Genomic DNA, 72,089 nt, shown 5'->3' with positions numbered 1-72,089 from the left:
GACCAAGAGCTAAACTGAAACCATCAAGAGATCATCAAGAAACATCGAGCAGTCGACCTCTCACAAGCAAACTTTATTCAGTTTACGGAGCTAAACTGAATCAGTTCTTCAAGGGTAAACAAGTGTACACAACTGGACCAGTCTCTCAAAACTAAACTGATGCCCAATCCAACTGATCAAAAGACTGAGCAAGCCGATCCAAATCAACAGAACTCTTGTGGATAAGCTTTTCCGTACCAGACAAAAACACAGAAAGAAGAGACTGTCACAGTGTACTATCTCGATAGAGAATGTCTGCGGAAAAAGACAAGATAACAGGATTGAATTGAATTAAAAAGACCCGTTGCCCGCTAGTATAAATACTCACCTAAAGGATCAGAAATGACATCCGACTCAATAATCATTCTTGCATATACACTCCAGTTATCAGAGTTAAACTGAACTCATTTAGCTTACCCACTCAATCGAGAAAGCCAACAGAGAACATCTTGAAGATAATCATATAAAATTCGAAGAACACTGGAAAGAGAATTCAAGCATAACAGATCAGTGAGGATCCTATAAGTGCTAAGTGTTGTACCAAAATAGTATTGTGTTAGTGATATATCAGTTATTCATTTGAGGTACTGCAAACCTCATTGTAACAAAAAGCAGTCGTGAACTGTGTTCTTGAATGTTTCTAGGAGTTCTAAGATAGACGGCAATGTAAGTCCTAGTCTTGGAGTGGGTTTGTACAAATATTTCTATAAATCAAAGTCTTTTGGAGTGATATATTTCCGAGGTGAAAAAAGAGGTGACTTAGGAGTCTTTGAAATCTCCGAACATCCATAAACAAACATATGTGTTCTTACTGTTATATTTTCACACTCACTCAGTCCACCAGTCCTTTAGTACAATATGTTGGTTTGCATTATTCCGCACAACAAACTTGTTTTCAAATTAACATCGACACGCGAGGAGGAAATAATTCAGCTGACCAACCTCAACTGAACCAAGACTAAGCTATTTGGAGATAAACTACCACCGTAATATCTAGTTATCAGTTTACCTAGCAGTTTCACCTCTCCACGACCGAATTTGTTCTAGCAAACCGATCACAACAAGTGGTTTCGGCAGTTAAACTCCCCTCACCGATCCTATCAAATTTTCCCTTACATTTTTATAAGTGCATTTTGTGTGCATTATTTTGTGATATGGTTATGTCTATTTTGTATCCATTCATATTGTTTTTATGTGTTTTTATGTGTTTTAGTACATGCTTGTGTATTTTACTCCTCGGGTTGATTTTGTAGAAAAATGGATTTTTGAAGAGTGAATTACGAAGCAGCTTTGTTCAAAAATTCAAATTTATTTTAAAGAGATATAAATCTGATCTTTACCGTTCAGAATAAATTTAAGATGTTTTGAAGCTGTTGTCCAAATTTCAGCTCGATCCAATGGCTAGAACTCTAGATATGAATTTTTCAAAATCGTAGCTCGCATCAGAAATTTTGTACTGCGAGCGCGCGAGAATCAAGCTCGCCCGCGCGCGAATAAGAGTTTCAGAACTCTGTTTTTTTGTTCTGCGCGCGCGCGAGACTTATTCCGCGCACGCGCATGTTTCGGCGTCAGATTTGTTTCGAAAAGTCCTTGTTTTGAAAGAAAATTAATTGGTATGGATTCCGGACCATATAAATAGAAGATATATCATATTTTTGGGGGTTTCGAAGTTCCAGAACGTGCACAACATAGAGGAGGTGGCTACAAGGCTTGGGAGAGAAGATTTTTATTTTATTTTCTTCTTCTTTTTATTTTTGAATTATTGTTTTCAATTATTGAGTAGTTTATTTTCAACCAAGACGGCGTGATTGGGCCGAACAAATTTATGTAGAAAACTTGGATGTTTGTTTGGGATTTTTCAGACTTGATTTTATTTTATTGATTGTCAGATTTATATTTGTCTGGTGAATAGCCTGATCAACTGTTTGCTTGCATGTTAATTGATTCCAAGTCGATAGAGGAGGTTTCAATTTTGATCATTTTGATAATCAACATATTGTAAAACCAACTAGAAATAGAATTTGGTTTCAGTGTGCGGTTTATGTGTAAACTGAATTTACAAATATTTAATGCATTCAAATTTGATTAGAATTACGAAAGATTAGTTCATCAATATTTGAATAGGTTTGTGTAAGGCCCTGAAAATATGAATATTAATTACGGAATTAGAGATTTAAATTTCGTATTTGGAAAATATTCAATTTGTAATTTATGAAAATTAGAGATGTAATTTCCGAGCCGAAAATATTTAATTTGAGAATTTACGGATATGTGGGAATTAAATTCCGGGATTCTTAAATTAAAAGAATAAAATATTTGGGTTGAATATTTATGAGATTGAATATTTTTATTATGAGTTTGGATATAAAGAGGATTTAATTTGAAGAAGAAACTCGAGCAGGGACTGAATTGCAAATATCAAAGTTTTAGGGGCTAAACTGCAAAAATGGGATTTGACTTGTCAACACAAGATTTATATTACACTTTCCATGTGTATATGTTCCCTTCAGCAGCATCAAGAATGAGAGAGAGATTAATGAAGGTTCCAAGGATTGATTTGCAATTGTCCAAAAGCTTAAGGGCCAAAGTGCAATTCCTTAACACATGGTACTTGTATACATGAAAACGTGTATAAGGCATGGAATTCATCAGAATTTCCAGTCAAGACCGAGAGAGAGGAGAAAAGAAGAACCATGGTCGATTCTTGTTTTCAAAAAATTCATAGAACTCAATCCGACCGGTAGAATTTTAAATTGATCGTATATTTGCGATCACGGCTTCGAGTGCTACACTTTGACGTAATTTTGGCTAAATTCTACCATGTTTTAATTTTAAAATGTTGTTAGAACTATGATTTGATTATATAAACGTGTTCTAGTATATACGACGATAGCGTATCTAAGTCGGATTTAGAAAAGATCGTCGTTTGGACATGTTTTTGAATTATGAAATATTTTCTGAAATTTTTGGAATTTTTAGGCTACTGATTTCGTGTATATTAGATTGTAATGAGTATGAAAATGGGTTTGAAGTATAGTATTGATGGTGTTTATGCTTTTGGAATTACCGAATTTGAGCTGTTACGCCGTCGATTTTAATTTGATGAATTTCTGAAAAATTGAGATGTTGATTTCAAAATTGTAGCGATGGAATGATATTGATATGAAGTAGATATCAATGTTTGAAGGTTGTGTAAGTTGTTAGAATTAATAGATAGAACTTTTCGGTGCCGATTTGTAACCGATACGATACCGGTTTGAATGTCGGTTATCTTGGCAAGTTTTGAATTGTTTAAGCAATTGTGAGATTAGATGAAATTGAATACTAATATATTACTTGAAAACACTTCAATTCATATTTAAGTTGAAAGGTATTGAAGTCGATTCGACGAGTCCGGAATGGAATTGACATGAGCTACAAGTTGAAGACAACTAGATCTTGGAATAGCAAGAAGGTTTGAGCAGATTTTTGTGGAAGCTTGTTGTTGTTGTTTAAAAGTTACAAGAGTTTTGAGAAGTAAAGATCAAGATCAAGGTATGATTCGACATTAATTCGACAGGTAGAATAACTCGAAAACATGGTGGTTTTCGAGTTTATTAAATCACATACATGCATGATTAGGTGTTCTACTTAATCTTATATGATTCTATGAATTACTTGACTTAGTTAATTGATATATGAGTTGTTTGCTTCCAACATGATTTCTTGTTGAGATATATGATGGATAATTTATTTGAGATTGTTGGTTTATATTATTTTGAAGTGTTGAGTTGTGGTAGATTGATTATAGAGTTGAGAGTAAACCCCTTGAGCCACAATTCTTTCGAAACATTGAAAAAAGAATCGAAAAGAAAAAATTGGACGTGGTGAACTTATATGCGAGAGGCTAGGGATCTGACTTGATTTCTTTTGCCACGGTTCTCAATATAGTGTTCACAGTTCAGGGAATATTAGATTTTACCACCCCGAGCGGGAGCGTAGGTGGGAGGCTAATTTTTTTTATGGCCTGATTATATTCCTGGGATCCCAACAAAATAATTTTTAAAAATATCGATTCTGTGAGACTTGAATCCTTTAATCCTCGACTTTCCTTTGAGTCTTTATGTTATTGAATGAATTTTCTTTGAAATATATTCGACAGGTAAGGGTATAAGGAAATGATGATTGTGATAGTGATTTCTTATTTGATTTATATAGATGTCTTTCATACTGAGATTTATTCTAACCGAAGTTATCCGGCTGTTGTTTTGCTTGTATGTGTGCATTGCATCAGGTTGAAGAGTAGTGAGTCGGACTTGACATGGAGGCGAGAGATTGAGAGATTAGAGTGGAGACTCGGGTGATAGAAGTCTATGTTCTTTTGTAATGTCAAGCATGTTAGATTAGAATCCAATGTTGATATGTTAAATTCATTGGTTTAGTTTATCCTTTCATGTTTGATGTTTGTATTAAAGGTTTGAGACTAGACTTTAATCTAGATGTTTTTGTTGTTGCTACAATTGAATTTAAGTGAATCACTTTTGTACATTCTACATGTAAACTAGAGTTGGTTTATATGAATGAATGGAACTTATCTTGTTGTAGCATCATGCTCTCTTAGTTTTGAATATGCTAGTGTTATTTATGTCATTAGCTTGATATCTCTTGATGGAGTTAGCATGAACTTGTTTATATTCTCTGGGATATGATTATGTTAGCATAGGCTTGACTTATGAGATGTTTGTAGTGACTTCAAGACTCAGATAAGGAGTGAAAAAAAAAAATCGAAGTTAGTTTCTGCCCAGGGTAGCGCCCGAGCTGCAGAAAAGAGCAGCCCGAGCGCAGCCCCGAGCTGTGCGTTCTGTTTGAGAAAATTCAGGGCGCGCTCGAGCGGTGCTTTTTAGCCGCTCGAGCGCGGCCCAATATTTATTAAAAAAAATAAAAATTTAGCCTTTGATTGCTTGATCTTAATTCATGAATCGATGGATTATATTTATTACTTGATCTTGGAGTAATCGTAATGATTTGAGAGATTAGTGCCCGAGTCCTCACAGTTTGATTGTTCTAGAAATAGTCATTTGAACAAGATAGGAGAATTCCCGTAATTTAAGATTAAATCTGAGTCCTGAATCGACTACTTGTTACATGATTTGTTCGGTACCTACGTGTGTCTTGGTTGTCTCGTTTTAATTATTTTTATCTTCAGTTATTTTTATTCTTATTTCATAAGCAATTTTTATTTTTAAATTCTTATTTTATTCAATACGAAATTATTTTTATTATTTTGTCTAGATTAAGCTAAATAATTAATTCTTGAGAATTGACTGCAGTCCCTGTGGGATCGATACTTGGACTCTTTGTCCACTTTACTATTACTTGACCTAGTGCACTTGCTGGTAAATACCGAATTAAGCGGTCAAGTTTTTGGCGCCGTTGCCGGAGACTGTTTAGTTAATATTATGATAGATTATTTGCTTGAGACTAGACATTTTTTTTTCCTTCTATCTTTTCGTTCTTTTCGTTAATTTTAATTTTGATTTTTTCTTTTGCTTGTGAGGTACTTGGAGATGGATTGTCGACAGGTGTTCACAAGATTTGACCAACAATACTCAGAGTCATTCTATGCTGTTTGGGGGAGATTCAATGAATTGACGAACAATTTTCGATGTCATCAGTTTTCGAGCTACACCCTAACTCAGATTTTTTATGGTAGTTTGGATGAGATAACAAGACGTTGGGTAGATGATGGAGCTTTTGCAACTGGCAGTCACTTGTTCAACATAGATGAAAATAGTGCGATGCACTTGTTAAATGATATGACAGATTTCGACTACCATTGGCATTGTGATCCTTCACTGCAGGGTTGGAGTCACCAATATCCTCCAGATATCAACTCTAAAAATTTTGCGAACCAACCACCTGAGCATCAAGAAGAGTGTATAGGGCATTCTGAGGATCATGTGGCTCAGTTGGAGAACATTGTGCGACAACAGACAGAGATAAATCAGTTCTTCGAAAGCCGCATCAAACCTTTGAGTATTTTGGATAAACAGATTGCGCTTCTTAGAGAACCTATTTCTGAAATCTGCCAAGAGAATGAAGAAATTGAGCCAGATCAAGAAGAACTATCAATTGAGGAATCATCTTGTGATGATGAGCCAACAGTGAAATTGAAGGAGAAAGACACATAAAAGGCTACAGATTTTACCTCGTCAATGGTCGTTCCATGTACACCGTTAGAAGATTCTTTCTTGCAATTGATGCCACCTCCAACATATTCCATTCTCTATGAGCTTCAGCCTAGATTCGGAGTCTCCTTACAAAAGAAAAAGTTCATGCCGAGTGTTGTTGGACCGACGAGCTTCCCATGCATATATCACGCCAAGCTTGAGGGCGTACACAATCAAGACCCATACGTAGAGTCGTATGATTCTTACTATGGGCGGCAGCCGCTCTTTGATGGTTGCTACTGCATAGTCGGGCATTAGACTATAAATTTAGCGCTGACTGGGAGGCAACCCAGTGTTCTTTCCCTTGTTTTTTTTTTGGTTTTGTTTTTTTATTTATTTTTTCACTTCTTTCCCATTCCAGTTTTCCGAGCCTGCCGATATATCTAGACTGATGCTACCTTACCCAGCGGATACCGTCAAGAAGGAAGAGGATGAATCAAAAACCAGGGGAGTGTTATTATCTTTTTCATTTTGTTTTTGTTCGTCTTGCATTTGTGTATTTGTTATGCATTTTGTTCATTATTTCTGAAGTATTGAGGGCAATACTTTGGATAAGTATGGGGGGGGGGGGGGGTAGATTAGTTTTGTTTGTTATTTGCATTCATATGGTTTAGTTTATTGCATATAGTTCGTATTCATGCATCTCATTATGTTATGTGTTTGTGTTATGTGAATAAGAAGAATGATGAATGTTGGCCGATGATGATAGAGTTGTGAAATTTTTTTTTTGTAAAAATGTTGCTTTTGATTGAACATGAGAAGCTGTTAGTTGAATCGTGAATCTTTTTAAGCACGCACGTTAGACTGGTGTAGTGTAGCGAAGTAATTGATGAAGTTCGTGTTTGTTTGACCATTACACGGCAATATGTGTTTGTTGTTCATGATAGTGCTTTGGATTCTTGATAATTGTTAGACATTGCATGTATGATCTTGAGCATACCTGTAAAATTTTTTTGAAAATTTTTGTTGAAAATTAAGTTAATTCCATCCGGGTTACGAGCAGAGATTGAAATCCTAATCTCTTGCTCTTGACTAAGTATGCGGATTTCATGGGGTTGAAAATTTGAAAATTTAAAATAACAATTCCATCCGGGCTTGGAAAATGATTGAAATCCTAATCTTTGTTCCATATCTAAGTTTGCGGGGTTAAATGGGATTGATGCTCCATCCGGACTATAGACGAGGGGATTGAAATTCGAATCATATTTTAGTTATAACTAAGTTTGCGGGTAATTTTTGGGGCTTATAAAAAAATACCGGGTGCAAAATCCGGAGGTACATAATTAATCTCAAGAAAGTGCATGTTTTTGTTTGGGATTGTTGAGATGACGGAGTGTTGGATTGTGACACTTACACTGATTTGTCAGAGGTCGCTAAGCATTCTTAGGACAGATTCTTTTGAAGTTGCATGAAATTGGAATGACATGGCACACACACACGTTTACGTTAAATTGACAATGTATTGTGAACAATCAGAAGTTTGTGGTTTTTAATTTTTGAAGTTGGATTTATCGGAGGCTATGTTGTTCATGATTCATTCTTACTTATGTCGTTGTTTGCATTTTGTTTTTGCATATCTTGCTCGAGGGCGAGCAAGGTTTAAGTATGAGGGTGTTGATAAGTGCATTTTATGTGCATTATTTCGTGATAGGGTTATGTCTATTTTGTGTGCATTCATATTGTTTTTATGTGTTTTTATGTGTTTTAGTACATGCTTGTGTATTTCACTTATCGGGTTGATTTTGTAGGAAAATGGATTTTTGAAAAGTGAATTACAGAGCAGCTTTGTTAAAAAAATCAAATGTATTTTTAGAGAGATCTAAATCCGATCTTCACTGTTCATAATAAATTTTAAGATGTTTTGAAGCTGCTGTCCAAATTTCAGCTCGATCCGACGGCTAGAGCTTGAGATTTGGATTTTTCAAAATTGTCGGTCGCAGCAGAAATTTTGTACTACGCGCGCGAATAAGAGTTTTAGAACTCTGTTTTTTTGTTCTGCGCGCGCGCGAGACTTATTCCGCGCGCGCACATGTTTCGGCGTCAGATTTATTCCGAAAAGTCCTTGTTTTGAAAGAAAATTAATTGGTATGGGTTTCGGACCATATAAATAGAAGATATATCATATTTTTGGGGGTTTCGAAGTTCCAGAACGTGCACAACACAGAGGAGGCGGGTACAAGGCTTGGGAGATAAGATTTTTATTTTATTTTCTTCTTCTTTTTATTTTTGAATTATTTTTTTTCAATTATTGAGTAGTTTATTTTCAACCAAGACGGCGTGATTGAGCCGAACAAATTCATGTAGAAAACTTGGATGTTTGTTTGAGATTTTCAAACTTGATTTTATTTTATTGATTGTCAGATTTTTATTTGTCTGGTGAATAGCCTGATCAACTATTTACTTGCATGTTAATTGATTCCAAGTCGACAGAGAAGGTTTCAATTTTGATCACTTTGATAATCAACATATTGTAAAACCAATTAGAAATTGAATTTGGTTTCAGTGTACGGTTTATGTGTAAACTGAATTTTCACAAATATTTAATGCATTCAAATTTGATTAGAATTACGAAAGATTAGTTCATCAATATTTGAATATGTTTGATTGTTCTAGAAATAGTCCTTTGAATAAGATAGGAGAATTACAGTAATTTAAGATTAAATCTGAGTCCTGAATCGACTACTTGTTACATGATTTGTTCGGTACCTACGTGTGTCTTGGTTGTCTCGTTTTAATTATTTTTATCATCAGTTATTTTTATTCTTATTTTTTAAGCAATTTTTATTTTTAAATTTTTATTTTATTCAATTCAAAATCATTTTTATTATTTTGTCTAGATTAAGCTAAATAATTAATTATTGAGAATTGACTGCAGTCCCTGTGGGATCGATATTTGGACTCTTTGTCCACTTTACTATTATTTGACCTAGTGCACTTGCTAGTAAATAACGAATTAAATGGTCAAATTTATTTGTCTTTATTAAATAGTTGGTGTGTAAATTGGACAATATCCGAAACAATATATATTTGTTGAACATCAACAAAAATAATTATTGTACCCAACAATCATCTATTCAATAAGTACACTTCTTGCAACTATTGTGCATCAAACACATGAGTAATTATACCTAACAAATATGCGACAAAGAGATAATTTAAAGTCACCTTTCTATCCATTTCTTTTGGTAGCTAGGAAAGTTAAAGGGTGAAATCCTACATTTCTTTTAGGATTCTATTATATTTCCTAATGTCAACCACGATAATCATATTTTCTCATAGCTTACATTTTTTTAAATAAATAAATACGTAATATTTTTCTTAAGTGGCTCGTGGTATTATTATTATTTTTTATATAACTCCCAAAGACTTTATCAAAAATCGATGTGAATATACTAATATAACTTATTTGACACCAAGATATCAAATTATTAGGATAATTTTTTAAATTTAAGACCGAATTATAACAAACATCTTCCCGACTCAGGAAAATATTTACAAATACATACTTTTAAAAAATACATATCGATCATTATAATATAACAAGCACAATGCTTAATTTATTTAGTGACACGTTACACATATATAACTATTTAAGAATAATTGCAAAAATAAAACTTAAATTATGACAACTAAATATGGGTCTGTCGAAGGAATTTCAAATATCTTAAATCAATTTTTTTTTTTTAAAAAGCATGGACTTCTATTCAATCAAGCACATAAAAACAATACCAAGTACCTAGTCGTGTCCCTTAAAATTCACCAAAATAAAAAATAAAAAATAAATTAAAGCGTTCAAGTTTGATCAATTATTGTATTTATATTAAGAAATGGATTGTTGATGACATGTAGCTAATTTGATGATAAAGCCTCACGTTTTGAATGAAATCTCAAATTCGAGATCTAATTATAACAATCCTCACCATAACAAAAAAATAGAACTAAGTTCTTTTTCTTTTGTCTTTTCGAAAAAAAAAATTAATTATATTTGATTCATTATCGTAGGCACGAAATTGCAAAACTAACGCTGGCTTAAACCAAAGGCTTTTCCAAAACCTTGAGCATAATACGAAAAAAATTATTTATTTGATATACAACAAATACAATTGCTACATAAATGGAATTAGTTGTTTTTATCAAAAATATAACCGATTATCAGTAAAACTCAAATTTTTTAATTCATGTCAATCCAAGTAAAACTCAAATTTTTTAATTCATGTCAATCCAATAATTATGTTTCGATCGTTGTTTCAATATAAATAATTTTCACTCTAGCTCACACAATTATTATTCTTGATTAAATTATAATATTCAAGGAAACAATTTCACATTTCCAACATATTGTCAAATTAATTATTTTTTTAGTAAAACATTCAATTATAAAAATGAGTTCTTTAACCCACGTTAGGACCCACCATCGTTTTGTAAAGACACGGACTACTTCCTATTACCTAACCATTATATATACGTTTCAGATGATATGACATATATTCTTATCGTTATTATATATCTTATTGATTAAAATTAAATTCTATAAAAAAACTTAATTTTTGGTACGTTAGTGATACATCTATACAATCTTATAATGCAAGAGGGTCATATAATAACCGTTTTGGTTATTTTAGTGGTTGTACAAAAATAGCCCTACTATTTTTACTAAAATTAAAAATACATAAAGGACAAAATTTGAAGATTACTATCCCAACTTTCTCAACTATTTCATCATGTTTTTTTAACCACCCATGTTGCAGTAGTGAGAAACAAATCATATAATTTATATATATGCTCTATAAATTATATATTATATTTCTGTATTGTCTAACACATGCAATGCATGTGTGTTTCTGCTAGTTTCTATAATTAATACTAAGTACTCGGAGAACACGCGTTGCGTGCTTATGTAATACGTTTTTTTTTAAAATAAAAAAAATAGAGAACAATTATGAAAAGTTTTTTTGTAAACAAATAAATTAATTTTATAAACATGATATTTTCGTAAATGAGTATTTATCAATAGACAAAATAAAATGATATCTTGGTAATTAAATATATACTAAAGGGTAAAATAAAAAAGAGCTAGTCATTAACATAACAACCTCTCAACTTTAATAAAATAGAATAGAAGAATAATGATAATATTATCACAACCACTTTAGATTTTGATTGTGTCAAACAACAATGCATCTTCGTGCAATTAGTCGTCTCTTTATGAAAATTTTAGTTTGCTATCTTTATTTTTTTGGGCAATTTTAGTCTTTTTTCGATGTGATGCTGATGTGGCACCAATGAAGTACTTATGTGGACCTTACGTGCATAGTGTCACGTAAGCATTTTCGAAGAAAAAAAACTGAAATTGTCAAAAATCGAAACATACAGAACAAAAACTGAAATATGAAAACATAAAGGATCGAAATCGTAAAGTGACAAACATACATAACAAAAATTACAGTTTTCCCTATTTTTTTTGAACTAATACGGGCATAACCTAAGGTATACATAGAATTATATAGAGGGGATATTTGAAAATTTTTTAATGATTCAAAAACATAATATGGTAAAAGAAATATTTAATCAAGATTATTTTACTATCTTATTATATTAGAAATCATTTAATCAACTAACTTTTAATTAATTGGTGAAGCTTAAGATGAAATTACGATTATATTCTAACTTAATTCCCAACAAGAATAAAATTATTAAAAATTAATCATTTTATATGGTCTCTTAATTTTTTTAAAAATTAAAAATTATCCTATTTATCAAAATGACACTCGCTAGCTTTGTTTATATTTTTAAAATTTTAGATTAGATAGTTATCGTTGTTAAACTTTTGAATATCTAATTTATCATTTGAAAAATAACATGAAAATTAATTAACACAAAAATTCATGTATATGCACACATCGCGTGCAAGGAACGCTAGTATATATATCAAAATATCTCATAAAATTAGCATGCTTATAATTGTTTTTTAACACACTCATACACACACACATATAGGATGTACGATTCATTACATCTCATAGGTGAGTGACACCTCATTGGTGGGAACGGATGTTGGGTAGCATATCAAATTATACACACACACACACACACACACACATATATATATATATATATATATATATATATATATATATATATGAGTTTCTATTAAACCACATCTTTATCACATCCAATAGAATAGTGCCACATCATTGATGGGCATGGTAGTGGGGCATGATAGGTGGACACTTGAAAGAAACTCTATATATATATATATAGCTGGAACAATATAGCATGCGCGTAAATACATGTTCAAATCCTAGTATTTCAATAAAATTTTGCTATATGAAAAAATAAAGTAGATTTCTTGTGAGATTATTTATATATATGTGAGACGAGTCGACCTAATTCATATTTGCAATGTAAAATAATAATTTTGTTTTATTGGCATAAATAATAATAATTTTTGAATGAGTTTCACAAAATTGATATGTAAGACAATCTTATACATATTTTTGTACGAGAAGAAATAAGCGTAAAAGATCATTGTTAAATGGTAAGATAAAATAAGAGTGGACGTAAGATTATCCTCTCAAGTTTCACCCATATTTTTCTATAGGCCCGCTACTTCATTAAACAACGTTTGGATGAATTGTATAAAAGATTAAACCGAAGAGTCATACCTAATTTCCCTTCATCTATTTTGCAAGAAATTTCTTCCGAATCTCTTCTTCGCCATTTTAGAAAATGGGAAATCAAAATTTTGCTTTTGTAACTTAAACATTTTTCATTTTTTGTCCTATAGGTTTCAAGTTGTTTTAGTATGTAAGTAATTTGTACACTTTTAGTTCATTTTTATCAGAGTGTTGATGAACATGAAAAACTTTAATAATATCAGACGCCACACCAACGATTTATCATGTCACATGATATATCAATTTTTGATGTCATGTTAGTACTTTAATAAAAAAAAAACTAAAAATGAAAATAAATACTAACTCAATTACATAACCCGAAACTAAAAATAGAAAATGATAGAATTACATGAAAAAATTATAAATTTTTCCATTTCGAAAACCATTTACTAGCCGCGACCTCGGTGGGTGGTCTCTTATCATGATTAATTGATTATCAATGTCGATTTCATAAGAAAAAAAGTATATGAGCGGTAAAATTTAAAATCAGCACATAATTTTTAATTAACCTCTAACAAATTAAATAAGTCATTTTTTTTACAAAGAGTAATTTCAAAACCGAATCTATTTTACATATCAATTTCTTTTGACAGACTTTGCAACTTTTAAAAATAAGTGCATGTATATTATTTTTTTACAAATTTGTTAAAAAATAATCATAATAACTTATTTATGAAGTTTGCAAATACTACCTTAGAAATTTCACACAAACTAAAGTTAAAACCCCAAATGCAAATTTCTTTTACTAAATCACTCGATCTTGCTATAAAGTACAAGGATATAGTGGTCTCCGATTTGGTGCGACTCACGAGTGTTTAACCAATGTTTATGAATTCAATTTTCAGTACAAAGATTATATCAGCGTTATCTAGTACGATTTACCTGTATATCAAAGAGTAAGGTTACGAGTTGTATCTCCATAAAAAATTAAAAAGACAATGACAAATAATTTCGATAATCACTCATATATACTTATCTTTTATACGATTGAGTAACACTTCTGTGAGACGGTCTCATCCATAAGACGAATTAACCCTACCCATATTTATAATAATAAGTAATATTTTTGGCATAAAATATAATAATTTTTAATGGATAACCCATATAAAAAATTAGTCTAAAAAAATGATCATTGAAACCGTCTTATAGGAGTTTTTGTCTATAAGATTTTAAACATCTATTATGGAGTGTTTGCAATAGATTGTGCTTTTGTAGAAGTGATTAACTTATAGATTATAAAAAAGTTAAGAAAAATCAAAAGTTGGTAGTGTTTGAAAACAAATGTGAAAATCTAAAAATCAAAGTTAGGTAGTGTTTGATAAATAAGTGATTAGAGTGATTTTTACAATAACCTTATTATTAGAATCACTTTTGGAGAATCATAATCGCCACATGACTAGCTTTTGGATTTTAATTAATTTAAGCATAAGCTAACACATAATCTAAGTTTAAGAAACACACAAAAATAATTTTTTTAAGCCAAAATCTAACAATCACTTTTTTTTAGTGATTGCAGACACTCCCTTAATTGTTTATTGATTTGTCTATGAAAATCTTATTTCTTGAAAAATAATCTTTAACACAAATTATAAAAATATTATTATTATAATTTTTTAAGAATAAAACACATTAACTGAAATTAAGACAATATTAAAGTCAGTTGATTACAATATTATAACGTGCATAATCAACGTCTATCAATCAAAGAAACAAAAGAGCTGAATTGAAAGAAATATTATATTCAGATTAACAAAACTTTGCCACAATCTATATCCCCTATATCCCAATCCCCATTGTCTGCTTAATTTCAGAGCACACGTTTACACGTCTCTCTTTCTCTCCCACGCGCTGGCAGAGTATATGTGATATGTGGTATGTGAGATCACTTCAATCAATAAACTAAACTGAAGAAAACCAAATAAATCACTGCATCAGAGAATAAATAAAGAAACGCCAAAAAAAAAAAAAAGAAGAAAAAAACTAGCTACTTGCATAAAGTGCAAACCTTTCTCACTTATCTCACATTTTTATAGTAGTTAAAGTTGAAATATCTTTTCATGTGACCAGCGTAATATTCCTCAATCTTTGTTTGATTGTTCTTTCCATGGAGGTTGTTGAACTGCTTGATGTGCCACATTTTTAGGTACAGATTTATCCATATTCTTGGTGTACAAAGTTTTGTTTTGGGGGTTTCAGTTGTGCATTTTCTTGAAAGTTCTTTACTTGGGTGGTGTTTTGGCAAATGGGTCGTTGTTGAAGTTCTTGAATTTGCAGCCGTGATGAATTTCCTGGGGTTCTGAGTGTATTTTCAATGGATCCTGAAAGTGGGACTTTTCAGAATCATGTAAAAGTGAGTTCTTTTCTGGTAATCGTTGTTCTTGAGGGATTTGAGACTTTTTTGGGGGTCGTTTTAATTTTTTTCCCCTCCATCTGATTATTGCAGAAAGAGTCTTGGAGAACAGTATTGACATTGGCTTATCAGAGTTTAGGTGTTGTGTATGGGGATTTGAGTACATCACCATTGTATGTGTACAAGAGCACTTTTGCAGAAGATATCCAACATTCAGAGACTAATGAAGAGATTTATGGGGTCCTTTCCTTTGTATTTTGGACTTTGACTTTAGTCCCACTTTTGAAGTATGTGTTCATTGTTCTGAGGGCTGATGATAATGGTGAAGGAGGCACTTTTGCATTGTATTCACTCTTATGTAGACATGCTAAGTTAAATTCACTGCCTAGTTTTCAATTAGCAGATGAGGATTTATCATCTTACAAAAAGGATATTAGAAGTCCTGCACCTTCGACCTTTGGGGCGAAGCTTAAATCTACCTTGGAAAAATACAGAGTTTTGCAGAGATTTTTGCTTTTGTTGTCTCTTTTGGGTGCTTGTATGGTGATTGGAGATGGTATATTAACTCCAGCAATTTCAGGTATGCTTCCAGTTTCTCTATGATTTTGATCAAAATTTTTTGTTTCACTATTTCAAGATGATGTTGGATTGATTTTTGTTTCATTTCGGACAGTTTTTTCTGCGGTTTCTGGTGTCGAACTTGCGATGGCAAAAGAGCATCACAAGTGTGAGACTCCAACCTTCCCTATCAGTGGTTCTATTTCTGTTTTCCCTTTTTATATTTGAAATTCTTAGTACAATTGTTCCATGAATTAGCCTGTGTGGACATTAGCAAAAATTGTGATAGATGTTGTAATTTATTGTTAGATACCAAATGATAGATGTCCCCATAATAAGTAATGACTATAAAAGCAATGGAAGAAAATCAAAACTCTGAAGGTAAATCTGGTTTTGGTTTTATCTGTGTACTACGTACAACATCATTTTATTTACTGTGTCACACTGAGATTTTTGAAGGCAAGTGTTGAAATGTTAAGAATGCAGTATAATTTCGAAAGGTTGTAAAACAATGATTCGAGTATAGCCTGAGAATCTTAGAGTTCTGTATGTAAAGGGTGCCAGTTATCATCATTATTGAAGACCTATTTTTTTCCTAGGTAGGGACTTAGAATTAGCCATCTCAGTCTGGAATGATTAGACTTGGGGTAATTTTATACAAGAATGGGATAAGTTTCAGTTCGAAATATGATTGTCACTTTTGACGAAGATTCTTCAAAAGGGTTGACCCCAAAGAGGACCCCATCCCACATAAGTCAGAGGCCCATTGGCTCATGCGGGGGTTAAATCGAGGGATGTGCACGAGTAGGCAGGGACCTGAGGGAGGGAACAACATGGTCCAACCCCCAGAGCATACCCCCAAATATTTCAATGAGAAATATGCCCCACACGAGGATCGAACCCGCAACGCTGGGGAATTTCTCACGTCACCTCAGGCCTTACCAACTCGCCTATGCCCCTGTGGGCTTTTTGACGAAGATTCTAATCCAACTAAATGGGGCATGTGACCTGTGAGATGGGATTTAATGAAGATAGTTAAATTGGAAGGCAAATGATCACAAATTGGTGCCTGTAACATCTTGATCATTTATAAACAACATAGTGGGCTGGCAATTGTATGATGTGAGTCCTTAAAATAATGAAAAATGGATGCTGTGCTGATTTCTCGCAAGTGAGGTTTGTGAACACGTATTTTTAACGTGACCTTTCAACTTTATGATGAAAGCTTCCAACTTTATTGGGTTATAAATGTCTATATTGTCTCGTGTGGATGCATGCCTATATGGTACCGATTGAAACATGGTTATTGGGCTGAAACATTATTTGAAAAATTTAAGTTGCATTGCTTCTTCAGTTATAACTTTCAGTTTAGCGGCAGCATTTGGTCCTTCTAATCTTTCGTGAATTTGCCATTTATTTATCTGATTATTTGATAGATTTTTTTTAACATGAGAACACTAGCTGACCTGTTCATTTCCTGCCCAAAACACTAAATTCTTACAGATGTGGAGGTCCCAGTCACCTGTGTCATATTGATAGCTTTGTTTTGCCTTCAACATTACGGCACCCACCGGGTTGGATTCTTGTTTGCGCCCGTGGTCATATTGTGGCTTTTGTGTATCAGTGTCATCGGTGTATACAATATTTTCCACTGGAATCCCCATGTGTATCAAGCTCTGTCTCCATACTACATGTACAAATTTCTAAAGAAAACACAAACAAGTGGCTGGATGTCCTTGGGAGGAATCCTACTATGCATAACAGGCAAGAAAGTGTTTGATAATTGTTATGCACAATGAAATTTATTTATTTACTAGCGTAAATTAGTTTTCTCTTTCATTTACGAGAATATAGTTTTTAAATATTCCAGGTTCGGAGGCAATGTTTGCTGATCTCGGGCATTTTTCCCAGTTATCAATAAAGGTAATATATATAGTACTTACGCACCACACTTTTGGAGTTGACTAACTTTCTCCGAACTCTTTAATTTGTCACTTTTATCCAACAGTCTCTAGTAATGAATTTACAGATAGCTTTCACATCCATTGTCTATCCGTCGCTAGTTCTTGCATATATGGGGCAAGCTGCCTATCTTTCCCGGCATCATGAGATTCAAAATGATTATCGTGTTGGGTTTTATGTTTCTGTGCCTGGTATGTAACTTAAATTGTTTCTCTTGTATCTTTTTTCTGTAACGAACTAAACACTTGTGTTATTATGTCAGAGAGATTAAGATGGCCGGTACTGGTGATTGCAATACTGGCCGCAGTAGTTGGAAGCCAAGCCATTATTACTGGAACTTTTTCCATAATTAAGCAGTGCTCCTCCTTAGGGTGCTTTCCAAAAGTGAAAATCGTGCATACGTCCTCAAAAATTCATGGACAGATATACATTCCAGAGATCAACTGGATTTTAATGATTCTATGTTTAGCTGTCACTATTGGTTTCAGAGACACGAAACGTCTAGGCAACGCCTCTGGTAGGACCTGATTAAAAACCTGACATAAAGTAAAACTTGTTCTTGTAAAAAAAAACCAAAATGGATCTTAAATTCTGTTCCTTTTCAATGTTTCTTTTAGGTTTGGCAGTTATAACCGTCATGCTCGTTACAACATGTCTGATGTCTCTTGTCATCGTGTTGTGCTGGCACCGAAGTGTGGCCCTCGCAGTTTGCTTTGTTTTCTTCTTTGGGGCGCTCGAGGCCTTATATTTCTCCGCGTCTCTTATCAAGTTTCTCGAAGGAGCATGGGTGCCAATTGCCCTTTCGTTCATTTTCATGATGGTGATGTGTGTGTGGCACTATGGAACGCTGAAGAAGTATGAGTACGATGTTCAAAACAAAGTTTCTGTCGACTGGCTACTTGAATTAGGACCGAGTTTGGGGATTGTACGTGTCAAAGGCATTGGTCTTATACATACCGAGCTCGTATCCGGGATCCCCGCCATTTTCTCCCATTTCGTCACCAATCTTCCAGCGTTCCACCAGGTACTTATCTTCCTTTGCGTCAAATCCGTCCCCATACCTCATGTAAAGCACGAGGAACGGTTTCTTGTCGGACACATTGGCCCCAGAGAGTACCGTATGTATAGATGCATCGTTCGTTATGGCTATCGTGATGCACACAAGGATGATATACAGTTTGAGAACGACCTTATATGCAGTATCGCAGAGTACATACGTACTGGGAACGCGGGTATAGACGATTCCACGAAAAATCTGCCTAATCAGCAGAACGAAGAAATGGTTGTAGTAGGAACGCCTTCAACTCATCTAGACGGGATCCGGCTGCATGAGGAAAACGGGGTTGATCCTGAGAAGCCTGGCACATCAGAGCTCAGAGAGATACGGTCCCCACGATGTGTTAAACCGAAGAAACGGGTGAGCTTTGTCATACCCGAGAGCCCGAAAATGGACAGAGGGGCGCGTGCGGAGTTGAGAGAGCTGATGGAAGCTAGAGAAGCTGGTATAGCCTATATTCTGGGACATTCATATGTGAAAACAAAGCAAGGATCAAGTTGGGTGAAGAAAATGGCCATAAATTTTGGTTATGATTTCTTGAGAAGGAATAGTAGAGCTTCTACATATGCATTGAGTGTGCCTCATGCGTCTACTTTAGAAGTGGGAATGGTGTACAATGTGTAATTTTGATGATTTCAATTGTATTTTGGATTTGTAAATATTTTACAAAATAGGTTATTCTTTTTTTTTTTTCCCCCAAACATTGGAGTTAAAATTTAACATTCCCATACATAGGATTGAATTATTTTCCCCTCGATTTTTTTCAAAGTCCTATTTTGATTTAACATATTATTATTATTATTATTATTATTATTATTATTATTATTATTATTATTATTATTATTATTATTATTATTATTATTATTATTAAATTTTCTCCGTTTGTACTATTAAATTAAATATTAATTAAGATTTTAAGAAGTTATTTTTTATGATTACTAGTACATCGGTGTATACGTGGTATGTTTATACAATTTAAAAAATAATAATTGGATTTATGTTCAAGTAAGGATGATAATATTTGCAAAAAGTAATCTAAAGTCTTTTCAATTGATTATATCTACGGTAAATTAGGGAGAAATCCCCAAACCCAAATGTTTTTTGCTTTCCAATCCCCATGCTAGTAATTTTACTTTTTCAGTACCTGACCCATGTTAATTCTTAGTTTCAGCTCCCCATTTTACCCGAAATTATCCATATACCCTTTTTTAAAAAAAAAAATATTTTATACATGTTAAATAATAATAAAAAAATGTTCTCCTTCCTCATTTCCTTCATTCTGAATTTCTGATCGATCTCTTTCTCCCTTTCTTCTTCACCAACCCTCATCTGCGCATCCTCTTCTGCACATCCGAGATTTAATCAACAAATTTGGCGAGGAAGATGATGAAAAAGTCGCCTAAACCCAAAAAGTCGAAGAACATAAAAAGTACAAAGCAGAAGAAGTCGAGAAATGCTCCTCAAGATTTGAAATCGAAAAGAGCTTCACAACGTAATGTTTTTTTGAATCTATTTCAGTAGTTCTTTTCTATTCTATTTTGTTATTATTGGTTGTTGTTGATTTTACTTTTTTTTCGTATGCTAAATCTTAATCCCTAAATTCTAGTTTTTTTCTTGTTCATCCGCTTACAGATAATTCGAATTCTAGGGTTTTTTTCTTGTTCATCCGCTTACAGTTAATTTGTTTTAATATTAAACTGAGTGTTTATTCTTCCTGATGAAATATAAAAAATTATGTTATAGTGGATAAAATATTTCTCTGTAGTGCAAAAACCACACCCCTGTTTCCTGTTTGGAAGAATTATGGCGGATAGTTTCTTAAATTCTCTACGTCGGTTACCTAATTTTGAATGTTAACTTTCGACATCGGTATATTGAAATGAAACTTGTATATTTATTTATTTAGATTGAATTGAGTATTCGAAATGTTTATATAATTATAAGATGGATTTTAAAATCAAGGTAACAATGATTAAAATAGAGATTTTTATCACTTAGTTAAATGGTTTTACATTTGGTAATGAAAATGTGATGATCATATTTATATTTTGTGTGTTTGTAATTTATATGTAAATTATTTTTCTGTTATTTTTTGTGTGTTTGTGATTTATATGTAAATTATTTTTATCACAATTCTTGATCATATTATGGTTTATTAATATTTATGTACGTATATATATATATATATATATATATATATATATATATATATATATATATATATATATTATATATATATATATAGAGTTTCTTTCAAGTGTCCATCTATCATGCCCACTATCATGCCCACCAATGATGTGGCACTATTCTATTGGACCACATCTTTATCGCATCCAATAGAATAGCGCCACATCATTGGTGGGCATGGTAGTGGGCATGATAGGTGGACACTTGAAAAAAACTCTATATATATATATATATATATATATATATATATATGAGTTTAGGAACGACAGTGGAAGAGAACGTTGTTGATGAAGGACAAAACAAGAGAAGTACGAAACTCTACTGTAGTTGATGTTCGCCCACTTGATTTAAAGATGCGATGACAGAACTGAAACCAATTCTAGGACAAAAAAATGGATTAGGATAAATGAGACTCCTTTTGCTAATTGGGTTGACATGCCCGAACTCGCTGTTAGTAGTCGTAGAGTTGATTTCATATTGAATAGATTTCAGATGAATCATTTTTTTTGACTGTGGGTGATGGTATTATGATTCCTTTTGCTCCAGAAGAGTTTTCTATTATTCTTGGATTGCATCATATTTGCCAGCCTGTAGACTTGGATCTAAGAATAGATTCTATATTTGTGGCTCGTCAATTTGGAGGTCAAGTTGGAAAAGCAAAGCGAGCGACAATATATAAAAAAACTTATTTCTCTTGCAGGCAATGATGATGACTTAGAAGTTGATGATTTTGTTCGGCTTTACATTTTGTTCATCTTCAACTCCATAATATTTTCCACCAAAAATTATTTTACCCCGAGTTTTATATTTCCTAATCTGGAAAATCTTACCACATTCTTTGAATATGCTTGGGGAGATGTCGCGTTTCGATTTATTCAGAGAGAAATATGCAAAACTGGAAGTAAAACTTATTTCGATGGATGCACTGTTGGATTAATGGTGCGTATTTTGTTACTTTAGTTATTATTGTATTATTTTATCGATTAATTGACTATTATTTAATTTGGTTTAGGCTTGGGTGTACGAGAGAATGCCTTCTCTAGGTGTACGACGTAGTTTAGAAATGTTCCCTCGCTTGTTTCGGTGGAGGGACAACAAAATCCCATTGAACGAGGAAAAAGCTGAATTATTGCTCAAATCTATAGATTCAACCTAGGTAATTGTTTGATATAATGAATTGAATTATTCATTTCAATTTCATGGTTTCACTGATAACATTTTTTGTGATTTTATAATTTTACAGGTCTTGCCGATGTATCCTTTTCCCGAGGAGAAGAAATTGAACGTAAGTAGTTTGACCTTTTGCCAAATACTTTTTTTGGAATATGGATAATTGACTGAAAAGTTCAAACCATTAATTAATAGTTTTTTCAACCATAGATGTTGAAATTGGCTGACGGTACTACCGATGTAGTAAGATCATAAGTAGTGAGAAAAAAAGTGGCTGTGATTAATAATCGGATGTGTTTTGAATTAGGATGTGGTAGTGTTAGGCGTCGTAGGAAGACAAAGATTGTGATTGAAAAATAAATGATGGATGTTGGAGCAAAATTTAAATTGCAGAGCAAAAATGAGGTTGGATTTGTGACAGAAGAAGATGATCCTATTGAGAGAAATGATGGACATGAGAATACTGAGAGAAATGAGGAGGATGAGAATATGAAAAGAGATGAGAATTTTGAGAGAAATGTTGAGGATGATGATATAGAAAACAGTGAAGGTAATGTGCATATTGTCAAAAACGAGGATGAAGAGAATATTGAAAAAAATGTGAAAGAAATGATTGAAGCTGTTGGAAATTCATCTGAGATTGGATCGTCTAATGACCATGACAATTACAGTGATCTTAATTTGGTGGTGCAAAATGTTATAAACGAAATTAAGAATGATGTGGGATTTGATAAAAATGATGGAACAGCTGAGGAAAGGAAAAATGTGAGTTGTGTTGGTACCAGTAAAGCAGCGATCATGACCAGCTTTCAATCATCGAATGTGGATATTGTAAGAACAAGGGTTGACCACAAGAAGAAAAGGAAATCTTCGATCTTTGTGACGCCGCCCAGTTCATCGCCAAGACCTAAGAGAAAGGGTAAAAAACGGGTTTGAAATTCTCTTCATCCTTTTTTATTTTGGTTTTATGTATTTCCACACACTGACAATTTTTTGTTCTTTTCTATTGTGTTTCAAAGTGTATTCGTTTGAAGGAGAAGTGCATTGTAGATGTTGATGAGAATGCTAAGAGTCCAATGAAAGATGATCTACATGAATTCAAAGGTAGGACCGATTACTGTGGACATGAAGAAGCAAGTGATGAAGAGAAACAAATTTTGACACACTATCTTTTGATGGAGGAATTGGAGTACGCTTATATTTAATGATTCTTTTCCTAACTATTGTTGAATTTATAGATTCAGAAAACATTTACTTTTTGTTTTTTATGTAGTGTTGTAATTTGGGAAGACGAGAGTATGATGTTAGATGGTCGAAAATTTTGCCACTTTGTCTTTGGAAAACCCGTTGATTTCGAAATCATAAATGTTTATATGCGAATTATGCAAGCAAAAAGTAAGGAACATGGATCTGAAATATATTATGTGGACACAATGGTTCAGGTTCGTTTTTGCACCCCGATTATGTACGTTTTATTGTCTTTTTTGACCAAATAAGAAATATGATATGTTTGCAATCTTTGTTCTGCAGAGAGAAATTTTTAATAGACTAAAGAATATGGGAGTAGAAGTAAGTTGCGGAGCGGTGATTATGAAGATTTTATTGCAAGCTTGACATCTGCAACTAGGGAAAGATTGAAGCAATTAAACGAGGAGCTATTTACAAGATGCAAGTACATCATTTTTCCATTGAATGATAGGTGGCATTGGTTTTTGCTTGTGTATAAAACTGCAGAAGGTGTGTTCAGTATATGGAATTCCTTGCATGATCCATACGCATCTGGCACCACAGATGTTTTTGTGAGTATTAGTACGACCCTATTTGAATGTTTAAGTATAATATTAAGAATGAAATCTTGTAACTTTTAAATTTTGATAGGTATCATTTTTGTCTGGATACATGCGCTTTCAATCTGGTTTTGTCTTAGCCAATGGGGAAATGGTGACAGAAGAGTGTCGCGATCAAGGTCCAACACTTGAGTGTGGTGTCTATGCACTTATGTAGACCGAATGCAGAATGCTTGGCTAAAGACACAGAGGAAATCTGGGCGTATCAAAGGGATGTGAATATGAATGCTTATCGAGCTCGTGTTGCAGCTACCATTTTATCCGATAAGAATGGATTGTTGAAAACCATTTAACTTGTATGTTATACAATTTATCAAACACCTTGTGTACGTAAGGCTAACTCTATTTTCCTTCTCAATTGCTCAATACCAATTCAACCAACATAAGAGGGATATACATGTACCTACTTTGATGTAGTAGACTCGGGCAAAAGTAGAGGAAATTCGGAGACTTTTGTGTAGAGTTTTCACACGATGGCGCATGAACCCTCTATTCCCAGAGATAGCTTCGACTGGAGAGAGTGAAGTATTTCAATAGTCAACTTTGGATGCCGGAATAATTCATGAGCACTGGCCGGACCTTGAGCTTTGCAAGAGTAGATCACGCTTTTGAGAATATTGGGGGCGTGAAGATGGAATTAGGGATTTTAAAGTGAAGATGGGCCGCTTCGGCGTAATTTTGTACCAGAAAAATAAAGAAAACTTAAATTTGCGCTCAAATATTGAAATAGTAGAGTACATATTTCAGAAAATTAGGTACAAACAAGTCTATCACGAAGTACATATGACCGATAATAAAGTACATATCGTGGTAAAACAAGCACATTGCAAGAAAGTGAGACTAGAGGAATTTCATGTCTAAGATATTAAAGCCATTTGGTATCTACTCAATAGAGTATAATTGACGTATAATCACATGCATGGCCTCGGATTTATTCACTAAGTTGATGAGATGAATGTAGGACATACATGTGCACTTTGGGTAGTCAATAAAATTTGGTGGCAAATAAGCACTAACCAATAAATATTGAAAGAACTAACGAGAGTACATGTTGAAGTAAATTAGGTACAGACAAGTCTATCACGAAGTACATATGACCGATAATAAAGTACATATCGTGGTAAAACAAGCACATTTCAAGAAAGTGAGACTTGATGAATTTCATGTCTAAGATATTAAAACAATTTGGTATCTACTCAATAGAGTAATTGACGTATAATCACAAGCATGACCTCAGATTTATTCACTAAGTTGATGAGGTGAATATAGGACATACATGTGCACTTTGGGTAGTCAATAAAATTTGGTGGCAAATAAGCACTAACCAATAAATATTGAAATAACTAACGAGAGTACATATTTCAGAAAATTAGGTACAAACAAGTTTATCACGAAGTACATATGACCGATAATAAAGTACATATCGTGGTAAAACAAGCACATTGCAAGAAAGTGAGACTTGATGAATTTCATGTCTAAGATATTAAAACCATTTGGTATCTACTCAATAGAGTATAATTGACGTATAATCACAAGCATGACCTCGGATTTATTCACTAAGTTGATGAGGTGAATATAGGACATACATGTGTACTTTAGGTAGCCAATAAAATTTGGTGGCAAATAAGCACTAACCAATAAATATTGAAAGAACTAATGAGAGTACATATTTTAGAAAATTAGGTACAGACAAGTCTATCACGAAGTACATATAACCGATAATAAAGTACATATCGTGGTAAAACAAGCACATTGCAAGAAAGTGAGACTTGATGAATTTCATGTCTAAGATATTAAAACCATATGGTATCTACTCAATAAAGTATAATTGACGTATAATCACAAGCATGACCTCAGATTTATTCACTAAGTTGATGATGTGAATATAGGACATACATGTGCACTTTGGGTAGTCAATAAAATTTGGTGGCAAATAAGCACTAACCAATAAATATTGAAAGAACTAACGAGAGTATATATTTCAGAAAATTAGGTACAGACAAGTCTATCACGAAGTACATATGACCGATAATAAAGTACATATAGTGGTAAAACAAGCACATTGCAAGAAAGTGAGACTTGATGAATTTCATGTCTAAGATATTAAAACCATTTGATATCTACTCAATAGAGTATAATTGACGTATAATCACAAGCATGGCCTCGGATTTATTCACTAAGTTGATGAGGTGAATGTAGGACATACATGTGCATTTTGGGTAGTCAATAAAATTTGGTGGCAAATAAGCACTAACCAATAAATATTGAAAGAAATTGAAAGAACTAACGAAAGTACATATTTCAGAAAATTAGGTACAGACAAATCTATCACGAAGTACATATGACCGATAATAAAGTACATATCGTGGTAAAACAAGCACATTGCAAGAAAGTGAGACTTGATGAATTTCATGTCTAAGATATTAAAACCATTTGGTATTTACTCAATAGAGTATAATTGACGTATAATCACAAGCATGACCTCAGATTTATTCACTAAGTTGATGAGGTGAATGTAGGGCATACATGTGCACTTTGGGTAGCCAATAAAATTTGGTGGCAAATAAGCACTAACCAATAAATATTGAAAGAAATTGAAAGAACTAACGAGAGTACATATTTCAGAAAATAAAGTACATCCAAGTCTATCTTGAAGTACATATGACCGATAATAAAGTACATATCGTGGTGAAACAAGCACATTGCAAGAAAGTGAGACTTGATGAATTTCATGTCTAAGATATTTAAAACCATTTGATCAAATCATGCATATGCACAAGAATGTCGCGCTTCTGCGTGAATTGGCAGAGATTTGAAGAAATCGAAGAATCCAGGTTGTGCATATGCGGGAGAAGGTCACGCTTATGCGTGAAGAGGCAGGAATTTAAGGAAGCAAAAATCGTGCATCTACGTTAAAGACCATGCATATGCGCAAAAGAGCAGAAATCTGAGAAGGAAGAAGAACCGCATCTGCGGCTTAATTCACGCATCTGCGTGATTGTCCAGGGAATTGAGAAACGAAGGAAGCGCTTCTGCGCTTGTTTTAATGCATCTGCGGGAATTCTGGATTTGGAAGAAAAATGCATCTGCGTTTATTTTATGCGCATCTGCGGAATGTCCGTGATATGGAAACAAAACAGAGTTTTGGAAATTTTGGAATCTAGATTTTTAGGGCTCGATTGTGGGATTGAGGAACACATATAAAAAGAGGATTTTGAAGAGAGAAGCCGTCATTCAGATTTTGCAAGGAATTAGAGTCGGCTTTGGAATACTTTGGAGAACAAGAGCTCAAGAAAATAAGGTACAACCAAGTCTATCTTCAAGTAAATACGACCGATAATAAAGTACATATCGTGGTAAAACAAACACATTGCAACAAAGCGAGACTTGATGAATTTCATGTCTAAGCTAATAAAACCATTTGGTATCTACTTACCACATATATGGTGCATGTTGAAAATGAAATAGTAAAACAATTTGATATCTACTCAATAGAGTATAATTTATAAATGAAATCTCGACAAATACACCTTACTGTAGTGTATGTTGTACCATATGTGTAGATTGAGTGAACCTGATTCCATAGTATATGTACTAATATTCAGTAAACAAATCCGACATGTGTTGGTCATTTATCAAACTAGCTATGTGCACAAAAAAAAACAATCATCCGTGTTAATGTATCCAACAACACCAAATAACAACACAATCAAGGTTAAACGTCAACGATAACAAGCATATCAATATGTTGTGCACAATACAAACACAAGAACCATCTAGGCAATGCTAAACCATAAATAACTAGAAGTCCACAAAGTTCAGACTAAAATGTCTAAGAACTGAAACCATTAAACTAAAACTAAACCACAAATCCACCACTGGAACGTGTATGCTTCCTAGCAGGCAAATCCACGATCAATTGCCCTTCCTCTCTCCTTTTTTATGCTACATAAATGTAAAAAAAGAAATTAGTTATCAATACTTCATAATAATCATATATAATAAGAAAGGATGTCGACAAGTAAATCATTATAAGTACACTCAATATTGAGATACTATTTCAATTAACCATATAAACTTATTTTATGGCTTCTTTGCAACTACGTCTATTGTGCCCTGGCTTATGACAACGACCACACTTTGACACACGTGTTTCAACTTGAGACAGAATCCTCTTAGTCCTTCTACGGCCTGGTTGACTTCGTATATCCGGAGCATTGATTAAATATCCTTCATCATTGTTGGTCTCGTACATGTCAAATGTCGGTATGAGATTGATCATTCCTTTATATGCTTGACGATATATTTCAATATGGAAATACCGATCACAAAAAGCATATAACGACATCGACTTTGATTTAATAGCTGCACAAGCATGCTTGCACGAAAGCATATTAATCTGCCAAGATCTGCATGAACAAGTCCATTCATTCAAATCAACCGCAAATGATTTATCACCATCAACTACCTCAAATTTCCAACCACATAATCTGTTAATACTCAAGTTTCTGGATTCAATATATGTGCTAGCTAGAGCCTTCTCCTTCTTCGGGCTTAATTTCTGAACCATGACTGATGTTGTTTCACGTCTTCTGTGCATCATGTTCATGATTTGCACACGTACATGATCCACCATAGAAACAATAGGAATATGACGAGCTGGTTTAACCCAGTTGTTCCAACATTCGGCAATGTTATTATTTATACACCCCATCGTCTTCAAGAAAACAAAGCATTTGCCCAACTTTGTGGATCAGAACTTGTGATAAAAGTACTAGCACGAGGCATGGATTCCAAAATATTATTAATATGTTGTGTAAATTCTTGTTTTGATGGGGCATATGCAGCTTTCTTGAACACAGATGACCAATGTTTTTTGTTGTGTAGCAGATAACTTCGCAAGACCTTCAATGACAAGAAACTTAACACATTTATATGACCATCAATAAATAATACTATTTCAAGATTTCCAACAATAAAATAAATTACTTACTAACCTGCTTCACAAAATTATCCACAAAGTGCCTCAAACAATAAGCATGGTGACTTCCCGGAAATAATAGCTTAACAGCCTTGATAATACTGGGATGTCTATCTGAGAAAAAAGTGAACTTTTCAAATACGATGATATGTTGCAAAACAAGGACACCTGTAACACCCAAAAATTATCTTAATTGAATTTATTGAGATAATCAGTGATTTTAGAATTCGAGAGCCAACTTTTTATTGATCAGGTACTATTTTGTAATTTTTGGAAATTTCAGGGACTAAAACACAAAATGGGACTTTGTTATATATTCTAGAAGTAGACTAAGTCTTTCATTCTTTCCCTCATCTCCTTCATCACGTTCCTCACCATTGTTGGACGCCCAAAGCTTGCTCCAAGCTTTGTGATTTCATTTTTTGATTGATCCGTCCGATAGAATTTAATTCTGAAGTGATATTTGCAGTCACGACATCGAGAGCTTCGTTCTATCGTAAGTTTCTCTCCGATCAGATATGTTTTATTTTTTGGATGTAGTTGGAATTTGATTCTTTTTGGGTATGATGTTCTTGAGATAGTTCTTATCGTTTATCCTCAGACGGAATTGAAATAGAGCGTCGTTCGGATTTGTTATGATTTTTGAAGTGAAATTTGAAAACTTGGATTTTGGGATGTGTTGGTTTTGAGTTTTAATGTCTAAATGATGATTGATATGAGTTGTTTGGATTGATATTATGTTGTCTGTGTTTCCGGTTTATCAGAATATATCCGTTATGCCATCAGTTTGAAGTTTGGATATCGTTTCATTGTTTTGATTGAACGATGTTTAATTGAGGGATTGAATGCCGTTATTGATCTTTATGGCTTCTTTTGATAGATTGATTTGAAGCCAGTGGAGTTGCGAGATTTCAGCTTTGTGCAGTTTGAAGATCGAAGCCGGTATAGTATCGATTTTCTTATTATCGATCGGAGAACTTGAATGAGTTTTGAATTGAGATTGTTTTTTTACAGATTGAAGATTGTGAAACGACGTGAAGGTATAAGACGACTTTGAAATGGATTAGGACGATTAACTCGAATCTGGATTGGTTCAAGTGTCCTGGAAGAAAATCACATACTTGCATGTTTAATGCTTAATTGAAGTTATGATTGAATTTTTATTTGAATGCATGAGATTATATATGCATTCATATTGAGCCGATTGATTATTCATTTTGAATTAGACGATCTGGAGATTATAGCTAAGTGGCCTTGATAGGCGATTTAATACAAGTGTCGATTAACTCACTATCATGCTCTGGAGTCTAGAGGATTAAAATATACCTCGTCCACCTCGAAAGGGGAGTTCGGTATGATTGTTGGATATTTTAACCTCGGGATCCCAACCAAAGAAAAGAAGAGAAGAATTGCATTTCGATTATCTGAGTCTGATAATCTTGAAGTTTTAAAGTCATGCATATCATATTAATTCCGCATTTAATGAATTTCTTATATATCTTGAGTTGATATATTATATGGAAGTTGATGCATATCATGTTTCGATATGTTTATGTGTTATTGCATGTTAGTCTCTTTTACTGAGAATATTATTTTCACCGGATTATCCGGCTGTTGTCTTTGTTGTATGTGTACTTGACAACAGGTGAGATATGACCGAGTCAGAGGAAGCATGGCTAGATGGTTGAGAGGATAGAGTGAGGCTTGGTTGTTAGGAGTCGTTTTGTGTTCGAACTCCTTTTTGTATTTTGAATAGTTTGAACTAGTTGGTGTTATGCTTATTATATTTTGAAGAATTTTATAACTCTAGACCTTATTCTTTTGCATCTTGTTGAATGGGATATTATGTTTGGTTGAATGGTTTGAGTTGAGATTGATTTTGAAGGAAGAAAACCAGAATTTTTCTGGTACAGAGCATCTCGCTCGATCGGTGGAATATTACCGATCGAGCGAGCACCCCTGTACCGAGGCAGAGAGTTGGGCAATTCTTGTCCGCTCGATCGACAAGATTTTACCGATCGAGTGGGGGGTCTGGGCAGAGACTTGAAGATTTCTCAGCCGCTCGATCGGTTGAATCTTACCGATCGAACGAGAACCTTTTAAAATTTTTTTTGTTAATCCTTATTGTTTAATTGCTTTGGTCGATTGCTTTATCCTAAGATTAGATGATTAGAACCGAGTCCTCACAACACCTCTCAAATGAAAACAAAACCATTCCCAATTCGAATCATTCTCAGCATCCACTACAGCATACGCCAATGTAAAAAGATCAACATTGACATCTTTTTCCACTGCAAGTAGGATACTACCTTTATATTTGTTCTTAATATGAGTTCCATCGAGAAAATCATTGGTCTACAACCAGTAGCAAAACCAACCGCACATGCATTAAAACAAAGGAATAACCGTTTGAATTTATTGGTTACTACATCAATCTCACAATCTGCCACACTATCAGGATTTGTTTCTCTAACTGCATGACAATACCCTCTCAATTTGTCATAACACCCCTTATCTGAGCCATGGAGATCATGCATAGCTAATTCCTTGCCCTTCCAAGCCTTGTGATACTCTAAATCTACTCCAAAATCTATGTGTACTTCTTTCACTATTGCACAGAGACGGTAAGATGGCTCTCCCCTCAATTTATCCTTCATCAAATCTGCGACCCAAGCTAAATCAGCTCTTGGATGTCCTCTACCAGATAAATTTTCCTCTCATCAAGTGTGTTGTAAATTGCATTTTCTGATCCCAAATAGATTGTCTGCCTTATGTCTGGATGCATAAACTCGCGACTTGCAATTATGTTCAGTACAAACAACAATAATCTTATCTCTATCATTTTTGGCATAAAAAAATGAGCGTCTTATAGAAACCGAATATTTTTTCATATAAATTCTAAATTCTGCAGCATCTTTGAATGTTTGGCCCACCCCACGGATGCAATGTAACCAAGAATCAAGAGAATTTTGTATGGGGTCCTCTTCAAGCTCATTATCACTTCTGGATTTTATGTCAACTTCATCGTGCCTTATGAATTTCACAACCATAACTTCATAATTACTTTTAAGATAGATCAACATTAAAAATCACCAAAAAACTATAATGAAGTACAAAAATAAAATCACGCTTTCAAACTCTATCTATGTAATGCCCCATTTTTATCTTAATTGAACTTATTTGAGATAATAAGTGATTTCAGAATTTAAGAGCCGACTTTTTATTTATCAGGAACTATTTTGCAAATTTCAGAATTTTCAAAGACTAAAACGCAAAAAGGAGATTTGTTATAACTTAGAGACTTGACTAAGTCTTCTTCATTTCCTCCCTTCCTCCTCCAAGTCGCCTATCTCCATTGAAGGCGAGAAAAAAGCTTCCAAGCTTTTGTGATTTCGATTTTAACTCGATCCGTCCGTTGGAATTTGATCTGAAGTTGATATTTGCGATCGCAGCATCGAGTGCTCCGTTTGGAAGTAAGTTTCTCTTATTTCTACGAGTTTGAATTTTTGGATGTCTTTAGAATTGATTGATATTCGAAGAGGATGTTCTTGAGGTTGCTGTGATAGTATATCTAAGACGGTTCGGAGATATATCGACGATCGAATTTGATATGATTTTTCTTATGATTTTCGAAACATAGATTTTTGAGATGTGTTGGGTTTGACTTGGAAATGATGTTAGATGATTGTTATGATTAGATTGGATTGATATTCTGCTGTCTGCAATTTCGGTTTGATCAGTTTATAGCTGTTATGCCGTCAGTTTGAGTTTCGGGATATCGTTCTATTGATTTGATTATACCGAGTTTGATGAGGTTTTGCTATCGATATTGATCGTGAATTCTTCTATTAGATTGATTCGAAGTCCTTGGATTTGCGAGATTGCAGCTTCGATCAGTTTGGAAGATTGAGCCGGTATAGTATCGACTTCTTACTTATCGATCGTAGAACTTGAATAGATATTGAATTGAGGTTTGTTGTTTTACAGATTGAAGTTTGTGAACGACAAGAAGGTATAAGACGACTTTGGAATGAAATAGGACGATTAACTTGAATCCGGATTGATTCGAGTGTCCTAGAAGAAATCACATATTGCATGTTTATATGCTTATTAAACTTATGATTGAATTGATATTTGAATGCATGAGATTTCATATGCATTCATATTGAACCGATTGATTATTCATTTTGAATTAGACGATCTGAAGATTATAGTTGAGTGGCCTTGGTAGACGATTTACTACAAGTGTCGATTAACTCACTATAATGTCCTAGAGTCTAGAGGATTAAAATATACCTCATCCACCTCGAAAGGTGAGTTCGGTATGATTGTTGGATATTTTAACCTCGGGATCCCAAACCGAAGAAAGAAAGAAGAATTCCTTTTGATTATCTTAGTCTGATAATCCAGAAGTTTTAAAGTCATGCATATCATTTTAATTCCGCAATTGAATGAATTACTTGAGGTATATGTGGAATTCGATTATATATCATGTTTTGATATATTATGTGATATTGTATGCTAGTCTCTTTTACTGGGAATATTATTCTCACCGGATTATCTGGCTGTTGTCTTTGTTTGTATGTGTACTTGGCAACAGGTAGGGCAGGACCGAGTCAGAGGCAGCATGGCTAGATGGTTGAGAGGATAGAGTGAGGCTTGGATGTTAGGAGTCGTTTATGTATTCGAACTCCTTTTGGTATTGAATAAGTCTGAACTAGATGGATTTTTATGCATGTTATTTTGTGAGGATTGTATAACTCTAGACCTAATCCTTTGTATCTTGTTGATTGGGATTTTATGTTATTATTGTTGATTTTAGATTTGAAACATGTTCTGTTTTCTGGAAAAAAAATTCTGATCCCAGGGTGCGCTCGATCCTACGATTTTATAGGATCGAGCGCGGCACTTTTTATTTTCTCGACAGAGAGTTCAAGATTATGGTGCGCTCGATCCTGGAATTTTCTAGGATCGAGCGCGGCACTGTTCACTAGAAATAATTTTTTTTAATTGGTGTCTTATCTTTTGGCCTTTGAATGTTTATCGATAGGATTAAGTCTTGATTAGATGATTAGAATCGGGGCCTCACATTAAGTGGTATCAGATAATTAAGATCTTGGACTGAATTTAGAAGAGAGCGGGGTAGATCGAGTCTGCTTGTATTGGCTTCTCGCATGTGTTTGAGTTATTTAATTGATTTATTAAATACGATGCGAGCATGCTTTATTGATTGAGAATTATTTGAATTACATGATTATGTGATTTAATTTATAAAGCATGAATTGATTGAGATATGAACTATAATCATTCATTGGATCCGAGTTCCATCTTTTGAATTGTGTTAGAAGATCAGAGGTTGTGGGACACTGGAATTTTGAGATTGAGATATCTGTGTCCTAATCCCTTGTTTTTAGATGGGTACTCGAAGAAGATTGAACTTGAATACTCCGCCAGTTTTTTCTACGACTGAAACTCCACCTGTAGTGACTCCTCATAATGACCAGGGCGATACGGTTGAGAATCAGATGGATGCCACGGCTACCCCTATGGAAACCTTACTGAAGAGGTTTCAGTCTTTCCGACCACCGATCTTGAAAGGTACGGAGAATCCTGTGGATTGCGAGGGCTGGTTGGATGATATAGATCAGCTTTTTGATTCTCTCGACTATTCTGATGATCGGTGAATTAGATTGGTTATTCATCAGCTGCACGGAGTGGCTAAGAAATGGTGGACCTCAACTAAGAAAGCCATGGAGAACAGAGGTACGCTTATAAACTGGATTCTGTTCAAAACTAAGTTTTATAAACGATTCTTCCCAGTTTCTTACCATAAGGATAAGAATGCCGAGTTCGCAAATTTGAAGCAAGGAAATTTGAGTATCGAAGATTATGTTACCAAATTTGACAGTCTATTGAGGTTTGCTCTACACATTTCTGACAATGAGGAAGCGAAAGCTGACCACTTCATTAACGGTTTGAACCCTGATATCTTTGTTCTGGTGAATACCGGAAGGCCGAATAACTTTTTTGATGCAATGGATCATGCCAAGGGTGCGGAAGTTGGACTGATAAGGCAGAGAGGGAATCAGTTTGCCACTCAGTAACAACAGAGGCAGTTTCAGGCCCAACCGTCCTAATACCAGAATCAACCACCAAGAACTGAAGGTGGTAGCAGTGGAGGTAATAAGAAGAATTACTTTCGTCCCAAAGGAAAATAGTTTAAGAACTCAGGAAGCAGTTCTTCAAGTTCTGGTGGCTCGAAACAGAACAGTTACAGTCAAGGTTCAGGTTCTTCTGGTACTTCTTGTAGCAAGTGTGGAAGTCGTCACTCCAGTGACCAGTGTAGGGGAATATTTGGGAATTGTTATATTTTTCAGCAGACGGGGCATTATGCTAAACTTTGTCCTCAACGGGGCTCTGAGCAAGCACAGAGTGAAAATGCTTCTCGACATTCATCTCAGCCTCAGAGGCAATTGGATGCAGTTCACTCTTTCCAACCTTAACAACAGAATCATCAAGGAGGCAACCAGAATTTGAACCAACCTCCTAGACAGCAGGCGAGAGTGTATGCTCTGAATGAGGATTAGGCTCAGGCTGCACCTGATGATGTGATTGCAGGTAATTGTATGATCTTTGATTATCCTGCTAATATTTTGATAGATACAGGTGTTTCTCACTCTTTCATATCTGAGAAATTTGTGTTGATGCATGTCTTGCCTTTTGAGCCATTACCTGCTGTAGTTTCTGTTACTTCACCTTTGGGTGGAGGAATTGTTTCGAGGAATTTTGTTAGGAATTGTGGATTGAGTTTTGAAGGAAATTTGATCGAGTTCGACTGTATTGTACTTGGTTTGTCTGAATTTGATTGCATAGTTGGCATAGATGTTTTGACTAAGTACATGGCTACAGTAGATTGTTTTCAGAAGATAGTCCGTTTCAGACCAGAGATGTCAGACGAGTGGAGATTCTTTGGTAAGGGTTCTCGTTCTAGAATTCCTTTGATTTCTGTATTGTCTATGACTAGATTGTTGAAGAAAGGAGCCGAGGGATTTTTGATTTATGCGGTAGATGTTTTGAAGTCTAGCCCTGAGTTGATTGATATACCAGTCGTTAGAGAGTTTCTTGATGTGTTCTCGGATAAGATTCCGGGATTACCGCCTATTCGTGAGATTGAATTTGGCATCGAATTGACGTCAGGTACTCAGCTGATTTCTAAAGCTCCGTATAGAATGGCTCCGATTGAATTGAAAGAATTGAAGGAGCAGTTGGAAGAATTGATTGTCAAGGGATACATTCGGCCTAGTGTATCGCCTTGGGGTGCTCCTGTTCTGTTTGTTAGAAAGAAAGATGGCTCTATGCGTCTCTGCATTGACTACCGCCAATTGAACCAGGCGACGGTTAAGAACAGGTATCTTTTACCTCGTATAGATGATCTTTTTGACCAATTGCAGGGTTCGTGTATCTATTCGAAGATAGATTTGAGGTCTGGGTGTCATCAACTGAGAGTTCGTGAAGAGGATGTTCCTAAGACTGTGTTTCGAACGTGGTATGGCCACTTTGAATTTTTTGTCATGCCGTTCGGTTTGACTAACGCTCCAGCAGTCTTTATGGGGTTGATGAACCGAATCTTTCAGCGTTTTCTAGATGAGTTTGTTATTATTTTCATTGACGATATCTTGATCTATTCGAAGAGCCGTGCTGATCATGTAGAGCATCTGAGGATTGTTTTGCAGATTTTGAGAACCGAACAGTTGTTTGCCAAACTGTCGAAGTGCGAGTTTTGGTTGGACCGAGTCCTTTTTCTTGGTCACATTATCTCGGGAGATGGGATTTCTGTCGATCCCAGCAAGATCGAGGCAGTTATGAACTGACATAGGCCAACTTCTGTGCCTGAGATTCGAAGTTTTATGGGTTTAGCTGGGTACTATCGCAGATTTATCCAGGGTTTCTCTTCTATTGCGAAGCCGATTACCCAGCTGACTCAGAAGAACGCGCCTTTTGTTTGGACTGAAGAGTGTGAGAACAGTTTCATTGAGTTGAAGAAGAGATTGACTAGTGCTCCGATACTTTCTATTCCATCAGGTTCTAGAGGTTTTACGGTGTATTGCGATGCTTCTCATTTTGGTCTTGGATGTATTCTTATGCAGAGGAAGCACGTGATAGCGTATGCGTCAAGGCAGTTGAAACCGCACGAGACTCGATATCCAGTTCACGATCTTGAACTCACTGCTATTATTTTTGCCTTGAAGATCTGGCGTCACTATTTGTACGGTGAGTCTTTTGAGATCTTTTCGGATCATAAGAGTCTTAAATACTTGTTTTCACAGTCTGAGTTAAATATGAGATAGAGGAGATGACTAGATTTATTGAAGGACTTTGACTGCGAGATTAAGTATTACCCGGGGAAGTCGAATGCAGCTGCCGATGCTTTGAGCCGCAAGCTTTGTTCTTTATCTCTTTCGACCATCGGTGTGTCTCGTTTGATTGAAGACTGTTGCAATTCTGGATTGGATTTTGAATCAGATAGGAGTCCTATCAGAGTTTGTGCTATCCAGGCCGAGCCAGAGTTGTTTGTGTCGATCAGAGAAGCACAGAAATCCGATGAGAGTATTCAGAATTCGATCGAGAAAGTGAGATCTGGACACCAGTCTGAGTTTCAGGTCAGGGATGATGTTTTATTTGTGAATAATCGTATTGTCGTGCCTGATATTGTTGAGATGAGATAGAGTATTCTGCGAGAGGCACATTGCAGTCGGTTCAGTGTTCATCCAGGAGGCCGAAAGATGTATAACGACCTGAAGAGTCAGTTTTGGTGGAAGAAGATGAAGAGTGACGTTGCGAGGTTTGTATCCCGTTGTTTGAACTGTCAGCAGGTGAAAGCCGAGAGAAAGAGGTCGGGTGGTCTTCTGCACAGTTTATCTGTTCTGGAATGGAAGTGGGATCATATCTCGATGGATTTCATCATGAAACTACCCCGATCTGTTCGAGGATGCGATGCCATTTGGGTAGTGATTGATCATTTGACGAAGTCTGATTGTTTTATTCCGTATCGGATGACATATCGTCACGATCAGATGGCCGAGTTGTATGTTAGAGAGATTGTCAGATTGCACGGTGTGCCGAGATCGATTGTTTCAGACCGAGATCCTCAGTTTACTTCTCATTTCTGGCACAGTCTACAGGAGGCTCTTGGTACTCGTTTGCACTTTAGTACAGCATACCATCCTCAGACCGACGGTCAATCAGAACGGACGATTCAGACTCTGGAGGATATGTTACGAGCAGTGGTGCTTGACTTTGGCACTACTTGGCAAGATTCATTGCCTCTCGTTGAGTTTTCATACAACAACAGCTTCCAGATGAGTATAGGAATGGCACCATTCGAAGCGCTGTACGGAAAGAAGTGCAGATCTCCTCTGTACTGGGATGAGATGTCTGAGTCCCCAGACTTGGGACCAGATATGATTCGTGATATGGCTGAGCAGGTGAAGATTATTCGATTGAAAATGAAGACTGCTCAGGATCGACAAGCGAAGTATGCGAATATCCGTCTCAGACCTCTATCTTTCGATCAGGGAGACCGAGTATTCTTGAAGATTTCTCCGTTTAGAGGTACTGTTAGATTTGGGAAGAGAGGGAAGTTGTTATCGAGATTCATCGGTCCGTATGAGATTTTGCAGAAGATAGGTGATTTAGCCTACAAATTAGCACTTCCTCCTTCTTTATCTAGAATTCACGACGTATTTCACGTCTCGATGTTGAGGAAATATCACCCCGATCCTTCTCATGTTCTTCAACCTGACGAAGTCGAACTTGATGAAACTCTGAGTTATTTCGAGAGACCGATTCAGATCCTTGACAGAAAGGAGAAACAGCTCAGAACCAAATCGATTCCGTTGGTGAAATTTTAGTGGAGACGTCAAAAAGTCGAAGAAGCGACTTGGGAGACAGAATCTGATATGAGACAGAGATTTTCGGATTTGTTTATCTGACGTGAGTCCTTAATTCTATTCTTGATTCTTATTTCTTTCTTATGAGTTGATATTACTGATTTCGAGGACGAAATCTATTCTTAGAGGGGGAGTATTGTAACGCCCCGTTTTTATCTTAATTGAACTTATTTGAGATAATAAGTGATTTCAGAATTTAAGAGCCGACTTTTTATTTATCAGGGACTATTTTGCAAATTTTGGAATTTTCAGGGACTAAAACGCAAAAATGAGATTTGTTATAACTTAGAGACTTGACTAAGTCTTCTTCATTTCCTCCCTTCCTCCTCCAAGTCGCTTATCTCCATTGAAGGCGAGAGAAAAGCTTCCAAGCTTTTGTGATTTCGATTTTAACTCGATCCGTCCGTTGGAATTTGATCTGAAGTTGATATTTGCGATCGCAACATCGAGTGCTCCGTTTGGAAGTAAGTTTCTCTTATTTCTACGAGGTTTGAATTTTTGGATGTCTTTAGAATTGATTGATATTCGGAGAGGATGTTCTTGAGGTTGCTGTGATAGTATATCTAAGACGGTTTGGAGATATATCGACGATCGGATTTGATATGATTTTTCTTATGATTTTCGAAACATAGATTTTTGAGATGTGTTGGGTTTGACTTGGAAATTATGTTAGATGATTGTTATGAGTAGATTGGATTGATATTCTGCTGTCTGCAATTTTGGTTTGATCAGTTTATAGCCATTATGCCGTCAGTTTGAGTTTCGGGATATCATTTCTATTGATTTGATTATACCGAGTTTGATGAGGTTTTGCTATCGATATTGATCGTGACTTCTTCTGTTAGATTGATTCGAAGTCCTTGGAGTTGCGAGATTGCAGCTTCGATCAGTTTGGAAGATTGAGCCGGTATAGTATCGACTTCTTACTTATCGATCGTAGAATTTGAATAGATATTGAATTGAGGTTTGTTATTTTACAGATTGAAGTTTGTGAACGACAAGAAGGTATAAGACGACTTTGGAATGAAATAGGACGATTAATTTGAATCCGGATTGATTCGAGTATCCTAGAAGAAATCACATATTGCATGTTTATATGCTTATTAAACTTATGATTGAATTGATATTTGAATGCATGAGATTTCATATGCATTCATATTGAACCGATTGATTATTCATTTTGAATTAGACGATCTGGAGATATAGTTGAGTGACATTGGTAGACGATTTACTACAAGTATCGATTAACTCACTATAATGCCCTAGAGTCTAGAGGATTAAAATATACCTCATCCACCTCGAAAGGGGAGTTCAGTGTGATTGTTGGATATTTTAACCTCGGGATCCCAAACCGAAGAAAGAAAGAAGAATTCCTTTTGATTATCTTAGTCTGATAATCCAGAAGTTTTAAAGTCATGCATATCATTTTAATTCCACAATTGAATGAATTACTTGAGGTATATGTGGAATTCGATTATATATCATGTTTTGATATATTATGTGATATTGTATGCTAGTCTCTTTTACTGGAAATATTATTCTCACCGGATTATCCGGCTGTTGTCTTTGTTTGTATGTGTACTTGGCAACAGGTGGGGCAGGACCGAGTCAGAGGCAGCATGACTAGATGGTTGAGAGGATAAAGTGAGGCTTGGATGTTAGGAGTCGTTTATGTATTCGAACTCCTTTTTGTATTGAATAAGTCCGAACTAAATGGATTTTTATGCATGTTATTTTGTGAGGATTGTATAACTCTAGACCTAATCCTTTGTATCTTGTTGATTGGGATTTTATGTTATTATTGTTGATTTTAGATTTGAAACATGTTCTGTTTTCTGAAAAAAAAATTCTGATCCCAGGGTGCGCTCGATCCTACAATTTTATAGGATCGAGCGCGGCACTTTTTATTTTCTCGGCAGAGAGTTCAGGATTATGGTGCGCTCGATCTTGGAATTTTCTAGGATCGAGCGCGACACTGTTCACTAGAAATAATTTTTTTAATTGGTGTCTTATCTCTTGACCTTTGAATGTTTATCGATAGGATTAACTCTTGATTAGATGATTAGAATCGGGGCCTCACAATCTATACATAAATATAACAAAAAATTACCGAAGTAAACAATATAGACAGTGCAAAAAAAAGGGAAAGAGTGAATTATACCTCTCAGTATTTAAGCCTCCTATAGTCTGATCTTTTTTCTCGGCCCTCAATTCAATTATATTCAGCCTCATACACATGTGAAGATGTATCATATTACAGACATCATCATTGTTGTTCAAGGTAACATACATCTTGTAGTGTGGAGCTATGTATTGTAGTGACATAGATTGAGGATTAATTTGTTCATATTTGCTTGACAAACTCTGAAATAAATCATCCAAACTAGATCCACTCATAATTGAAATCACAAATAATTTCTTATTACATTTGCAGCAACCCAAAAATGCAAGGTTAGAAGAAGACCCTACTCCAGATTCCATTCTACAAAAATAAAAGTTGTTTTTCAATCAATAAAAGTTCTCGCATATGATATTTGTAGAACTATAATTCATTTAAAGCTGAAATAAGTAACATTTCATCTTTCAACAGCACAAATCAAACAAAATTTCACGTACAAGCATTTCAAACAAAGAACTATATAATAATTCATAAATATAACCTCATAGTTATTTAGAAAAATGTCAATCTAAACCAAATATTATTATTTAATACCTAGAATTTTTCGTGAAATATTGGATTAAGAGTTTTATGAAAATCATATACAAGAGAACCATGGATTTGGGCATTAAAAAATACAAAAAAAATGAAGATAACATTACAAAATATTAGAAGCAAAAAAAATATGGTGAGTGAATAATTTTGGTAAGATAAGATGAGGCTTTTTTTAAATCTTTATTAGAGAGATTTATTATATAGTATAGAAAAATTTAAAATTAGAAAAAAAATTAGTTACGTTAATATAATAATAAATTTAAGTTACTCAAGTATCTCAAAATTTAAAAATTTCTTTGATTCAAAAAAAAAAAAAAGAATTAAAAAATTTTAGGAGAGAAATCATATTATTACCTGCATTATTTTATTAATATATTATTATGGCAAATTTTTTCTTTGCTTTCGGAAATTGCTAACTAGAATTTAGTTTTGGTCTGCCAAGAACATCACACCAAATCCACCCTCGAAGAATTTCATTTCACAGCCAATTCTCACCGTAATAATTGTTGAAGAAAAACGTCAAATCGGTATTGAATTCTCGCTGCATTAAAAATCCCTTCTTGTAAAGGGTCTCAGATCGAAAATATAGCTGGATCTGGTGGAGCTACCTCCGAGTTTCAAAATGGACACGATCATGAGTCAGTTCTCCTCCTCCGCCCGCTTGAGGTAACCACCTGGACGCCATTGGTTTCCTAATTTTCCGTGTTTTCGTGATTCGTTTACTCTGTATGGATCAATTTTGAATGTCCGTGTGATTGTGCGAATTTGATGTTTTAAAGCTACCACATTTGAGTTTATTAGACGTTTTATGATGTGATGCTGCCACTTTGCTGTCTTTTCTAGATGCATTTGTATGGCATTTTCATTTGTTTTTTGTAAGATTGGTTAGGGGATTGCAAGGACTAGGAAAATAAAGATTTATAGGAGCGAAAAGCGTAACGATCAATGTATGGGTGGAGTTGAGCAAGGGGGATGAGTATTTTCTGGGGGTGAAAAATCATTTTTGTAAGAATAACACATCATGTGGATACACAAATTCCTTTGAAGGAGTTCAGAGTTTCCTTTTACTTGGATTCTGCTTAAACTACTGGTTTTTGATAGAAATGGATTGTTAGTCTTAACGAATTACTGAGAAGTTTACCAATTTCAAAGAATTTTGAAATGAAGATGTTGACAATCATGCTAACAAAGCTTTGTTAAATCAGCGTTAAAAACAGTATTTTCACTTGGACGGTGGACAGGGATGATTTGACTAACTTTATCTCTCGTTAGGTGTTGTAATTCTCAGCAGTGTGTATTCACGATGCAGTGGTGATTGGTCTTTATGTGAAAGTAGTTGTGAAATATTTCACGAGCTTGGTTGATTGACATCTTGGTTAATTGATTGGTTCTAGAAGTTGTTTGCTTTTGGAAATTTTTTTATTTAAGTTCTGAATCTCTCTGAATACTCTCTTTTGTTTGTTTCTGAATGTTGATTGAGAATCATCATGATCTTAAAAGAGTCATTATATGAACCCAAAACTTGTTCCTACCTTTTCCCTGAGTAAGAAAAACATTAACCTCCTCTTCTGTTTTTTGATCTATGAAGTATGTTCAATGTACCACGAAAGAGCTTTCTATATAGCTTATGAACATTCACATTCCGTTTTCATAAGATAAAAGAAGTGTTCTTAAGAGTCATAGACCGGGTACACAAAGTCGACTCGAACACGTTTACCCTCTCCCAAATTATTAACCGCCAATTTCAATTAGCGCATCAGCACCAAAGTTGTATCTTTCTATCTTCACCACCATTAACTATTATTAATTCCTTTCTGAATACATAGATTTCTTTAAATTGTTGACTTCTGTTGTGCTATCTTCTATACGTTGTAGTCTGTCGTTCGTTTTCTTTCTGCTAATTTTTACTTTTATCTGTAAAATTAAGTTATAACTCTCATTTGTCAGGGACTTGATTCGGGCTGTACGTGCTTGCAAAACTGCAGCAGAGGAGCGGGCTGTTATAAGAAAAGAATGTGCTTCAATTCGAGCTGCAATTAGTGAAAATGACCAAGATTATAGACATCGCAATCTGGCAAAGCTCATGTTTATTCACATGCTTGGTTACCCTACACATTTTGGTCAAATGGAATGCCTGAAGTCAATTGCATCTCCAGGATTTCCAGAAAAAAGAATAGGATATCTTGGTCTTATGTTGCTTCTTGATGAAAGACAGGAAGTTCTGATGCTTGTTACCAATTCAATTAAACAGTATCCATTTTAAAATAGTATTTTCTGGCTATACATTTTCTATTATCAAGACAAACGAATTCATCCATATCAGTATTTGAATAAACCAATAAAAGGAGAGGGAAATTAGCAATGGAAAGTAAAGGCTTACAATTCTTTGTTTTTTTTATGATTAAATGTAGTCATCATTGATGGTTCGCCACTTCACCTATTTCCTATGGTATTATATTTTTTCTATCCCTTGAGAAACCTTAACTTGTTCTCAGAGATCTTAACCACACCAACCAGTATATTGTTGGACTTGCTCTATGTGCCTTGGGAAATATCTGTTCTGCTGAAATGGCTCGTGATCTTGCTCCTGAAGTTGAAAGATTACTTCAATTTAGGGATCCCAATATCAGGAAGAAAGTAAGTTATTTGTATTTCTCTTGCTGATTGAGATTTTGTATTTCTCTTGCTGATTGAGATTTTTCCTCAATATCATATGTCTGCAGTGAGTTTATAGATCCTGGTAGAGTTCACTGCAATTCTATGCCAGTCTTTATAATTTTTTGGCTATATATTTCTATCACTTTCAAACACTTTGTACTTGCATAACATGGCTTCTAATGAACAAATCTTAAAATTAAAATATTGGGCGTACTAGTAGCTTTGTCAAAAAATGATGCAGTGTGTCATCAAGTAGGAGGCTTGTTTTTAATTATTATATATATTGTTTTGTTAAACTCATTTATCAATCATTTTGAGCTCTCCATCCATTACCATGCACCAGAAGAAAGTTCAATTGGTTGCTTTCTGGAATCCACAATTTAAAAATTTTGAGGTCAACAACGAAAGAAAGGAATCAGAAAATTTCAATTGATACCGAAACCATACCATCTCCGTGGTCATACGTAAGAAATTTCATTCTTTCAAGAATCACCTCCATAGAGCATAAAAAGCTGTGGTCCATTGGGATAATCAGCTTGTCTGTTTTGGGACATTTTTGGAACCTTTTTCTGAGCTTTTTATGGGATTTGAGTTGACATCTGTGTGGTGTTTGAGGCCTACATTTGATTTTTGCATTTCATTTGAATCATATCTATTATGTCCTACAACCTAGTGATTGGATTTTGTTATGAAACATTTATTTGTTCGTGTTAATCCCTATCTTTGTTTTTCAATATAGGCAGCATTATGCACAATAAGAATAATAAAGAAAGTTCCTGACCTGGCTGAAAATTTTATAAATCCTGCTGTTGCATTATTAAAAGAAAAACACCATGGAGTTTTATTAACTGGAGTTCAGCTTTGTACGGATATGTGTAAAGTCAGTGCAGAAGCTCTCGAGCATTTCAGAAAGGTAGTGGAGGTAGTGTATTGGCCGCAATATAGTGGGTAATTGCACTGGATTGTGATATTTTTTTTCTTTCTGTTGTCTTTTTGTTAGAATTGCATTGGCAGCTTGGTCAAAGTTCTAAAGGATCTTGCAAACAGTCCATATGCACCTGAGTATGACATTTCTGGGATTTCAGACCCTTTTCTTCATATTAGATTGCTTAAGCTCTTACGAGAGTTGGGGCAAGGAGATCCTGATGCTAGTGATAATATGAATGATATTCTTGCCCAGGTAAGCTTGTGTTATCTTTGCACCAGTTTGCTTTTCTCAAGTCCACCCTTCTTCGAGTTCTAACTGTTCTCCAGATTTTCAATTATTTATCCTCACTGTAAATAGTTTCACAATGAGTCCAAGACAAATAAATTGTCTGTGCAGCACAAATTGAATAACATTTGGAATAAAGGATTGGGTGAGGTTTTATTTATCTATCTGTTGGAACTCTAATTGTCTTAAGGTTGATTTTTAGTTTCATCTTGTTCATGACGTGAGACCAACTTAATTGATTTCAACTTTGATGTTTAAATAAAGAAGATGAAAACTTTTAGAAATAACCTTACCTGGTAGACACGGACGTGGTGATGAAATTGGGTATTTTTAGTGTCAAATCTGATGAGAAAAATTATGAAATAATGAATCACAGTTCAGTTGTGGAATCTGATTTTTTCATGGTTATTGTTGCATGAAAACATTATGCATTTGGCATAGGCATTTGAATAATCTGTTTTGACAAGGGATACCATGTGCTATATGATGAATCTTCCATTGTTTTGTTTCTTTGTCATTTTAGGTGGCAACCAAGACTGAATCAAACAAAAATACAGGAAATGCAATCCTTTATGAATGTGTTACTACCATCATGAGTATTGAAGATAATGGTGGGTTACGTGTGCTTGCTATCAATATTTTGGGAAGATTTTTGTCCAGCCGAGACAATAATATTAGGTAATCTCCATCCATCTGGTGTAACTATTTTGCACGATTCATCATGAATATGATTCTCTCTCATGTATCATGTTGTATGCTTTATAATCTGTTGAACTAGTGTCATTTGACGGAGGGTCCTAAATGAATATTGTTACTTTTAAGATTCCCTGACGTGGAAGCCATTAATTTTTTCTGGAACTAGGGAACAACTGGGATAATCTTTAGTTGCTCTTAGATGTAATTATGGCTGTTATCTCATTGCTCCATAGTCCATAACAACTCTGATTCTTAGTGGATGGTTTTATGAGCCGTTTAGCTTGAATACTGTTGATGCTAATAAATATTTAGTTCTTTATAGTATTTGTGAAATTCTTAATATATATATTTCAGGCATTTTTAGTATCTGTTGTTTTGGTGTAGTAATTTTATCTAGTTTAATTGTATATATTCATGTATGAAGCACTGAATATTAGTGAGAATATGTTGAAATGAGGCAATATTTTCTAGCTTACAATTAGTCAAGGCCTGCCTTTCCATATCAGATATTCATTAGCACACTAAATGTTTTCTATTCCGAAATAATGTTGTGGCCTTACATCCACCAAATGATGATGAATTTTCCTTCATCTTAACTTTAGCAGAGAAAGCTAATGGCAGAAGCATCAAATGCTTGAAATTCTTGGTACGATGAACCAAACTAGATAGAAGCGGATCAACTCTCATCTGTTAAGATGTGTAGAAATTCAACACAGATCTGTAAAATCATGTTATCGTGTATCGGAAATTAAGTTTAATATGATGCAGTTGCAAATACCATGATTAAATGTTTCAATCTTCTGTCTTATGTGTATGAATGATGGAGTTGAATCTGGTTATTTCAGATATGTTGCATTGAACATGCTGATGAAAGCTATTAATTTGGATAGCCAAGCAGTACAGAGGCATCGAGCAACAATTTTGGAATGCGTAAAGGTATCGTGTTTTTTATATGATGTAATAGATCAGTGAGATAGTACTTTGACACGTTTACCTAAGCATTAATTTTGGATTTTGGTTCTTCTGGAATTTTGTTTTCTTATGGAAAATGTGATTAAACCAAAAAAGTTTAAACCAGATCTTTGTTTGTATATAATTAAAATTTGTGATATGTATTTCTTTTCTACCTTTTTTCCCCATTCCCACCTTGTTTTTTGGTAGTTCTCTTGGATAATATAGTCTCAGCAGCCTATGGGTGCCTATTTTGTATCAGGATTCAGATGCTTCAATCCGTAAAAGGGCCCTTGAACTTGTTTATCTTCTGATAAATGAAAGTAATGTGAAGTCTTTGACTAAGGAGCTCGTTGACTATCTAGAAGTATGTGATCCGGAATTTAAGGGAGAGCTCTCCACCAAAATTTGTTCCATTGTCGAGAAGTGAGTTAATTGGTTAAAAAGTTATATAAGCTTGTTTTTCTTTCATGGCCTAAGAATCTATATAGCCTGATCATGGACATTTGTTGTACTCATGTTTGCATGTGTATAGTAGCAGTTCATGATCCTGATGACTGAATACGTTTTTTCGGTTTAAACATGGGAAGAAGTTTTTAAAAAAAAAATAAATTTTGAGTTATGAAAAATATTGCGATTGATTGATTTTATTGAAATCTATAAGCAATTGCTCTTAGTTTGCGATGAAATTGTAGTTTCAACGAGATATTCAAAAGTTATTCTGTGTCTTTTACCGTGTTAGTGACCTCACATATCTTCTCTCAACCTTAACATGTTTTGTTATGCTAAAACCTTATCTTGTTCCCTTTTTTCTACGGCCTGCTTTTTTAAATTAAACTTGTCTGTAACATCACTCTGTTTGTAACGTGTTGCGCACTTTCATGACACTGAAAATAATATTAAACAAGAAATGTTTTATCTTTAATAATTTCGAGCTATGAAAAAAATTGCGATTGATTTCATTAAAATCTGAAAGCAAAACCTCTTCTTGTTCAGTTTTTTCTAGCTCGTACTTTTTTCTCAATTTAACTTGTCTGGAACCTCATTCTGTTCATTAGTGTTTTGCAAACATTCATGACCCGGAAAGTAGTATCATTAAACAACAACGCAATGGTTATTTCCGTTGACCTGAAACTCTTTTTATTTATTTATTTATTATTTATTATTTATTATGTGGGATTTCAGGTTTTCACCTGAGAAGAAATGGTACATCGATCAGATGCTCAAGGTTCTGTCTGAGGTATGCTTTGCATTTGTGGAACATGTATGATAAAGTCTAGCTGTAAACCTAGGTTTCTTATTGATTTTTGAAACATAGAAATCCATATGTAACTTGAGTTTAAGGCATCAATTATTTTACCTTCATATATTTCACAGACATGGTTGTTTGTGAACCCAGCCTCTATCTTCTCAATTTATACAGTGCTGAGGTTTGCTATAGTTGAAATGATTTACACTTTGTCCTTCATTTTGATGTGCTATTGACTGAAGTAGCAGAGTCTCCATGGTATCTATAGATTTGTGAAGCACAGAGATGTGAATGCTCTATTGTTATTTTGGAAGTGTGCCATTATGAATCAAAAACCTAAAAAATTGATTGCTTGTCGTGATGCAAACGATCATATTACTTCTCTATTAGATACTTGTGAGGCATTAGTTCGGTTACTTTATTGCTGGTCCAAAATCACTCGGGAGATTTTTGGCCTTCTGCACATCCGATGCTTTTGACCTGGTACCTTTACTTAATTTGCTTCATGATGGAAAGGAAAAAGTAATTCAGATTGTGAGATCAACTACAATTCTAGAATCATTCTTGGATAAGAGAACTCTAAAAGATCTGTTAGTGGATGTGAATTTTGTGTAATTATTTGAAAATATTTGTTATTAAACACAAAATTTGAGCAATTTATATTTTTATAATACACATTTGATCATTTTCAACTTCAGAGTTCGACATGTGAAGATCTAAATTCGTTGCCCAGTTGTTCATGTGCTTTGCTATCTCTTAGAAAACATTTATATTTTCAGGTTTCTGTTAGTTCTACATGTCACCCCACAAATTATCTATTGCTCATGAGTTCTTATAAAAGAACGATGTCAAATTCATTTAGTCGAGGAAGAATTTGCTGCCTTGTTTTCACTTTATTCGATTGTCTCGCTTACAGAGAGAATTGATATTTGCGATATTTTGCAGGCTGGAAACTACGTGAAAGATGAAGTGTGGCATGCCCTTATTGTCGTAATTACCAATGCTTCTGACCTCCAAGGATATACTGTTAGGTCACTGTACAAAGCTGTACAAAAAGCAGGTGAACAGGTATACTGTGTTGCGATAGTAGATTGGGTATCAACAAAATTCACCTTTTCGTATATTCTTGTCCTCATGCCTTAAAAATTTCTGTCTCCACCAGGAAACTCTGGCTCGAGTTACAGTTTGGTGCATCGGAGAATATGGGGAATTATTGGTCAGTAATGCTGGAATGCTTGGTGTAGAAGATCCAGTAACAGTGAGTTCATACTCCAGAAAGTTTTTCTTACTGTTTGTTTTCAGTCTTTCCTCAGAGTAGTTTCAATGAGTTGGAGTGTTCATGATATTAAATTTTTCACCAATTTGCGTGCTGTTAGGGAACTGTAACAACAATATTTAAATTGTTCATCAATTTGTATGCTGTATGTTTGTGAACTGTAACTGATATACGCCTTAAAGAACTTAATGTTATTTTTTATGCCAGTACTTTACTTCGAGCTGTAGTATGTTAGGTTAGGCTATCATGTTCAGTTGGTGCTTTTGTGAAAAATGTTTTTCCATTTCCATCATATTTTCTCTCTCCAGTTTGTTGTCGTCTATCTTCCTGATGATGAAATGTTATTCAATTGGCTTGATTCAGGATTGGCAGTTCTTGTAATCTTCAAATTCCTCCTTTCAGTTAGCACTCACTAATGTCTTTATGAGTCTGTACATTAATGGGGTGCTATTGCTTTTCATTTTGGTTCTATCTTCACGATCTACTCATTTTTGTTGGATACACGTAGACGTGATATTGCAATGTCAACTAATTTACAAACTGGATCATATGCCTTCATCAAAATAGTTTTGGCTGAAATAATTTTGAAAATTTTGTTTCTGAACTGGGTGGTTCCCCCAGAATGGATGTTCTTTTTGGCCCCTATTGTCATACAACTTTAAAACTCTTATGATCCATGATAAGTTGTGCCCATACATCCAGAGGTGGTAATTGAGTCCCTTCAAGTACTTTTATTTGCTTGTTCTCTGCTGTAGCTAATTGATTTAGAGTGTCTATCTGAAGCTGACTGAGATGTTTTAAACGATAAATTGGCAATTCTCTTAGCTGAGTTATCATACAACAAGTCTTTTAGAGTTATCATATATGCATGGTTTAATGTTTGGGATGGATAGTTTTAAAATTTTCTTTCACCATCTTTCCGGAGTTCATGTTAATTCATTAATCTTGTGAATGGTGCTTTAAAACTTCATTTTCATGGACAACATTAATATTTTTGCTGTCTAGAGCAGGTAACAGAGGCCAATGCAATAGATGTTGTAGAAACTGTGATTAAGCGTCATTCTGCAGATCTCACGACTCGGGCTATGTGTTTGATCGCTTTGTTAAAGCTATCAAGTCGATTTCCCTCCAGTTCAAAGTATGTTACCATTACTTCTTTGCAATCTTTGATAGGCTGCATTCTCTAGAGCATGTCTACATATTTCCACTGGTCTGCACTCTCTAGAGCATGTCTACATATTTCCACTGGTCTGCACTCTGCAGTAATGTAGTGATGACCGATTAACATCTTCATATTTATGTGTAATATTTTAGCCTGCTTTTTTATTTCTTTTCCTTGTTTGATAGACCTGCATCTGCATTCTATTAATTGTCTGAACTCAGCGATTTCTTGCCTTTACCTTACTTCTGTAAGAATAGATAACATGGATCATTGCATGTACTTTTACGTCTATCATGTCATGGCATCTATATATTTATTCTGTCACTGCTTTAATTTCCTTCATAAGTCGAGCGTTATTTCTAATTTATCGCAGGAGAATAAATGATATCGTAATCCATCAGAAAGGAAGCCTTGTGCTTGAACTGCAACAGAGAGCCATTGAATTCAATTCTATAATTGAAAAGCACGGGAAAATAAGGCACAGATACTAGCTTTTGTTTTCGATTGTCTTTGCACATTCTTCCCTTCTGTTTTCTACAAACTTGGCTATGAGATGATGCAGATGCTTTTGTTCAGGTCTGCACTAGTTGAAAGGATGCCAGTACTTGATGAGGCTACTTACAGCGGTAGGAGGGCTGGATCTGTGCCTGATGCTGTTTCAACTTCTCGAGGATTTCCACCGAAAATTCCAAATGGAGTTGTCAAGCCCATTTCAGCTCCGCTTGTGGATTTACTCGATCTTAGTTCAGATGAAATCCCTGGACCCAGCTCTTCTGGTGGAGATTTTCTTCAGGATCTTCTTGGGGTTGATCTGTCCTCATCTTCTCAAGGTTGATTTTTCCATATGCGTAAAATGTGAAATAATAATCAGTTTGGAACACCATGATATTTTTTGGATTATTGCAGTTATTATTATGCCAAAAGTTCTTGGCAATATTTGACCCACATATTATAGTTCACCAAAAATTTCTGAAAATGAATTAGGGTAACATACATAATCTGTTTTCTTCTGGCATGCCCTTTCATGAAATACACTAAACTGTTGATTTTAAGCTATTCTTTTAACTCAATGTTTCAGGAACTAACCAGACCCAACAGAGTGGCACTGATGTTTTGCTGGACCTTTTGTCGATTGGAACACCTCCATCTCAACCTCAAAATAACTCATCCATGTTCGATATATTGCAATCCGGAAAAGATATCAAAACTTCGGCGTCCGTGTTGGATAATCTAGCATCAAATCCCGCATCTTCAGTACAAACCTTTTCTCCAGTTGGAAGTTCTTCAATGATGGATTTATTGGACGATTTTGGGCCTAGCTCATCAGTGCCTGGTATATGTCATCAGCCTCTTTACCTTGCTGCCATTATTATAATGTTCCTTGTATTTTGACACCTTTTCTTTCAGTTGTAGAAACAAATGGCCCATCCTATCCATCAATTGTTGCATTCGAAAGCAGCTCCTTGAAAATAACCTTCAACTTCTCAAAAGAACCTGGAAACTTACAGACCACTTTAATCGATGCTGAATTCATGAACAAGTCACCCGATATTTATTCAAATTTTGTATTCCAGACTGCTGTCCCGAAGGTATTTTAAATTTGAAATTTGCATGTGCTGAGAAGAGACAAAAGTTTTGGTTGGAGAAATTTGGGACCCTTTCCATTCTGTTCTAACATTTGTTTGTCATTTGATCTGCAGTTTCTTCAATTGCACCTGGATCCTGCCAGCGGTAGTTCACTTCCTGCAAGTGGTAATGGATCAATCACTCAGAAATTACGAGTTTCAAACAGCCAGCATGGCAAGGTAAGTGAAGGCTTGCAGATATACATATGTATGCATCTTTCAATTGATTTTGAACTCTGGAAGAATGGTGTCTTCCCGTTTCCATAGTGTCTCTAAGAAGCTATCATAAAATAATATACTGGTCCCAAAGTGAAAGGGCACCCCTATAAACTTGTTTCGTTATGGATCTCTTTCTGTTTAATAAAAGGGCATATTTGAGCTCATATGATGTTTTCGAGTGCAGATTGATATTTTGAGAAGTTTTTAGTGTTTAAAAGCTCATAAGAACTCGAATCAAATCTTTATACAATCTTATTTTCTGTTAACCGTGCTGTCAGCTCTTGTGTGTTGACATTGTGCTTTCATTACCAGAAACCACTGGTCATGCGCATCCGGATAAACTATAAGATCAACGGCAAAGACGTTTTAGAGGAAGGGCAAATCAACAATTTCCCCCGCGAGTTGTGATGCAGAATGGCGCCTGAAAATGTATTGTTAATTCTCACGACACAGAATCATATTCTCACGCAGCTTGTAGATTCAGGTCAAAATTCATTGTTTTGTTTCGGGCCGAGCTGAGCTGGTTGCTGGTTTCAGTTGTTCCTAAAAAGGTAATTTATTTACACCATCACAAGGCTTCTTGTAGCGCCATTGAATCGACTTTTTTGACTTTGACACCGAATGATGAAAGCCCTGATGCCAAAATTTTCCCTGTTGCTTCTATTTTGTTAAAACTTTGATTTATCACACAACACTTTGTGCCTGATTCCAAATGCATATTTGAAATATAGATGTTTGAGTACAGTGACAGTATGAAACTCTGAACACAGCTGTTGAATTCCGATGTCCGATTGGACGCAAAGAACTTGAGAAGCTTGATGAGTATCGAAAATTTCCAGGGAACCGAACTACGTATGTTCTTGGTCGGTAGTAAATATAATGTTTTAAAAAGCATAATGAGCATTTTTCCCTATCAAAAGCCGACATAATGTTTGGATCTCTATTTTCCTGCGTTTATTTCTGCCCCAAAAATTTAACTACAAATCGTTTTATATTTCGAATAAGCATGGAGATATGATTATTGTATGTTATCAATTTTTCTTTTCACTTTTTTTTTAGAGTAACTTTTTCTTTTTATTATCATATAAGATCTTTCTATCATATATAACATCAAGTTTTAAGATGGATATCCAAGCTTCACATTTGAAAAAAAGATTATTAAAATTAACGGTAGCTTTGAACGAGTTGATCGACATATTGTCACATATATGGTCTCAAATATTAGCAGACTTGGATGTTGAATTCAAGACCTAGTTTTTCGTAGGCATTAGGTGAAGGGTCTTGTATATATTTAAGTGTCCACATACATACACAAATTCATTGAGATCATGTCAAATGTCAAATGTCAATTTTGTGAGATAGTATGATCCGACATATATAAAAAAAATATTATTTTTAACTACAAACTTGGCTTATGCATATAGATCCTTAAAATTATCTCATCAAAAATTTACTTGCACACACTAATTAATGCACATGGTGTGGCATATACACAGGCGGCTCCAAGGGCAGGTTACCTAGGTCTAGAGTCTCCTTTTGACAGGAGCCTCAATTTTTAAATTTATTATTATTATTATTATTATTGTGGTTGTTGTTGTTGTCGTCGTTTTTTAGGCTTTTCTATTAAAATTTTAGAAATTCTCTTAATTATTTTGTTAGAAATTTGAACAAGTGGTAAATTTTTTGTATTCTTTAAAAAAACATCTTTCTTCTTTAAAAAGATCTTTTTTTCTCCATTAAATTAGGCCAACTATCTGTCTTTTTTTTTAATTGAATATGATTTTCTTGTGTATTTGTGCATTATGGTTGATGTTTTTATTTTTAATATATAATTGATTTGGTTTTTAGTTTTCGAGAGTCTAAAATCTTGTAATTTACTTATTCGGTTGTTAGACTTATTTTTACTCCATTCAATTTTAATTATTCTTTGCATCTAATTTGTATTTTGTTTTAGATTTGTTGTGACAAAAAAAAATTATTTATGATTTCTTAATTTGACGATTCTTATTTTATTTGTATTATTCACTTATTCATCTCTTCGTGAGAATAAGAAGCTCATTGAGTTCTCTTTTAGTTTAAGTTTTAATTTTTTCTTCTTTCAATTCAATCGTTTATGTCATTATTTTTAGTTTCAAAAATTTGGAATTATCTCTAGATAAAATAATCATATCGATATTTAATAAAAAAAAAATTATATAAGACCTTCTCCTGACAATTCATCTACGACTTCTAATTTTCCGGAGAGGGCCTTGCCTGACTGCATATAAAACGATGGAGTATTCTGTATATTAAGGATGACGCCGAATCTGATAATTTCGAATGGAAAATCCATGTCTTTCTGGAGGAGCGAAATTTCTATGTTTTAAAAATAAATTCATATATACATGGACAATTTCCCCCTCATGGCCTCATTTTCGAACTTTTAGACTTTAGTGGTATTAATATAGCTAGCATACGAAGTTTGAAGCTATAATTTCCAAATATCAAGCTGAAGGTAACTAAAAGAATGTGAAATCTGATACAAAATACTACACTAGCATGCATGCTTACGTTGCGAAAATGAATAAACAATCAATTCAGGCATCAAGCTGAAGAATTCATGAAAAAAGTACAAAAGATATTGTGATGAACAAATGCCTAAAAATAACTGATAGTAATATATAGAAATTTAATGGTTTTGTAAAACGATGTACATCGCTGTATCCTGATTGTCGAAAACTTGATTTCGTGTCGAAAAAATATTATATATTTTTTGAATAGTAGGAAGGGAGACACACCTAGGTACGTAGTTACTGCTAATTTATCCGAGTCCTTCTACCATAATCTCTTGTAGAGGAAGCCTAATTCTACAAGGCATTGCCGTGAATATAAAGATGAAGATTTATCAATATATGTGGGGTCCACTTTTAAATTTGTTTTGCTTTTGCATTTGGAGATTAATTGGTCTTGTATTTAGCTACTTAACTATGAATCAGAAAAATGTTACAATTTGAACATTAATTCATGCACAAAGATTCATGAATCTTCTTTGTCATGAAACAACATTTTAAAAATTCTGAGAATCAATCTGAACACGAGAAAACAAAAAAAAAAATTAAATAATTTCTAGACGTAAATATATGGATGTTTAAAATGAAAATAAAAAAATGGCATGATCGATGAAATTATATAATTAATTAGTAATATTTATAATACTTATGGAATATTACATAGCTTGGTAAGAATCTGGAAAGCATTGATCTGCAGCCTCAGCAGCAAAATGTACTCTGCTGTTTTGAGCAGAAGCCTGTCAGGTTTCAAGCCTTGCCCTCCAGGAACTATTTTCTGTAATTTTTTCACCTTCATCCCAATCGACGACGTCGCACCGGCCGCGGTTTTCGCTCTTCTTCTTGCTAAAATCTTCGCATTTTTGCTTCTTTTGGATCCCATTTGACAATGGTTTTTCGAGAAAAAAGAATGTATATAGGAAGCGAATGTGGTGTAATATATATTTGGTGAGGAATTTTGGTTGGGTTGATGCGTGCTTTATAATAGAGTATGATACAACATCGATATAGAATCAAATATTTTACAGAACTAATATAATTTATAATTTTTTCAAAACAAAAATAAAAAAATAAAATAGACAATTAAAATATTTCGAAAATATAAATGGGAACTGTTATTATTATTTTTTGGTTTGATGAAAATTAATGTTCTTACTCATCTTGTCGCATCGTCCCGGCCCATGACAATGGTAGTACCTTTGAGCTGTTTGAATTAATGAAGCCTCTTTTTAGTCTTTTCGCAAGTGGAGATTGGTTCAGTTTTCAACTTTTTCTTTTCCCATAACGTGCAGCCACTGCTCCAGTACGCACAATATATATTTTCGAAATAATGTAATAGTCTGGACATTATGTTAGTAAAAGAATAAATCATATCGGACAAATCATATATGTGCAACATGCTAACACGAGAATACATTAGTAAAATCGTAGGAGAAATCGAACTTATGATCATTATTGGACAATTGTTTGTATACTCTATTAACTCGAACACCGCATGAGACTCTTGCCACTTTTTTCTTTATGGCTTGCTTCGATTTCTTTGAGTCATATTTATGAATATATGATCAATAATTTGGTTGCTTCACATTTTCTCTCAAAAATTCCGATATTCTAGTAAAAAAAATAAAAAAAATGACTTTCTCAGCTCACTGAAAAATTTTGTGGAAAAAAAATACAAATCATGATATAAATTTGCAGAATTTCGTTCAATTATGAAGAATTTTATTGTATATATACTTAACCGGTCCGAATTAAAAAATAATTCAATTGTTGTAAAAGTAATATATATAATATGCAAACAATGCGAGGGGAAAAAATAAAATAAAAAAAGTGCAGAACAAAGCCTAAAAATATTTGTAACTGACTCGACTAATTAATTGTGGCTTACGAAAAGTAAATAAATATTAACTCGGTCTGTTGTCTTTTCTTCTTCATTTTCCACTCATGTAAATCTTATCAACTACTTTTTCTCAAAAGAATAAAAATTAATTTGACATTTCATCATTTAGTATGTTTTCCACTATATATAGTTATCTCCCAATGGAATCCATGTTATAAGAAGTGAAAATTTAGAAATGCATCTATACAAAAAACAAAAAAAGTTTAAGATACTAATTATGAGCGTGGACGTATATATATATATATATATATATATATATATATATATATATAATTGCAATTTTGATGATTTAATTTATATAATAAAATTTCACTTTTTAGTCAGGTATCTTTGTTTTTCTCACAATTTTAGTCATTTTTTTTGTGTTGAGATGATGCGATATTGACAAGAATTTAACATGACACAAGATATAGAAAGTAGTCTTATATAGCATATTCGTTGAAAAAAGATTGAATTACCACAAAAAAATGATATTTACAAGGTTAAGACTAGGGGTGAGAAAAAAATATCGAATTTTCGACATACCGAATTTATCATATCGAAAAAATACCGAATTTTTGGTATATTGAAAATTTTGGTACGGTGACGATACCAAATTTTTCGGTACGGTAACGGTATGAAATTTGAAATTTTTGATATATACCGGTATACCGAAATATCGAAAAAAATATAAAAATATATAATATTATAAACAATAAAATTTTAAAAATATAAGGGTTTTTTTGGGTATAAAACGGTATATATCGAGACCGTACCGAAATTTCGGTATATAATAAAATTTTGGTATGACCGGTATGCTATTTATATGTACCAAAAATTTCGATATAGCAAGAGTTTCGATACGGTATCGATATAATATTTTTTAATATCGTAATTTTTGGTATGATACGGTATATCACCCCTAACCAAGACTAAAATATCATGACATGCAACACAATTTTTTTTCTTCCAGAAACACCTGTCTCTACTTAATTCATAAGACTCCAGATGGATGCTTTGCTATTTAGAAATGGAAATAATTTGTCCCTCGTATTAAAAAATATTGGTATTTTTAAATTATAGGGTTAAGTTCGTCGGGTCGGCCCACCCCACCACACAATTTAAGTGGGTTGAGTTGAAATTTTTTCAACCCAACTAAAAGTGGGCCAAAGTGAGCCACCCGCCTAGGCCCGTGACCCGCGCGGGTTGGCCCGTGGGCCTAAAGAATTATTATTTTATTTTTATTTTTATTGTGATATATGTATTTTTAATTAAAGTTGTGATTTTTTTTGTATTAATTACCTTATATAAAATTTACACGTATAAAATCAATAATTAAAATTTTTATTAATATGTTTCTATTAATATTTGTTTATGAAATAAAATTTATAATTAATTATAATAATATATTATTTATTTTTATTTGTAGTGAGTCAACTCGAATATCGGCCCGCTTAACCCGCAAGTTCGCAACCCACCTTGGGTTGGATTGGGTTGAAAATTTTTAGTCCACAGGGATGGTGGGCCGGCCCTCCCTCGACCGGTCAGAAGATGAGTTTTTGATGGACCGACCCGCTTTGCCATGAGTTGGACCATCTGACCGCTCGTTATGTGCAAGCATCACGTTTATTTGGAAACTACCTAATTAATTAAATACTCTAATAATTTAAGTGAATATTATTATAATTTATTTGACATTGTGCATTAAATCAATCACCAATCTTGTGGGAATGTATTCCACTCATCTAGTTAATTATATTAAAGTGTTTTTGTACATGCATGCCAATTATTTTTCCCTTTTTCTGGTCATTTAATTCAATTCTCAAATAACAAGACAATAATTATACGGTTGCAAAATCACATGTCACAGCTAAGAAAAGTTGTGAATATTGACGTGTTTTGCTTTCTGATCATGTTCTGATAGTAAATAGTAAACCACACTCAAACACGTAACATTTATAAGTTTCATTCTATTTTATTTCCCATGCTACGTTTAGTAATATTTTTTTCTTTTTATTTTTTAAATTAATATACACAAATTAATTAAAAATTATTTTCTGAACGAATCTAAATAGATAAATTAATAAAATGTATGTTTCTTTTGGCCAATAATATGAATGGATCCCAATATATATATTTGGCCTTTGGGAAGCTTTTAATCCGATAATTATAATATTAATAATATATAATAATAATTATTATTATTATTAATATTTGGGATGTAACAAGTGGGATGATTGGATATGTCTTTACATAATTATGAATGAAGAAGGACCAAGTTGGGTTTTATAGGACAGACTTTATAACATTTGTTTTTAATTCAATATTCCCCACAGGATTCAGATTTCATGAGGTTCCTACACAAGTTGAACATGTGAGCATCCCAACTCCATCACACAATTTTTCGGGACCTACAACGTTGTGGGGGTACATCTCTCACAAATGATGCTACATACTAAGTTTCATTTCATATAATCTAAAATTTATTAATACTAGAGTTCGCCGTTGTAGAACATTTTCATGTGTTCGGTTCGAAAAAGGGGTAGAATTTGCATGTGATCAAACGATATATCTAGATAAGAGATATCAGTCAGTGCACAAGTTAGTGTTGAAATATTATCCCACATCGGTAGAATAGAGATCTTGGGAGTCCTTAATATAGACAAGGACAACCCCCACCTCTTGAGCTAATATAAACAAGGACAACCCTCACCTCTTGAGTTAGCTTTTGAGGTGAGTTAGGTTCAAGTCTAATTTCTAATAATTAGGAAAGAGTCAAGTGATCCACTCGCAAAATCATTAACTGAGTTCTTATTTTGTTTCGACATGAAGGTATGTATACTCGAGCTCAAAATAGATTATATATCCAAGTTTCTCTCAATATTTACCATTTTAAAAAACTTATATTATATATATGTTCTCACGGAACAATACTCAGTATTGTGATACAAATCATATTAAAAGTAGATCCATGCGAGATACCTACTCATCTTGGTGGTGAATTTAAAATTTGAAAATGTACCATCTAGTTAATTATGAGCTAGGCATAATACGCGTAATAAGACGATGAAAAGTCACGTGAAGGATTTGTAATGCTATTTGTAATTTATATGCCATCATTTATATATGTTCTCAATTATTCTCCTACATTAATTTCCATCACATAACAAATTTTAACCTACGTACTTTCCCAGCTAAATTGAAGGAGGAAACATGTGAAATTAACGGCACTGACACCATTTACCAACAATTAAATTAATTAGAAATAGGGACGGAACCAAGATTGCTAATTTTATATGAAAAAAAAATCATAGGGTCAATAATACTCAATATACATATTAGATATATGTTAACGGCACTAACACCATTTACCAACAATTAAATTAATCAGGCATGATCATACCACCCGGGGTGAGACTATGCTCCACCAGGTGTGCTACATCTGGTGGAGCTAAGCCCTTGTATCAAGAGAGGGCCCACACGTTATCATGTGGACCCTATTGATCCGAGGGCTATGCTGAGAAGAACTTCAGATGCAGCATAGTCTCATCCTACCACCCGCTATCTATGCCAGAGTTATGGAACACCTCTTGGACCCACGAGCTAATATTAGGTTATAAATTCAATTCAAGAGATGTTTGATCCCAAAAAAAAACTGCGTGACGGATGATAAAACTTGGCGACTCCATTTGCTTTGTTATATATACATTCATATTTCATGAATGGATAATAAATGCAATTAAAAATATATTCAGTTTATTGTCTCCTAACCACTAAACACCCTGGGAATTTTCAAAGTCATATTAAATTTGAAGTGAATATGAAAGTGAATTTCTGCATGAAGTGAGTCGGGGCCAAGAAATTATTGTAAATTTGGCTTGAAAATGTTATATATATAATTTAATAATAATCGGTAATTTGTACGTACGTGCATGCGTGCATGGGCCACTCATAATTATTTCTAAGCGCACAGCTCGTGAACGAAGTTAATGCACACCGCTCATATCAAGACAAACTAACTACTCCACAATCCAACATTTATATTCATTATAATTATAATGAAATTAAAACACAATAGCTAGGAATTAAATAACCCATAAAATTCGAAGCGGTGTTTTTAAAATAATAATTGCTAAATTTTAATTTTTTTCTCAAAGAAAAAAATAATATACGACATCAGTGCTGTACCTGTGATTTTTAAGGCCTAAGTTGAACTTAAAAATTTGACATTTCAAATACCTTTTTCAGTTTTTTTAAAGTTATTGAAGAGAGTCTTTCAACACTAAATATCTTAATATGCAAATTATCGTATACTTAATTATCAAAAAAACATATAATGTTTAAAAACTTTATATTGTCATTAAATAATAAAACTAAAATGTTATAAATAATTAATTAAATAATACTTTACTATTTTATCAGCAAAAGCATCGATGGTTGCCGATGACTTATATTTATAGCTAATCTGACATCAAGATCTCAAGTTTGGGATGAGATCTTGCTTTTGAGACCCAATTGTGTAACAATCCTCTCCTCCAACTCAAAAAAACAAAAGCATCGATTGTTTGACAATATATGAATCTCAAAAAAATAAACACACCAGTTGAAGAAATTTTATACACTATAACTTCATCATTCCATGAATGAAAAAATATCTCAAAACATTCCTACAAAATTAACCAAAAAAATTTCGAAAACGTAAAACTAAGATAAAATTAAATATATCATAAGGAGTCTATGAAATCCAAGAATCTCGACAATGAAAGAGAATGATGAAAGTTTTGAAATCCGAGAGTCGTTCTCCTTTAATTGTCATCCAATGCGATTGGAACATCAGATTTGGGGATAAAGATGACTGATGAAGAGGGCAAAATATGCGGAGATATTCTAATTGTTTTTATTTTTGAAAAATCATAACCTTAAAAAAAATTATTGAAGATATACAATAATTATAGTAGTAAATTTTTTGGGTCTTCCTCTAAACCTAAGCTCGAGGCGATAAACTCACCCGCCTCATGCCTGGTTCAAGCCTGTACGGCATACATAGTTGAGGTCAGAAAAAAAAAAAAAAAAAAAAAGATTGAAGAATTAAAAATCATAGTTTTCCTTAAGGATGTTGCCGACTTCATTGGTTGCGGCCCATACTTGCGCACGTGGTTGGCCAACTAACTCATCATGTATACACACATATATACATATATAATGGAAAAATGTTTTTCTTATTATTTAATTTTATCGTTTTGCGATTTTGATATTTTATGTTATTAAAATTTAATTTTAATATTTTTGTATTTTTTTATTTTTGCAGTATAGTATCTTTTCATCCGAGTGATATTAGAGAATTTCCAATGGTTTTTCATTGGAGATAATTTTGGAGAATGTCATTAATTACGAAAATGTCATTATTTAAAATTATAAATTAACCCTTCTATATTATTTTAATTTTTATTTGTTCAATCATATGTATATATTTGTTCATTTCAATATTTTTATTTAATTTTAATATTTTTTGGGACGTATTTTTAAATGTATTTAATGTTTTTTCTTATTTATTTATTTATTTATTTATTGTAATTAAATTATAATGTAGAAAAAAATAGAAATAATAATTAAATAAGATTGTGACTAAAAAATACATTACATATTTTATCATGAACAGAAATCGATTTAGTTAAATTGAATTAAACATGCAATCACATTAAAACATAGAAAAATAGACAATCATTAAAGATATAGTAGCAATAATTTAAAACAAACAAACAAACACACAAACAATAAACATACACACACCCATTGCAATGATGATTACACACTAATACTCTGGAAGATCGGACCCAGATGAAGAAGTTTCGCCGAAGAAATGACCAATCGGAGTAAAAGGTCCATCGGCTCCATCACCCTTTTGCTGCTCTTTTCTTCCAAAATTTTTGTTGTTCTTTGTGCAAGTATATATGTACGGAACTATTCATCAACATACATAGGGTTGATCCGTAGCATTTTATTTTCTTTTTTCCAAGCCAATAGAGCATTCCTTTCTTGATGTTAAAATAAATGCATTGTTTTTTTTCTTCAAATAATCGAGTCATATTTAATTTAGTTCCTTTACATAATTAATATTTTTCTTAGGTTAAATAATTTGGAATTTAAAAAAAATAAAGAATTTTACAAAAAAAATAGAGAATATTGGTTGAAGAATATTTTTGAAATAGAGAATTCAATTCTCTATTTTGGAGAATAGAGAACTCCAAAATGGATAATGACATTGGAGATGCCCTTAGACACTATATATGCAATACCTAGAAATTCGTTTACGTAAAAATCACATGCATAATTAGGGAATTAATTAATTTAAAAATAAATTAACATGGTTAAAAGATATTTCTATGTGAATTATGTGACATGTTTATATGTTTTATATTTAATTATGACATTTAATCCAATTATTATGAGAGTTATGAATTTTTAAGGAAACGTCGAATTACGATCACGTAGACGGGACTATGGCGAACGAGGTAAAAGTTTTCATCGAAATTTATGCCTATATATATATATAATTAAAAATCTATTTTCACCTAATTAGGCCATTTAAGGGCTTTTAGAATATTTTAAAAATCAAGCCTTTATTATGTACGAAAATTAGGAGATTTTAATGTCAAATTAGCATTTTTTAAATATGATAATTAATGAGCTAAGCCTTATTAACTATTTAATAAAAAGCTCAAGCCCGTTATTTACACAAATAAGTACCTAGAATTTGTTTTCATTCATCCTTCACCCAAATTTTCGAAAACCTAGAGGATAACCCGAAGGAGTAGCCGTCTCTCACACTCACACACACCTACACGAAAACTTGAGGAAAATTCAAGAGAGTTGGCATTCCGTTCGTCCCGAGCCACGATCTACGCATGAAACCGTATAAATTTTCGTGCGCTAAAAACACAAAGTCATGTTTTTATTCATCTTTTCTCACTACTTAAATCATATGTACACTGTTTTATGATGAAAAATCTGATGGTTGCATTGTATGTGGTTTAGAACACAAAAATTCATGGATTCATGCATCATATGTCCATGCCTTACACTTGATGGCTTTGTTTTCGTTCAGGGCTTTTACAGTGGGTTGAACCATGGTTCAGGGGTCGAGTGAGGTCTCTTAGGTTCAGGATGCAAGAAGGGCTCGAACTTGGTTGTGGTCGAGCAAGGCCTGGACGACCGAATGGGTGATAAACCATCGGTCGTGCGCAGGTTTGGGAATGGCAGGCCAAGGCCGAGCCATGCACCGCATGGCTCTGGCTAGGGCCTGGCCTGTGAGTCTGACGGGACCCTGGGAGGTCCTGCTGACTGGTCGGAGTAGGTCGGACGAGAAGGGGGAAAAGGGCGAGCTGCTAGGGTTTGGAAGGAAAGGGTTAGGGTTTAGGTTCTGGCAGCTCGGGCAGGGGCTCGAGCAGGGTGTCCGGGTCGGGTCTGAATGTTATTTGGGTCATGTCATATGGGTATGGGTCCGAGTTATTTTATTTCGGGATCGGGTAATTTAATTAGAGGCCTAAGTGTTTTAATTAAATGATAATGGGTTGAGTAATTTAGAATGTACTAATGGGCTTAAGTTAGTAATTTAAGTGAACCCATTAGCTTGTCATTGGCCTTGTGACCCGTGAGAGCTATCGGGCCTATTGATGTTGGGCTAAGTTGTTAATGGGCCAGTCTAGGTTAATGAGATTAAGTTAAGGGGGCAACAACTCGACCAAGTCCGTGGCAAGTAAAATAGTCTGTAAATATATATTTAATATATATGTATAATTTTTTATATATATAAGTATGATTTTTATGAAAATAATTTAAATATATATTTACGGGCAAATTTTAATGATAAAAAAATGATTTTTAAGCTCATGACTCATGCATTTATTTTATGAAACGAATAAGGGCATATAAAGAAAATATTTTTGGAAAATTGATGTGATTGTGAAAACTCATGGGATTGGAAGTCGGGATACTGAGCCCGATGACATCTTTACTTATGTTTATGAGCTTATGGATGCAGCGGTAAGGGCTGGTGAAGTTGCAACACAGAGGCAAAGGGAATCCAGAGGTAAGGGCTGGTGAACCCCGTCGCCGGGTACATTGGTTTCTAGATTGATCTATCGCTTATGTTTATGGTCACACATCACTGATATGACTCATACTGATGATTTTATGATTATGACATGCCGTATTTATGTTACGCATTAAGATTATGATTCTTATTATGTTTACGACTCAACAGTACACATATATTTTTACGAGCATGCATGCATAAGACAACCTCGTAATATTTTGTATAATATGTGCTTGCATGCGATCTTATTATATGATATTTGTTAGTGCTGGATAGAGCATGTTGAGCCTCTAGGCTCATTAGATTTAAATGCTTGTGTGCAGGTGAGGATGATACTATAGTTAAGGATGTTGTCCCTACTGGTCGTGAGAACCCGTGACCATTGCACGTTTATGATACGATTTATTATGAGATTTTTATACATCATTTTATTTCCGCACATGATTGCCACTTTTCACTGATTTTCATGGTTTTGAGACTGTAGACGTATTTATGGAATTTGACGATGGACTATGACTTACGTATTTACGTTATAAAACTTGCATGCATGAGATTTTAGTTATGCTTGAGTATTTAAATTAATTGCATGCAAACGATTATATTATGTATTATATTTTATGAAGAACTATTTTAAGTATAAATACATATATATAAGGGCGTATATGTAGCATCACTATTTTAAAGAATTTTTTTTTTGCGGGACATTTCAATATATTTCAACAATGCTGCGTTGGTGACATGTCAGCACTAGGTCGGAAAAATAATTCAAATTATAAGAAATAAAAATAACGGAATAAAACTGAAATTTGAAATATAAATGACCAAAATCAGGAAAAAGACAAATAGTGTGACAAAAAAAAACATTTTTCCCTGATGTAGCAAAAAATTGATATTACCCGATTAGAGAAAATATAGGTAACTTGTGCAGATCTGGATAGCCGGATTAATACTCGAACTGTTTCAAAGACCGAATTTCGTGGGTTGTCACCTGCATCATAAAGCAAAATGAGTGACGCAGGGGGTTTTCCAGTTAATAACGTATCATAAGCCCCCCACTTTTGAGCATGTCGTGTTAGCGAGATGACCGAGAGTAGAAAATTTGGAGATACCGTTATGGAGTAATTGTAGTAGGACTGTGATGCAATGGAATTGTAGATAGTAGGAATTAAAATCCTGACAGAATAATGATTGCAGTGTAATTGGATAGAAATCAAAGTCCTAGTTTAATTAAAAATTGTTAGATTCACAGTCATGTCTGAATAACTATCGTAGAATTGTAGTAAGATTCTGGCTGAAATCACCGTTATAAATTCACCCAATCAGTTTGCAACTTGCAAGACACAATATTGAGGTAATATGTTTTTTAGTTTTTCTTTCCTTTTCCATGTTTCGAACCATAAAATTGGAAAAGAGAAATAAAATAAATGTTATGTCAGGTATTGTCCTTCTTGGGACCCCTTCTCTTTTATGTTTGATTTTTAGATGCACTAGTATTTATGGTAATGTGTGTGTGCCCTTTTTATACCATCTTCCCCAATATTGCAGCATAGTGTTGCCCGTGTGTATCTATGTGTATATGTATATATTTTGTGTATCCATATGTATCTATATCTTCCACCATCTCCGAATTTTGTCCCTTCTCTGGCGAACACAAGAGGTTACGGCGGCAGCAAGCTGGAAGGGCGACGAGCGGCGCATGGTGGTGATCCAGGAAGAGAGACGGGTGACGCTCTATCATGAATCAGGAGGATGACGGGAGGCACTTGATGGTGATCCAGGGAGGAGGATATGTGGCTAGAAGATCTTGAGCTCTAAACGCAGCAGCCGGTAAGGGGGCAGCGCGGGGGTGGTGGTGACTGGCGGCGGCTGTCAAGATCCATAGTGTTGGCGGCAAGGGTCAGGGCCGACGATAATGGCGGTGAAATTCTCGGGCCGTGGCGGAGTTAGACACATGCATATGTCATGCGAAAATTTTTCCTCTTTCCATGCCAACATTTTGTGTGTTCCCTTCCAACATGAATTTGGGTGCAAATATGTGTATCTATCTATAGTGTATAAATCCTCATCTATTCATCTCTACACCATCACCATGGATCATCGGCCGACGACCATGAGTGGCGGTGGCGTACGAGGTTCGGCGGCGGTGTTGATTCAGCGACGGCTCGTGTCGACTTTCAGCCATGGATTAGCTTCCAAGCTTTCCTGATCTGGATCGACGGAGGCGGCGTCGCTATGTTGTTTCTGTATGAGGAGCGTGGCCGCGCATGGAGGGTGGTTATTTTAGATTTACAGCCTTGGAGTTGCTTTCTCAAAATCCTCCTGATATTTAAGCGAAGAGAGGTGCAACAGCAGATCTTGGAGAGGAGGTACTTGCGTCGGCAGCAGATCGGATAGAGGAGAGTAGCGATGGTTGTGGTATGGCGCGGCGATGAATTCCTTGGGCCGTAAGAGGTATGGATAGATGCATGTATCTACACGCATATGCATATACACACATGTTGTTTGTTGTTGTATGTGTTTGATAATAATTATTTTATTTGTGTTTAAATGCATGGTCTGCTTCATCATAAAATTGTGAGAATTTTGATTTTCTCACTTTACAACTTTTGTCTAATTTTTTAAAAATATTATGACTCGATTAGTTGCATTGAGTGGTAGTGGTAAGGATGTAGTATATATATATATTTTAAATTATATATATTTGGTGGAGTGTCCGTTTCGGGATAAGTTATTGTTCTTTTTGAAGATGAATCGAAATACCAACATGTTTGTTGATCTAGTGGAACCTAGCAATGATAGTTAATGTAATGAGTGAATTTTCACCATTTTCAAAATTTGGACCACGGGATATAACGGCGGTGATCACATACGTGAATTGGACCGTAATTGCTATTCTGGTGGTGTGCTTTTTTTTTTTTTTTTTATAGTGATGAATTTTTCACACCGCTGACAAAAGTCGGTGATGGCTTGTTTAAAGCCCACGCCAAAGATGAGTTCCTGATGGTACTCTCTGGAGTTGCGAACGAACAAGGTGTAGTATGATGATGTTCCTGTAGTATTGTGTGTGTTGATTCGGAGGTCATGTGATAGGACCGATCGTGCGATGGGTTGTTTAGGGGGAGGAGGATCCTAACCCCTCTTGTCGGTTTAGACCACAACAATACTTCCGAACGATTATTTGTACGAACACGTGTAAGAGGGAAGATGCGTTAGGACCGCCACTTATAATATTTTTGACGAAGAGTTTTTCTAACGCCTTGGAGATTTTTGTTTTCATACAATCTCTTCAAGGAATGCATCTTCTACAATCCCTTGGAGTAGTATCTTTGATGAAAACTCTTGAGTTAGTGTATTTCATTTAGCCTCTTAGGTTGGTGCATTGAATGTAACCCCTTGGGACTATAACTTGGTGAATTTTTTATGGTTATCATGACTTGATAAATTTATTTTATAGTCACTACGACTTGATATATTTTTTATAGTCATTATGACTTCTTCTGAAATTTTTTTTATAGTCGCTATGACTTCTTCTGAAATTTATTATAGTTGCTATGACTTGATATATTTTTTATACTCATTATGAATTCTTTTGAATTTTTTTTATATTCTCTATGACTTCTTCTAAAAACTTTTTTTACAGTCGCTATGACTTTTCTGAATTTTTTTTTATAGTCCCCATGACTTCTTTTGAATTTTTTTTATAGTCGCTATGACTTCATGGATTATTTATAGTCCCTATGAATTTTTTTAATTGTTTATAGTCTCTATGACTCTTTTGAATTGTTTATAGTTGATATAACTTTTTTTTTGAATTTTTTTATAGTAGCTATGACTTTTTTGAATTGTTTATACTTGTTATGACTTTTTATTGCGCTCTAGGAGAAACATCGTATTGTTTAATATGGAGTACTTAGGAGTGGATCAAGTTCCTAAGATTTTGTCTTATGGAAAAGTCCTGAACCCACTTTAGTTTTTAAGTGGTGAGGTATCCCGGGACTATATTTTTGTCTTCTTTACCTCTTACAGCATCATGGCTTAGGTAGTCCTACAGGGCTGGCCAAGCTTCTGATGGATGAGTAGCCTTAATGATTGCATGGGTCGTGACGTATGAGTTAAGCATTCGTTGATGAAGATGGGTTCCTTCATATATAATTAAATAGAAAAGTAAACAAATAAACGTAAGTTTATTATTAAACTTAAAATATAAAAGAATTAAATAAAAGTTTTGATCTGCAAAACAAATAAAGTAGCGACAAGCAATTTATTTTAGTTTGTAGGTGTTTTCTCTATGAGTATAGAGTTTCTTTAGATTGGCATGACTCTCTGTCCTGCGTTATATTTCATTATATTTTTCGTTTCATTTTCTTTTTTCCGAGGAGTGAAACTCATCAGTTTCCTCGATGCAGATATATTTTTTGGCTCTAGACAACAGCTCCTCCAAGGTTTTTGGGGATTTTTCTGCTATAGATTCTTTGAACCTTCCAGGACGCAAGTTCTGCTGCATTATTCCAGATAACATATCGTGGTTCACGTGCAGGACTTCATGAACCACGTGACTAAATCTCTTAACATAGTATCTCATACTTTCCTATTCTTTTTGAACAATTGTGAATAAGTATGCTGATGTTTTCGGGTATTTATTATTGATTGAGAATTGTTGGATAAAGCGTTGGATGAGTTGCTCCAAGTTGGCAATGGATTCGGATGACAACTTATTGAACCATGTGATATCTCGCCCTGATAACTTTGTTCGGAATATCTTGTAGTAAGTCGCATCTGTGATGTCATACAAATCTTCTTTTGCGTAGAATTTGTCTATATGAACTTGAGGATCACTAGTTCCATCGAACTCAAGTAGGTTGAGGATTTTGACTCTCTTAGGCAATGCTACAGATAGAATAACATTAGTGAACAAGCTTCAACGCACATGCAAGATTGTTGACGAATTCTCTTCAGTTACATATGTGTGAGATCCATCTCTACGAGTTGGATCAGTGGTTTTGTTTTCGTCAGAGACATCGTGAACTGTCTGAGGACTTGTTTCACCATCTTTATGAGAAGTAATTTTTTTGTTCTCCTCAGGATCTTTGTCATTAAATTTAGACTTAGTTTTTTTTGGGTCTTTTTTATTAGGGGGATCACAAGACAATGACCCTATTTTATGAGCTCTCTTGTCGGTGCTTCGGCGTTGACAGGATGCCACGAACTGAGCGACTTCTTCAGTTGTTGCACGTGTTGTTGTTCCTTCCATTAAGGATGTCAACATTTCTTGGGTGAAATTAAACCTAGACGGTGGTTCGGAGATGGGAGGTGAGTCTCCATTGTGATTATTTCCTTGAGATGTTTGTGATGGAGTATGCATTCTCAATGATGCAGTGAACAATTTCCCATAGAAGACATGAAGCTGATGTAGCCAGGGGCGGCCCTAAGGTAGGGTAGTCCGGGCGACCGCCCAGGGCCCCACTTTGAGACGAGTCCCCGATTATTTTTAATAAATTAGTATTTAAATTAATATACAAATAAATTTAATTAATAAATAGTGATATAAAAATTAAAAAAAAATCGTGAATAAGGTTTTATGACAAAAATCTTGCTCCAAATGAGTCAAATCTCCACAAACTGTCATGGTTCACTAATTATGTTCAACATCTATCTCTTTTTTTCATACGACCCTCCAACCAATTTAAACCCTCCGTTGCATCATTGGTAGATATATCGTCAAATTTTTCTTACTTATTATTCAATTAAACTATGTTGATTACTCAAATTGGAGGTTGTGAAATTGAGTAATTATTTTACAAAAGGTAGAATTTTTTTTAATTTTTTTTCATTTAGTAATGGATTGTTGCATCATTATTTTATTAATTTAAATACAGTAATTTATTATCTCTCTCTTATATATATGAATATTTTTTGTTCGTATTTGACTTCATTATTTAGTATTATTTTACATTGTTTGTGAATTTAGTTAAATAATTTCATTTTTGCACAAATATTCATCATAAAATGTCAAAAAATAACGACTTTGTTTTAAAAATGCAATAATAGTGAATTTTAAATAATATTGGTTGTTGAATAATTTATTTTGAGAAACTATATGTAAAATTCTTTCTAATGTGTACGTTCTTGAATATTATATGTATATGTATATATATATATATATATATATATATATATACACACACACATTATTAATGAAAGGAGATCATATTTTTAACTTCACATCGAGAAACATTTTTCTCAGGACCGCCCCTAGATGTAGGAAAAAATTTATATTACCCGATAAGAGAAAATCTGGGTAACTTGTGGAGATCTGGATAGCCGGATTAATACTCGAACTGTTTCAAATACCAAACTTCGTGGGTTGTCACTTGCATCACAAAACAAAGTGAGTGGCATCGGGAGTTGCCCGGCGAATAGTTGCCCGGCGAAGACACTCCGACGCTTAAGTTAGTATTTGCCCAATAAAAGTTCTAGAGAACTAGAACATGTAACTATAAAGAGCGTACCTTAAGAATGAGAAAAAATGAGATATTTATGGATAGTCGGAGAGTTTCATGAGTTTGAGCCTCTTATGGGCTTTTAGGAATTTATGAGCCTAATTAAATTGTCCAAATAAATAACAAAATAATATGGGACCCAAATGGATTGAGTCACTGGGTTTAGACCCAGGAGAAAGTCAAATTGGATAATAACATATCATCCCCATATATAGGTCTTCTATGAGATTGTTTCACTGAAAGGAATATTTTATTCCTAAACTTTCTCAAGTTTTGAAAAGATTTTATTTAATATTTTTTGTCTTTCTTGGACATGAAAT

General features: G+C 34.2%; 5 protein-coding genes across 5 annotated transcripts; 2 read left to right on the top strand and 3 right to left on the bottom strand.

Moving 5' to 3' along the window:
- Nucleotides 1-14,725: 14,725 nt before the first annotated feature.
- LOC140878351 (potassium transporter 6-like) lies at nt 14,726-19,599 on the top strand. The gene is made up of 10 exons (XM_073281954.1): nt 14,726-14,797; nt 14,993-15,068; nt 15,200-15,275; nt 15,369-15,855; nt 15,949-16,002; nt 17,337-17,597; nt 17,704-17,756; nt 17,863-17,986; nt 18,058-18,312; nt 18,413-19,599. Exons 2-10 carry the CDS (start codon nt 15,052-15,054, stop codon nt 19,474-19,476), a joined length of 2,391 nt encoding a protein of 796 aa, XP_073138055.1. The 5' UTR covers nt 14,726-14,797; nt 14,993-15,051; the 3' UTR covers nt 19,477-19,599.
- An 8,535-nt stretch (nt 19,600-28,134) lies between these two features.
- On the bottom strand, nt 28,135-28,770 carry LOC140874304 (uncharacterized). The gene has a single exon (XM_073277578.1). It carries the CDS (start codon nt 28,768-28,770, stop codon nt 28,135-28,137), a length of 636 nt encoding a protein of 211 aa, XP_073133679.1.
- A 5-nt stretch (nt 28,771-28,775) lies between these two features.
- On the bottom strand, nt 28,776-31,694 carry LOC140874303 (uncharacterized). The gene is made up of 4 exons (XM_073277577.1): nt 31,464-31,694; nt 31,230-31,392; nt 29,054-29,205; nt 28,776-28,961 (listed from the first exon to the last, which is right to left on the bottom strand). The coding sequence occupies exons 1-4, from the start codon at nt 31,692-31,694 to the stop codon at nt 28,776-28,778; spliced, it is 732 nt and encodes a 243-aa protein (XP_073133678.1).
- Nucleotides 31,695-42,121: 10,427 nt separating this feature from the next.
- On the top strand, nt 42,122-53,455 carry LOC140865766 (AP-1 complex subunit gamma-2-like). The gene is made up of 18 exons (XM_073270564.1): nt 42,122-42,366; nt 43,648-43,950; nt 44,196-44,337; nt 45,098-45,271; nt 45,359-45,538; nt 46,095-46,249; nt 47,113-47,203; nt 47,481-47,644; nt 48,404-48,458; nt 49,413-49,535; nt 49,630-49,725; nt 50,754-50,881; nt 51,279-51,383; nt 51,482-51,735; nt 51,984-52,238; nt 52,313-52,494; nt 52,606-52,710; nt 53,062-53,455. Exons 1-18 carry the CDS (start codon nt 42,323-42,325, stop codon nt 53,155-53,157), a joined length of 2,652 nt encoding a protein of 883 aa, XP_073126665.1. The 5' UTR covers nt 42,122-42,322; the 3' UTR covers nt 53,158-53,455.
- A 2,489-nt stretch (nt 53,456-55,944) lies between these two features.
- LOC140874302 (uncharacterized) lies at nt 55,945-56,178 on the bottom strand. The gene has a single exon (XM_073277575.1). The coding sequence runs from the start codon at nt 56,176-56,178 to the stop codon at nt 55,945-55,947; it is 234 nt and encodes a 77-aa protein (XP_073133676.1).
- Between the last annotated feature and the right edge of the window lie 15,911 nt (nt 56,179-72,089).

Source organism: Henckelia pumila, chromosome 1 (genome assembly GCF_033568475.1).
Source record: "Henckelia pumila isolate YLH828 chromosome 1, ASM3356847v2, whole genome shotgun sequence".
In the NCBI taxonomy this organism is placed as follows: Eukaryota; Viridiplantae; Streptophyta; class Magnoliopsida; order Lamiales; family Gesneriaceae; genus Henckelia; species Henckelia pumila.
The sequence above is the reverse complement of the archived record's forward strand: the minus strand, read 5'-3'. Positions and strand labels throughout refer to the sequence as shown.

Bases quoted from the DNA above. Each gene is read 5' to 3' on its own strand.
- LOC140878351 (XM_073281954.1), top strand. The intron at 16,003-17,336 runs GTGAGACTCCAA...AAATTCTTACAG, and splicing joins GGCAAAAGAGCATCACAAGT to ATGTGGAGGTCCCAGTCACC. The intron at 17,598-17,703 runs GCAAGAAAGTGT...TAAATATTCCAG, and splicing joins AATCCTACTATGCATAACAG to GTTCGGAGGCAATGTTTGCT.
- LOC140874304 (XM_073277578.1), bottom strand. From the start codon at position 28,770: ATGGGGTGTATAAATAATAACATTGCCGAATGTTGGAACAACTGGGTT.
- LOC140874303 (XM_073277577.1), bottom strand. From the start codon at position 31,694: ATGAAGGATAAATTGAGGGGAGAGCCATCTTACCGTCTCTGTGCAATA. The intron at 31,393-31,463 runs GTAACCAATAAA...TACTGGTTGTAG, and splicing joins CAGATTGTGAGATTGATGTA to ACCAATGATTTTCTCGATGG. The intron at 28,962-29,053 runs GTTAGTAAGTAA...TTGTCATTGAAG, and splicing joins TGGATAATTTTGTGAAGCAG to GTCTTGCGAAGTTATCTGCT.
- LOC140865766 (XM_073270564.1), top strand. From the start codon at position 42,323: ATGGACACGATCATGAGTCAGTTCTCCTCCTCCGCCCGCTTGAG. The intron at 46,250-47,112 runs GTAATCTCCATC...TGGTTATTTCAG, and splicing joins AGCCGAGACAATAATATTAG to ATATGTTGCATTGAACATGC. The intron at 47,645-48,403 runs GTGAGTTAATTG...GTGGGATTTCAG, and splicing joins ATTTGTTCCATTGTCGAGAA to GTTTTCACCTGAGAAGAAAT.
- LOC140874302 (XM_073277575.1), bottom strand. From the start codon at position 56,178: ATGGGATCCAAAAGAAGCAAAAATGCGAAGATTTTAGCAAGAAGAAGA.